At 34.3% G+C, this 54,896-nt stretch overlaps 2 protein-coding genes, 1 long non-coding RNA gene and 1 pseudogene across 4 annotated transcripts; 2 read left to right on the top strand and 2 right to left on the bottom strand.

Moving 5' to 3' along the window:
- Positions 1–14,236: 14,236 nt before the first annotated feature.
- LOC145591900 (protein FAR1-RELATED SEQUENCE 5-like) lies at positions 14,237–18,739 on the bottom strand. The gene is made up of 8 exons (XM_081648383.1): positions 18,695–18,739; positions 17,877–18,024; positions 17,737–17,832; positions 17,566–17,631; positions 16,106–16,894; positions 15,991–16,033; positions 14,623–14,667; positions 14,237–14,537 (listed from the first exon to the last, which is right to left on the bottom strand). The coding sequence occupies exons 1-8, from the start codon at positions 18,737–18,739 to the stop codon at positions 14,237–14,239; spliced, it is 1,533 nt and encodes a 510-aa protein (XP_081504509.1).
- Positions 18,740–20,029: 1,290 nt separating this feature from the next.
- Positions 20,030–25,960, top strand: LOC145591563 (uncharacterized; annotated as a pseudogene). Its single transcript, XR_014102322.1, has 3 exons — positions 20,030–22,338; positions 24,508–24,647; positions 25,367–25,960. The product of XR_014102322.1 is annotated as an uncharacterized LOC145591563 (transcript).
- A 418-nt stretch (positions 25,961–26,378) lies between these two features.
- LOC145593175 (protein ACCELERATED CELL DEATH 6-like) lies at positions 26,379–33,938 on the bottom strand. Its single transcript, XM_081649681.1, has 4 exons — positions 33,192–33,938; positions 32,457–32,533; positions 27,588–28,108; positions 26,379–27,056 (listed from the first exon to the last, which is right to left on the bottom strand). Exons 1-4 carry the CDS (start codon positions 33,917–33,919, stop codon positions 26,397–26,399), a joined length of 1,986 nt encoding a protein of 661 aa, XP_081505807.1. The 5' UTR covers positions 33,920–33,938; the 3' UTR covers positions 26,379–26,396.
- Positions 33,939–40,143: 6,205 nt separating this feature from the next.
- LOC145593174 (uncharacterized) lies at positions 40,144–42,001 on the top strand. The gene is made up of 3 exons (XR_014102562.1): positions 40,144–40,490; positions 40,581–40,674; positions 41,020–42,001. It is a non-coding gene; the product is annotated as an uncharacterized LOC145593174 (long non-coding RNA).
- Positions 42,002–54,896: the final 12,895 nt, after the last annotated feature.

Raw genomic sequence — 54,896 nt, 5'->3', positions numbered from 1 at the left:
TCTAAACCCTAGAGTCCATTGTTAATTTTTGAGGGGCTTCCATCGGATCCTGCCGGTGGAAAGCCCCAATCAAATTTTTTTTTGCCTTAAGTTTGTTTTTAGTTTATAATAATGGTTCCTTCGTTCGAGAGGAATTTGTCTCCCTCAAAAGAAAGAGAGCTTGTTATACACCCGGGTGTACCATACACCCATTAGTATTTATTCTCATTTTGATGATTGTTTTTCATTTTATCATTAAATGAAGAAGAAAAACTAATTTTAAATTAGTAAGGTGTACGGTACACCCGGGTGTATAAAAAATTTTTTACAAAAGAAAGGGTTTTTCTCCTTCGAAAGACAAGGTTTTTTCGATCTCCTTTAAAAGACAAGGTTTTTCGAACTCTTTTGAAAGAAAAGGTGTTCTCTGCGTTTGAAATAGTATCAGGTTATGCGGGGTTACAAATGATATTGGTTACTTTGATTCAGGATTCACAAGAATTTTCTTCCTCCAAAAATTACGAAGCGATGACGGATCCACTCAAAAAGTTGTATGAGACAACGAATCGAGAATATGCCAGATTGCTATATCTATGTATTTGGATTTTTTTTTTTTTTTTTGTTTGAAAGAAGTCCTAAAGGACACAAAATTTCATTAATTAAAGTCATACGACATCTACAATTGACAATTAATGATAATGAAAATGAATTTAACAAAATCAAACAAGAATTAATCGGGGAAGAGCTAAGAATCCTAATACATAAATATAACAATTCGGCACATTCTCGATTCGTTGTCTTATACAACTTTTTGAGTGGATCCGTCGTCGCTTCGCAATTTTGTGAGGAAGTAAATTTTTGTGCTGATCCATAACCCGAATCCGAGCCATAATCAATCGTAGCCCCGTACAACTGATATGTCTAATTTATGTAGTATTTTACCCCCGTCCCTTGGTCATTATTAGTAGTGTTTTTGGCTCTTTAGAGCCACTTTTATTACTAATATGTGTTTTCTAGTGTTTTCGTAGTTTTGGTTGAGTTTTGTAGGGAATCGCACCTTTGGAGTACTTTCCCGGGATTTTATGGAGCAACTACGAGCATTGGAGGAGCACGGCCATCTTTCGTAGCCCAAGATCGGTTAGGGTAATCAAACCGGTGAATAAGGGCTCGACTTGTGTGAAGACGAGGCATTTGGACCGAATGATTAAAGCCCCAAAGAGGATATTTGGTTTGGGCCAAGTTACTAGCCTAAACGAGGAGTCCAAGCGGCCCAAGGGTGTCCGCCCGATGGTCCGCCCGATGGTCTGCCCGGTGGTCCGCCCGATGGTCTGCCCGGTGGTCCGCCCGATGGTCCGCCCGGTGGTCCGCCCGATGGTCCGCCCGGTGGTCCGCCCGATGGTCCGCCCGATGGTCCGCCCGATGGTCCGCCCGATGGCGCGCCCGATCGGGCAAAGAAGACTTATATCGCAACAGCCCTTCGCCAGATCAAAAAGGCGCGCCCGGTCAGGCGGTGTGGCGCCTGGTCGGGCGCGTGTCTCTGATAGATCTTTTAAGCATCGTTTAGTTTGTTTTAGTTTAGGATTCTTGCTTATTATAAATATTTTTTGTTAAGCAAGTTTAGGATTCTCTTTGACACTTCCTTATTCTCTCTTTACTATTGTAATTCTTTCTCTTAGACTTTCTCTCTTTACTTAAGCTTATTTTCTCTCTCTACACTATATACTTTGTTCTTTACTCAACTCTTTATTCTGATTACTTTGGTAACGATTTCTTTTCTCTTAATCTCAGTTATTTATTTTATTCCTTCTATCATGTTTTATTTTATTGCTTTGATTAGTTTAGATTTAATTATGTGTGAGTAGTTCTTTTTCTAGGGTTTATGGGGATCCATAATTAATATGAAGGGATAATCTGTTATTATTGATTATTGATGTTGCATGGTAATTTCTTATTGAATTGTTTAATTCTTTGCAATTAGATTATGAATCGAGCAGATGTAATTTTATTGTGAATGTTTAGCAATATTGAATTGATGAATCGAGCAGATGTTAATTTGATATTAAAGGCTATTTTCAATAGGAACTTAGATCTAGTAAATTGCGAGAGCCTGTTAGATCTATGTTGTTTAATAAATTGCGAGAGCCTGTTAATCATGTTATTTGTGCAATGTTAACTGTTGATTGTTATGTTTTATCCCGGAATATTAATTATTGGTGAACCTATGACCCTAGGCCTTCTTATTATCGACTTTCTCCCTAAACTTAATCTTCGTAGTATAATTTCACATTACAAACAACAAATTGGTTACTTTAATAATTTAGATTATATTAATTAATTAGGAGTAGAAAGACCAGTTTCCCTGTGGATTCGACCCTACTTCCCTATCTACTTTAGTTAGAGGATTTAGGTAATACTTTTGATTAGGTGATATGACTTTAGCCTGTCAACAACCAAAGACTAAAATAAATACAAATAAAACCTTGTCTTTCGAAGGAGTCCGAAAAACCTTGTCTTTTGAAGGAGATCGAAAAAACCTTTCTTTCGAAGGAGAAACCTTTTCTTTCGAGGGAGACATTATTGTAACCTACTCCCTCCATTTTTAAATGAGTATTTCTTGGTCTATACTAAGTTGAGTCCACTTTGGACTCAACTAAGGGCAAAATAGTAATTGCAACTTCTGTTGTTGTTTTATCTGAAAAAAGGAATGGTGGGGCCTATTAGTCTGCTGTTAAAGAATTAAAAAAAAAGGTCAGAGAGAGATAACAAAAGGGTGTGTTATAAATTTGAAACTAAAAGCTAAGAGAGAGAATACAAAGGGGGGAACTCGAAATTTCAGAAGAGAGAGAAAGTAAAGAAGGGCGATTGTATCAGAAGCGAACATCGATCGAATCGACGGCGAAGGGCGAGTCGCAGGACAATTGTAGTGATACTCCCTCCGTAAAAGTAAGTTTTTTCTACATGCAATTTTGAAGTTAGGGTTTATGGGATTTGGGTAATTTGGGGAAATTTGAGTAATTTTGTCTTGTAACATGTCTGATTATGCGTAATTGTCTGGGAAATGGGTATTAATTGATAGTATATAGTTGTATGTAGGGTAAAAATGGAGTGGTGTCTTGAAATTTTTGGAAAAATTGTTGTTCTCTTGAAAATGCTGAAAAGTGGCATTAAAATAGAGTATTTTCGAAGGCTTGATCTGATTATAGTATTATATTCGTTAGGGATTTGCAATATGATAAGTTATTGTGTTTAGGGTTTTTAGGGTTTCTCGAACTCTGGGTGCCCTTTATTGTAAATTTTTATAATAATAAAAAGTTTTATTTTTATAATTTTTGTGGTGTTTGTGAATTGGTATTTGTGAACTATTAGTACCCTTTATTCACAAATTGAATTTGGGAGTGTTATAGTTCCCTTTTTTCAATGTTGTTGCTGGGTTATTAGGTTGTTTTTTTTGTGAAATCACGGACTTTTTATGGTGAATATGAACTTAAAGTTATTCATGTATTGTTGTTGGTATTATGATTATGTACCATTAATAATGTAGTTGGTACATATATGTTTTTGATATGGTAATGGTAATGTGTTTTCTTGTTGGTAGGGTAATGTGTACCAGCAAGAACGCTTGTTGGTACCATCAATAATGTGGTTGGTACACATTATGTACCATTAATAATGTGGCTGGTACATATATGTTTTCTTGTTGGTATGGTAATGTGTACTAGCAAGAACGCTTGTATTCATAGCTGGTATCTTCTGAATTATGTTTCGAAAAATTGTAGCAAAAAAGGAGAGGGGATGATTGTTGTAGTGTTTGCTATTCTAAAATGTTATGATTCCAATTAGTTGTGTCTAGATTCTCAGCTTTACAGTTGTACATGTAAGTTGTACATGTAGTTGTTTTCTAGCTTAATCAAGCCCACGGTATGAATTTTTTGAATATGTGTGTGCTAATGTTAGTTATTCCTGTCTTAGTACTAGATTTTAGCGGCTCTATCTTCATATTAGACAATTTTGGCTTTTATAGGTACTGCATTAGCTTAATTATCTGTCTTCTGCTACTATATTATTTTTCTCAGTTTAGTAACACAAATCTCAGTCAGTTGTGGCTCCTTTGTGTTGTGTATTGTTAATTTGATTCAATTGTATTGTTAATTTGCCATATAGCAGGTGTTGGAAAGAGTTTTTTGTTCATGAACTAGTTTGTTGAAGGTTTTCTTGTCTGGTTTTTGATTATGTATGATTAGGTGGGGTGAATCAAATTTTTTGATATTGTATTAGATGCTTCTGTTTGTCGTATTTGTTTGATCTGTATAAGTATTGGTTGTCGTCCCTAAAACATCTAAATGGCTTGTGTGTGTGTGTGTCAAACAACCACAACCATGGTGTTTAAGAAGGGCGACTCTTCAATTGAACCACGAAGTAGTATTGGGGTGAGTAAATTGGATAGTGTTATATCTTATTGGTATTTATGTGTTATTTAACTTGTTAGTCCCTTAGGGTACACCTTTATTGATTATTGATTTGTGTATCACCAAGCCACTATCAGGGAGATAATGAGGGATCAACCTGCTTGTTCGAGCAATCCTCGCAAAAGGAAGTAGAAGGAAATTAATTTGGAGCCGGAAGCAGATGTTCTCTTTGATGATGAAGCATTGGAGTCCGAGAGTGAGGATGATTTTTCTGAAGATGATGATTATGTCGCAGATGACCAGGCTAGTGAATTTGAGGACCAGTCATTTGAAGAAGAGGAGGTACCTATTCGGGTTCGGCAAAAAAGCATTCCTAATGTTGAGGAAAGACGTATGCGGAGGGGTGTTGGTCAGAAAAAAGTTGTTGTACTACCACCTAGGGCACCACCCAAGGCAGCAACTAGGCCACCACCAGCTAGGGCACCACCTAGGGCATCTCCCGCGCCGTCCAGTAGTAGGAAGCGGGCCGAACTTCCTGTACACTAGATGACAAGCGAGGTGTGTGTGAACTTCCTGTACATTATTGTTTGTTAGTTTCTACACTTTGTGTTAATTAGGTGATTGTGGTTCATTCTCATAATAAAGTTTAGGGGGGAGAACTATATTAAGCCAGTTTATTTTTGTTAGAAACTAAATATGGCATATGTTAGTCTAAAACTTTGAATTTCATATGTTGGTTTTTGGTTGTAACATGATGAAATGGGCTAATGCATATGTTAGTCTGAAACTTTGAATTGTCAGCCTACATAGACAATTGACTTCCTATCTCTTTTTCTGTATTTTCTTGCATCTCGTTTTTTTTCTTCCAGAAAATTTTTGCTTATTTGCTCAGAGTGTTTAGGGGAGTATGATTTGTGGGATAGTCTGGGGGCCTAATGAGAATCTAGTTGTGGCTTGAGTGCATTTTAGGCTTATTTCTCTCATTGAGACTGAGACCTGAGAGAGCTTTAACAGATAGGCTAATCCTTTTACATAACAAAAAAGATGATGCTGATCTCTGCAAGTTTTCTACAATTTTCCTCATCCAAACTTGTTCACGGTTAAACTTTAGTTGTATTGATTTAGTGACAAACTTGTTATTGTAGAGAGCTGATGATTGACAGTAGCTATGGCCTACAGATATATGTGTGTGGTTTGTGATTAGAAGCCAATTTGTATTACTGTGATTTGCAAAGTGAAATGAATTTGTGCATCATGAACTCTAGTATCAATAGTATGTGAATGGATTGCTTACACCAGTTTGGGTTTTGTTAAAGGGTTTATGTTTGAAATTTCAGTGATGGCTTCAAGTTCCAATTGTTGTATTGCCTGGAACTTTGTTTTTTTTTTCTATCATAGTGTTAAGCCTGAAAACTCTTTCTTATTCACTGTTCCTTTGAAACCTTTGTTGTGGAACAGAGGGTAGTTTGTGGAACCTAGGGTAATTAGAAATTTGTTTGTATGCTTAAAAAGAATAAACTTGAAAATTCCTGGCTACATAAGATCTTAGGTACTGCACACTGATGTCTATATGGGTCAAAGTAGTTGCTCATTCATATCAGACTATAGGTTTGATTTTACTACAAGTGCTTCTGACCCATCAGCAACGGGCAAAGAATCACACAGATGAATCTTCTCTGTTTGATCTGCTGAAGCCAGAGTACACTGATGTGGGTTTGCTCAATGCTCTAATATGGTGCGTGTATCTGAGTAAAGACATGCATGCACCATATTAGAGCATTACCTTACAGAGTATTAAGCTTAGTGTAATTGAATTAGCTCATATAACCACAACGCTTACATTGTTTTTGTGAATTGTTGCAAGTTGAGGAAGAAGGGTTTCAACCACAAGGGTTTCAAGTACAAATTTCAACCACATGGGTTTCAACTACAAGGTTTTTAACAACGACACAGTTTCCAAACTCAAAGTTTTCAGTCCCAAGGGTTTCAGCCATAAGTGTTTCAGCCACACCACTTTCACTCTCAAGGATCCCAAGGCCAAGGTGTTCAGTCACAAGGTCAGATGGTGAAACAAAAAGGCATAGTTGTTGTTACGCAAAAAACTTACTGTTCTAGGAAGGTACAAACTTAAAATTTTATTGCAGGAATTTAGTGATGTTTTTAGTTGGCTTTTGTGTTATTAATGATGCATTTGTTATTTTTTCTTCCAGCCGCCAAACTTCATGTTCAAAGTTGAAGCTATGAGTGAAGTGTTGGAGGTGTTGTCAAAGGATAAGGAGAGGCGTGCGATAATTGAAAGATGTGGCTTCGGTGACCTTTTCCATATAATTAAGATGAAGAAGGGAAAGTTCTGTCGGGGGTTTGCTTATTGGTTGATGAGCAGGGTTGATGGTCACACAGGACTTTTTGAAATGAGTGACGAATGGATGGTGCCACTGTGCCCTACACAATGGCGTTGTGTAATACCCCATATTTTCATATGTATTTTCTAATTAATTAATTAGGAATTATTTTATAAAAAGGGTATTTTAGTAAATTTATTATTTGGAGCCAAAATGATATTTGAATTTTGGCGCCAAAAGTATTTTGAAATCTAAATATTATTTTGGATAAGATTTATTATCCATTTATCTTATTTTAAAATGTTTTAGATATTTTAATTAAAGCAAAATTATATTTTATTAATTATATTAAATGGCCGAAAATTCCCATTTATTTAGCTAGGAAATTCGGATTTTCTATGTATAGAAAATCTGATTTTTCTTAGTTATTTATTGGTGAATAATTGGTATTTAATTAATTAATTATTCTATATTATTTACACAATTATTTTTATTCCTTAAACCAAGCAAAAATCTTCCTAAATACTACTAAGGGAATCCGAAAATCTGAGCTATGGAAAGCTCAGGATTTTCGGCCCTCTTGAATTCTTTTGGGGGAAATTATTTTGGTAAATTGTAATTTTAATTATCTCCCAAAAATCTATTATTTTCCTTAATTCTATTTTTCCATCTTCTTAATATTTGATCATCATATTTTCCTACCTTTTATTCCTCTTGATTATTCCCCAAGTAATCTTCCTTGCCATATTATTTTTCATGACAAACATACCTTCCATATTTAATTATACACAATCACCTTAATATCAAAACTTTCCATATTTCTTTCATTCACTTCTCCAAGTAATTCCATAAACCCTACTTGTCATTATTCTTCCCACATTCTCTTGCTATAATTTTTGCATGAGCTAGCCTATAGATACCCCTCCATACCTCTCACATTCTTCACATCAATTCTCTTCTTTTTTTCTCCTCTTTTTACACAAATCATCCAATTTATCTTTGAAGCCAATTTTCGGGCACTTCTGGTCAGTTTTTGGGGTATTGACGTTTCACAGAAGATTGTTCCTCTTGAAAAATCCTTGAGGTTAGGCTCAAGAATCACCCGATTCAGAGTTATATCGAAGGAGTTACAGCCTCTGCAAGTTCTGTCTATTCTTTCCAACGCAAATCCAATTCTTCTCTTTTCCTTGGTTTCTTATCTTTTCTTCTTCTCTTCTCTTATTCAATTATTATTATTATTATTATTATTATTATTATTATTATTATTATTATTATTATTATTATTATTATTATTATTATTGGGGGATTTATAAAAATTATTATGAGTAGTTTTAATTATATAAAATCAGATTTTTAATGATGTTTATGAAAATTAATTTAAAAGGTTCATGTACATATAGTTGGGGGTTTTTAATTTAATTATTGTGATTATTTGTTAACCTTATATTGATTAAGGTTACATTTATTTGTAGGGTGTGTTCGATCAAGATTCTTGAGGTTCCTTTTGTGTGTTTTTGCTAAGCAAAGATCAAAGTACGTTAGGTGGTTAGATACCTTGAAAGTGATTGTTTTGAATAAGTATGTTTGAATGATTTTTGATGATTGAATTAAATTAAATTGAATTATGATTTATGAAATAAAACTATGTTTGAATAATTGGTTTTAATAATTAAATTTGAGTATTGATTTTATATCATGTTTTAAATAATTAAAATTATTATTCATGTTTTAAAGGTTTGATTTTGAAAGCATGTGGATTTAAATAAAAAGGGAGTTTGAATTATTATTATTGGATTTAAAGAGGATTTATTGAATTATTATTATTAATGCTTTACAAGCATGTTGGTAATCCCACTATGCGGATTTGGTTTATTGATAAGGCCTTGGACTTTGTATGACCGGGTCTTTCCTCAAGAATAGCCTTGTAATATAAGGAGACTAGCTTGGGGGTGTGCATACTTGGGTGAGGAATTGGATTAAAAGGAATTGGTTTAAAAGGAATTGGATTTTAAAGAGGAATTGGTTTATTGAATTGACTATTGATATTGATTATTGAAATTGGTTTTGAAATTTTAAGTTGGAATTATTGGTTAAATCATTGGAAAGGATGGAATTGATTTCAAAAGCATGTTTGCTGATAAATTAAGTTTAATTATCTTGCACTTATCGTACTTAGCATATTTTGCTAATCCGTATTTCTTATTTGTTTTGGTTCGCCCTGTTTACCTTAATGATAAGCAGTGTTGACTAATTTCAGGTGGAGTCAATAATTGAGCATATGGAGTCCCGGGAATGGTTTCACCTAGATTAGGAAGTGTTGGTCTTGTGTTTTATTTTGAGTACTCATGACAATGGTTACTATTTATAGTCTATTATTAATAAGGGAAGAGTATTGAAGTTTTTCGCTGCAAAGTACTGGTTTTGTTTAGAAGTTTGAGTGGCCTTGCGTAATCACGCGGCGGTAATACACCTAAGTCTATCTCTATGGTATAATTATACGTATTATACTAGTATTTCCGTAGAGGGAGATTTGGGGGTGTTACACGTTGCATCTTTGGTATTCCTGCCGGAAGCAAGGATCTTCCAAGGCGGGTAACTGATGGTGGTTTGGCCTTTCAAGATAAAATTTCTATTGCATTTAAGAAATTTTATGGTATAAAAGACAAGAATAATAGGTTTGGGATATCCATGGATATGGCTGCTGAAAAAATTCTGAAAATGCCCGTAATTACGAGGAAAAAGCAAGATGAATTTATGATCGGTTTCTTGGTTGCGATGTTTGGGGGGGCTGTTATGCCCGACTACCGGTGGAAAATTTTTGGTGGCTTCCCTGGCGCCTCCTGTTTGTGTTGGAGTGGAAGCCCGGGAGTACGATTGGTGCACGATGGCGCATGAGTGGTTGATGACATGTGTTAGGGACTTTGCTTCAAAATTTGAGGCTTCTAGTTATGCTGCAGGGGAAGGTGGTTGTTCACTTTTTCTCATGGTTAGTTTTTGTGGTTGTTTACCTTTATATATTAGTTTTTGTGGTTTATATATTAGTTTACGTTGATATTTCATGGTTTAGTCTCACGGATGTCATATAGTCATTATACTACAACTGCAAAGATGACAGTGGTCTGTGATAGTAGTCTGTGGTCTGGGCATTATAGCTCATAGCGAAAGTGCCATAATGGCCATCCCATCGGCTATGCCTTCGAGTCACCACAAACATTTCCCTTTATTAGTCCAGAATAGTTATGGTCTCAAAATTAGAAGAGGCTCAGAGTCCTGAACTCCATCTCATGTCTCATCTTAAGTTGCTTACATGCTATTTTTTTTAAGTAAGTTGCTTACATGCTATTTTTTTAAGTAAGGCTACATGTTTCTTAATGGTATTTTTTTAAGTAAGGCTATTTTTGTAAGTAAGGCTACATGATTATGGAAATGGTCTAGCATTATCTTTATTTATATTCTGATAATATACTATGATTAGTCAAATCACCCTTATAATTCTCATTAATCAATGCTCTGAATTTCTTTTATCAATGATTAGCATATGGTATGATTGTTATCATGTACAAATGTGCTCAAGCTGACAATAAAAAAGTAGACGGTTGTAGGGCCCCAAAAAGTCGTGGTACCCACAAACTCTCACACCATATAGGGTCAACCATCAACTTCCATTCCCTCCCAAAATTAACAGCCATCTTAAATTAAAATAGAAGAAAAAAAAAGAAATTAGAAGAAAGTATAATTTTCCAGATTTTTCAATCAAAATTTTAGGTATCCCATTATTTTCTCCATTGTTTTGCTTATGACAAATTAGTTTCTCGAATTATGCCATGCATTGGTGTTGTTTCATGCTGTTTAGTTTTCGATTCTGGAATGTGTGTTCATTTTTTACAGAAAAATGACTGAGATATTTGTAATTTGGTTTCAGATATTCTACCTCAATCGGCTTTGTATGACTCCAATGAAGTGGGATGTATATCCCAGGCTTGAGGTATGGACTGCAGAGAAGATTAAGGAAGGATATGAGAAGGATTTAAAGAAGATAAAGGACTATGGGTTGTTGAAAGTAAGTGGTTCAATTCTAATTCAGTCGGTATTTTGTTATTATTTTATTTGGTTTCCGCTAGATTTAATTGTGGAGCACTTGTTTTTGTAGTCATTGGATGTGGCTTATGGGGAGAGGCATCCTAGGGTTCCGCGAGACTGTGTCGAGCCCTTTGAAGTCTCGGTTGCAAATGAGGTAGGGCAAACAATATTATTTTATGGCACCCTACACCGATTCTCTTCTTGTAGTTCGAGTGGATTCTACTTGCCACTTTTTATGCTTCAGTGTTGCTATGAGGAGAATGTATTTCAAGCCACGACGTTACATATAGGCAGATCTCCATTGTGAACGTCGGCCCGATGCCGAGAATGCCAAGTTGATCCCTAGAGGTACCACTGCGCTGCACTGGAATGCGAGGGGTGTGGATCGTCATTCATTCATTCAAAACTTCAGAACCTTATTCAATGAGCTTCGTCCAGTTGTGTGGGTCATTACCGAATCTCGAGTAGATCGGGAAACCCTTGTGAAACTTACTGCTGAAATGCCAAGGAAGTATCGCGTCTTGGGTACATGTCCTTATGGGTGCGTTGGTGGTGTCATTCTTGTTTGGAACCGGCTATTTGAACTAAGGTTCGCAGATGCTACAACCCTCACCACCAACCTGTACTATAATGAGTTGTTTCAGGTTTCTTTCTCCATAAGGTAATTGTTGCTACTAACTGTCTTCGACCATAATACCAATACAATGATATTTGCATTATGTTGGTATACCAACTAATGTCCAACTGCACTTTATGCAGCACTGTGTGACTGATCTTGCAAGAACTCAAGTATGGAAATGCTTGGAACACTTGACTATCCACCATCCGGCTATCGACTAATTATAATGGAGCTATTTTGTAAAATTTAGTACGGGAAAAATTATGCTTATGGAATTATGTTGTTATTGTATAAGTTACTATGGCTATCGACCTTTTAGATCTAAGACTAATTTTAAGTATTAGTACTGTAATATTATTACGGTTATTCTTGCGTAATATTAAATCTTAGTACGTGTTGTTGATATTACGTTATATTACGTTGGTATCACGTTTTAATTCAATTCTAACTATGTTATTTTTTTGAATGGTATATCATAAGCTTTTTCTTTGTATGATAGCATACCAATATGATTTACATCAGAGATTAACATACCAATTAAATGTTAAATGGTTGTAACCAAATTATGGATATGTTTCCGGTTGGTATGCTAACCTTTTCGGTTGGATGATTTATATTTATCGTGAAGCATACCAATAATACAAGGAACATTATATGTTTGCATTAAAATATTTTAAATCGAACATATAAGCGAACCTCACATTCACTTTCTATATACTACAATCCTATTTTTGTAAGTCAATGAAAAAGAACACTACTTTGGTCTCCTATTCTTCTAAAAAAGTGATCCTCTCTAAAATAGAGAGAAAATATGAACAAGATGAACACACCAAACAGGTAAGTAATGGTCCAAGGTAAAGTCCACTGCTCCAAACTCGACGTTATACATACGTCGAAAAGGGAAAAGCTAAAGTTGAAGACTTTCGACATCGTGAAGGAACTTGGAGAACCAGGGGAAAGGGATCGCGGATGTCAAGGATGATATTATTTCACTCATCATACCCTATGTTGGTATTTATTGTATACCATCATACCCTAATGTTGGTATTAATTGCATACCATCATACCCTATGTTGGTATTAATTGCATACCATCAAATCCTATGTTGGTATTTATTGCATACCATCAAACCCTATGTTAGTATTAATTGTATACCATCATACCTTATGTTAGTATTAATTGTATACCGTCATACCCTATGTTGGAATTAATTGTATACCGTGTCATACCCAATGTTGGTATTTATTGTATACCATCAAACCCTATGTTGGTATTTATTGTATACCATCATACACTATGTTGGTATTTATTGTGAGCTTAAATTGTACAATTACTGATGAAGGCAATAGTAATGATTAATGAAAGCTGAATAAGTGCATATACAACTGAGTCCATCACCATCAAATAAGAATCCTATTGGTATTTCTAGTTCATACTATCCAAGCCATAAATAGCGTACAATTACAATATGTCAGTTCTAACAGTACTCACAGGCTGTGAAATGAATTTGTAACAAACTTATTGAGTCAATAATCAATTATTATTCCTAGAGAAATTAGAATGAGTATGTATGGTCGTGTTAGGGGCAAAGCCAGGATTGATAAAGTGGCAACCATCCCCAAAATGCAGTTGTCCATGGTACGCATTGTTAGTGAAGTAACCAACTGCCGCACTTTGCTAATTGATATGATTCCCACTAGCTAGTACCCTTCCGTTCAACGCCGAAGGCCCCACTCCCAATTCCAGCATAATATCTATCCTTGGTTGAGCTACACATACAAACAGGTGGTAATTGTTTATTTGTATCCAATACACCAATATCACAACGCAAAGGTTACACACTAAATGCATTAGTTAACTAGACTACATATACCTGACTATTGTTAACTAAAATATTGTTATGCTGTTGGAGGTGTAACATATCCCCCCCTAAAATTAGAAATGGGGATTACGCTGAGTAGGTAACACGTTGGGGAAACAAACATGCACGCAATACTTTTTGTTAAAAATACTGAGCAATGAAAGTAATGAACATGTGACATACATGATACACTAAAATCAGAAAACCTTACTTGTTGTTGGAACTCCGCAGGATGTTGCAGGAACTCATGGGGATGTTAGACAATCCCATAATCATATTCTAAATGATCGTTATGCCTCTTGGCCTATTTCTTCTTACCACATGTCTTTGGAACCTTGGCCTTGGCCTTTTCTCGATCTACTGGGGATACAAACCGTGTTGCTCGAGGTCTGCCTTTCTTATTATTACCTCAAGGTTCTGGATCTTTCACACATGTAGAACTAGGTGTGTCTAAGGAACCTGCAGCGCTTGCTTTATTAACTGAGCTTGGGGTTTTGGGAGTTAGATGTGTAGCATGTTTCACTGCCTCCACATCAACACTAAGCCTTTCATCCCCACCAGAACCTTGGCCTAACCCTTCTGCCAACACACAAAGTTCATCGACCTTAATGCTCATTAGCTGAATCAAGTCCATCAAGACTTCAACAACTTCATCTGATGCTGAACCACGCAATACAACAGGTTCAAGGGCTAACATCAACTTATCATATTTTCGAACCTCTTCTATTTTTGACGCATCATGATAGACACCTTTAACGAGAGTGTATTTCCTACTAATATCCTTTCTCCACCGGTCAAGTATGTACATGGAAGGGACATTAGTTACGCCACTCATGTCTACAACCTTAATTATGTGCCTACAAACTATCCCATGACATTCAAAGTGGCGACAGTCACAGTACGCCTCCTGTCTCTCTTTGTTGTACAAAACAGTATAATACTTCACCCGACCTTAAAGAGGAGTCTCCTTCCTTTTTTTCTTGCAATATATCCATACACGGTCTGAGAACACATACTCCTCCTCATTATGTGACACCGACTTCTTTGATACAAGAGTAACATATGCGACTCGGTTGCACTGGTTTTGTACTTCTACAAACTTCGCATCCGTGTACAACTTCTGAAATTTACGTTCCAGCCCAAATTCTGATATCAAAGGTCTCACAAAACGTGTACAGTTGGCATCCGCTTCCTTCTCATCGTTTGCTCGGCTTTCTATCGCCTTACAGTAATTAGGAGCAAACTCACATAGCCTGGTATGATTGTTAACATATCTATCAAAAAAGCTATTTATGCTCTCAACCCTTTGAGTTGTCTACATTCCTGCCCAAAACACACCTTTCACATATGCGAGAATCCACATCTCTCGTTCCTCGTATAGGCCTATCCAAATAAATATGGCATTTAAACGATTAACAAGCCCTTTAAGCATCAACTGGAAGTCCTAATACTTATCATTAATAGGAGGGGAAAAACATTAACAGACACCTAATACTCAACAAGCATATTGCAGCCTATATTACTGAGATGTGGGTATAAGAGCTACATACACATTATATCCAAATGTCAGACACATGAAAGATATAATATCAAACAAGGAAACATTATTTATAATATATGGACTCAAGTGAAAGGCCAAGAAATTCAGAAAACATAAGTATTCCCATTTTAGAAAGATTTTGTAAATGTATACAATGCGTACCACAAACATTTCCCATGAATTTGTTTTGTTAATTCTTGTTAAAATTAAGTTCTCCATCATCCCTTTTCTAAGCATATTCCCATAATTTCCCTGTTGTTCTTTCTAACACAATTCTCTAAAATGGTTCAACTTAATAGAAGTTGAAGGTCTGACATCTGAATGAAATTTGGAATTTTGGGTAGCCCATGCTAAATTTGTAATATTGTTTATCAACCTAGTGAATGCTAAATCTCCAAAACAAAGAAGCTTGATGGTACACCAACATAGGGTTTGATGGTACACAATAAATACCAACATTGAGTTTGATGGTATACAATTAATTTCAACATAGGATTTGATGGTATACAATAAATACCAATATAGGGTATGATGGTATACAATAGTGAATGCTAAATCTGTAATATTGTTTATCAACCTAGTGAATGCTAAATCTCCAAAACAAAGAAGCTTCTTTAGGATACACATAGGAAGCATAATACTCTTGCTTCAAATATTCATAAGTAAACTATTAAACTAACAATAGAATTCTGATGGGGGCAACAGATTAAAGTGAAATGTGTTAGATTCAAAGTTGCATGTTGCAGGACAAAAAGTACTAGCAGCAGAAAATAGATGAAGAATACACACTCTAAGGTAATTAACACTTATCTTAGTTATAATGCTGATTATTAGTATGTTATGATCGGCCTCATCAACAAACTACACTTAAAGTGACAATTTAATGTGATTTTTTGTTGAGCGAGCTTTAATTGAAAGTAATTATAACTTAATATTTAACAACTCGGTAAGAACCCAAAGCCTTGAAAAAAAATCAGAGAGTAAGAACCCGAAGAAATAAAAAAAAAACAAGGAGTAAATTTTTTTCACTTAGATAATTTCTCTACATATTATATGCTTATTTTTAAAAAACTCATGTTTTAACAAACTAAATTCTCACTTAATGTTCACATACAGAAACTACAACCTATTTTGTTTGGTCAACAAATTGGCATCTCTTCACATACACTCGCAAAACAAACACAAACACAAAAATAGCATAAGCATAGACTGAATTTCATCATGCAATCACCAGCAAAAACATCAATATTAACAAGCTATTATTACATTACACAAACGCACCTTCCAGCCACTCGTAGCACTCATACTCTATAAGCTTGAATTTATTCACAACTTCCCACCAAGAATCAACAAACTCCTCTGGAGTAATGCTATTGTAGATGACATGTTGCAATGCCTCTTTAACATCTTCGTAATTAGAAATAACACCAGATTTTTGTCTGAACTTCTTCATGATGTGCCACAAACACCACCGATGACGTGCTTGCGGCATTGGGAAAACAGCTCTTATTGCCTTCCTCATAGTAGGATCCTGATCTGTCATGATTGCAGCCAGGGGCTTTCCACCCATGCAAGAAACCCAAGTATTGAATAACCACTCAAACGTCTCGGCATTCTCATGGGAAACCAAAGCACATCCAAGTAGGATTGTCTGACCATGGTGATTGGCCCTGACAAAGTTCGAAAAGGGGAGCTCACACTGGTTTGTCAAGTATGTTGAATTGAAGTAGACAACATCTCCAAAATACTGAAACGCTTCCCTACTCCGGGCATCAACCCACATGATATCTTTCAATCTCCCCTTTTCATCAAGGCGATGCATGTGAAATTTTTTTTGATTATCTGCAGTCACTCTATCAAAATACTCCACCATAGCCGCGGCATCACCATTTTTTAACTTCAACCTCCTCTTATTCACCAAATTATGAATATCTTTTTTCGTGAATCCCACATTCTCAACACCATGTCTTTGGCCCGCCAAGTTGTTGAATATCTGCCCTACCGGGGCGCCAGATGCATGGTCAGTTTCAATCCTATGCTCCAAATGCTTAGTACGTAATTTTTTCCTTCCTATACATTGCAATGTGTCTTGACAACTTGGGACTCACTATGTGATTGTGCTCATTAACTACTAGGGTTGTCCATTCGGTTTTTGGTTTGGATTTAGCCCAAACCCAATCCGATCTGAAATAAATTTCGGTTTTTAATTTTCAAATCCAATCCGATCCGAATTACTTACCAAATCCAATCCGATCCAATCTGAATTATAATTCGGTTATTTGGATCCAATCCGAAAATCCGAATTAAAATACGTTGCTAATTTTTTTGGGTCTAATGCGATTATAAAAATAAAATTCCATTAATAAAATTCAATTCTTGAAAATATAGTAGTACATGATTTATACAAGTATTGAAAACATAGGTTTACATGATTAAATATATTATAATCATAAACGTAGTTTAATATGATTAATATTAACAATATTTTTTTGTAAAATAACGCTTTCATAATTCGGTTATTTCGGTTTTTTGGATCCAAACAAGGTCAATCCGATCCGAAAATCCGAATTTTCAAAAAAATTCAATCCGATCCAATCCGAATTGATAAATTCGGTTTGGATTGGGTTGGATTTCGGTTTTTATCCGAATAATGGACACCCCTATTACCTACTTTCTTGATCTGCATTCACTTTCATTGTTGCCTTACCCATACATCATAACTGGGCAGTTGCATTTTTTACTCTTCTTCTTCACAGATGGCTCATCATAAACCACAACCCTCTTCCCATTAACCCTCCTCCTGTATGCTGTCATACCGTAACACTCACACTTTCAAACATAAGTGCTATATGATCTTGTCTTTCCACCACCTATACGTACAACACCAAATCCCTCTTGCTTCCCATAATTACGATAATAATTATTCATGTCATCCCAATTACTTAGCTCCATTCCTACTTCTGGGGGTACTACAGCTGCCTCTACACATCTACCTGAACTCTCTAAGCCTGCACATTGTAAATCCACACTACATTCGTCCCCGGTAATGTACATTCAGCAGGAGGGTCTGTATTCAAGTCAAAACCCTCATGTACATCATTATTCAAATCATCATTCAAATCAAAATGATCACTTTCATCACTATCAGAACAACTATATGAGCTGCAGCTTAGGTATGTGCCCTCCTCTTTATCTTGGTTCTAGTTCACAACATTACACTCCTAACCAAACCAAACAAAAAATTAATCAAAACATAGTCTTCCCTAATCATAATAAAACACAAAGCAAGAATAGAACACCACAACAAGATCAATAGAAGTCATGAAACAGCAAAGAGTAGATATTTCCTCCTAAGTAAGTATTTAATTTACCTTTTACCCATTTATAGTTCACATGTACTAACTACTATTTCATGTATGGTTGTTGGTATTACCAGTACGTACCATTAACCATGTAGATGGTATACAAACGTTAACGTTGCAACACTTGTATTCATGCATGATGGTATGGTTCTGAATTGTGTATTGTTGAATAATTAAAGATAAGTAACTACAAATCAAATATAAATTAATCAATTACTGAAAATTATACTTGTTCACGCATACTCAATTTCACCATATTGTTCAATTTCTCAAGAAGAAACAAATGTCACCATATTGTTCAATTTCTAAAAATCCGACTCTCAAATTTTATTTCTCAACATTAGGATACCCATTTCTTAAATATGGAACTAAAATAAATTGTTCAATTTCGCAAAGCATTCTCAAAATCCAATTCTCAACTTCATAAAACCGAAATTACCATAATCAAAATCAATTAAATTTTGGGGAAACAAACAAAAAAAAAAAAAAAATCAAAATCATTACTTACCTCAATCATCTCACTGTCTTTGTTCCCCGAATTACCATAATCCATTCCGCCAACCGCACCTACCACCTACAAATCCGCACCAAAACTTCTTCTATTTTCAGATCCAAAATTGTAGCTCACTCAATTTTCGGAAATTAATTACTCCCAGAATAAGGGCTTCTCTCAAATTTGGGGCCTTTAGAACACTTTGGAGCTTCAATTTACTATTTTGTGTATTTCTATTGCTTTGAGGTAGGGGGAGGGAACCCCATTAATTATGTTACCAAAATTCGAGAGGGAAAAAATTGGGGAAAATTTTGGGGATTTTTCCGGCCATAGATTCATTGTTGTGGCTGGTGAAATTTTGGGGAGGGAATCTAATTGTACAAAGTGGTGGTCCCTTTTTCTTTTTCAGTTATTTTGTTTTATTATGCCTTTTTAATTTTAATTTTTTTTGTTTTTTTTTTCATTTAGTTGAGTCTAAAGCGGACTCAACTTAGTATAGCCCAAGAATTTCTCTTTTTAAATACTTGCTCAATTTCTCTATGTGCGGAGTTTTAGGAGAAATTAATGAAATATGGTGGTAGTGGGCTAGGTGGAAGAATAAAAAAAATTATAAAAAGCAAAAGTAGTTGAGAGAATTGGAGGAGAGAGAACATGAAATTAATAAAATATGATTAATTGTGGGTCTACTAGGTGAGAGGAATTCATTAAATATTGTAAAAGCTTTCCAAATAAGGAAATGGATCAAGTGTTTAAAAACAGCTGAAAAAGGAAAGTGGAACAAGTACGAGTATTTAAAAACGAAGGGAGTAAGAAACAAAAGGCTTAAAACAAAATAAAGATCGGGGCTTTCCACCGGTGAAGTCCGATGGGAGCCCCTTCAAATTGAGCTGTGCCCAGTTAATTCCCCAAATATGTTTATCTGGGGGTATAATCGCCTTTTCAAGTATCAGTTGAGGGGTACATGCGTCTTTTCATATACTAGTTGAGGGGTACATATGTAATTTCCTCACCGAACAGTAAAAGCAAGTTGTAAACAGTGATTGGACAGCTCATCAAAAATACTGAATAAATGACCAAGCTTTTTCAATATATTTACAGAAATGCCACTAGATTAACAAAAATTCGTTTATCTGCCAAATAAACTTGTATTTGCCGTTCAAAATTGACAATGTTTATTTATTTATTTATTTATTTATTATTATTATTATTTTTTTAAAAAGGGTGATTTAAGTATTTGGATTTTGAGTCCTTATCCAATGAATTCTTATTTAATTTTGTTGAATCTATTTTCTTTGTCGTTTAATTATTAATTATAAATACCTTATGAAGTTATGATATTAATCAATGAGAATTAGTACCCTTTGGGATTCTTTTCAAAGAAAAAAAAAAATTCCAATTCAATTTTAGGTCTCTTCCCCCATTTTCGGTTTCTCATTTCAAACCCTCGTATTTCTATTTTTCACCAAAGAAAAACTCAAGTTCCACAACAATGGCGGCAACCCATATCCCAGCACCTAAATCATCTCTTTCTTCCCTCCTCAATCTCCTCCCATCATTCTTCAAAAACAACAAATTCAGCGATGCTAAATCCCATTTACTTACTTTCATCGCCTCCGATTCTCAACACACTCTTCATCACCATCTCCTTCACCCTTCTTCCCATCTTCCTCCACCCACCAAAGCCCTTTTCGACACCGCAATCTCCGCCTACTGTCAGTCAGGAAAACCCCATTTTGCCCTTCAAATCTTCAAGAAGATGAAGCGCCTCAAGCTCAAGCCTAAGCTTCTCACTTGCAATACTTTGCTCAATTCATTGGTAAAATACCCATCTTCTCATTCTATTTCTAGTTGTAGAGATTTGTTTGATGATATGGCTCGAATTCGGGTTGCCCCAAATGTTGTTCCTTTCAATATTTTGATTAATGGGTATTGTTCGGAATTTCGATTTAAGGATGCTATGGAAGTGCTTAAGATTATGTCTGATTTTAATTGTTTTCCTGATAATGTTACTTATAATACTATTTTGGATGCATTGTGTAAGAAAGGTAGGTTGAATGATGTTAGAGAATTGTTGTCTGATATGAAGGATAAAGGGTTGGTTCCTAATAAGAATACTTATAATATATTGATTAATGGGTATTGTAAGATGGGGTGGTTGAAGGAGGCGGCGCAGGTTATCAATTTGATGACACATAATAATTTGTTGCCTGATGTTTGGACTTATAATATGTTGATTAATGGGTTGTGTAGTGATGGGAAGATTGATGAAGGTTTGAGGAAGAGAGATGAGATGGAGAAGTTGAAATTGACGCCGGATGTTGTTACGTATAATACTTTGATTAATGGGTGTCTCAAGTTTAGGGATAGTAACGAGGCGTTTGCGTTGTTGGATGAAATGAGGGATAAGGGAGTGGGGAGGAATGCGGTTACTTATAATATAATTATCAAGTGGTTTTGTGATCAAAAGAAGATTGGAGAGGCAACGAATGTGCTAAAGGAGATGGAAGAGAGTGGAGTTTCACCAGATTGTGTGACTTATAATACTATAATTAATGCATATTGCAAGATGGGGAACTTTGGAGAAGCTTTTAAGGTGATGAGTCAGATGGGTAGGAAAGGCTTGAAGATGGATATATTTACATTGAATATGTTTCTTCATACTCTTTGTGAGGACAAGAGGCTTGATGAGGCGCATGAGCTACTCAACAGTGCCATTAGGCGGGGTTATGTGCTTAATGAAGTGAGTTATGGTACTCTGATTATGGGGTACTTTAAGGATGAAAAGGAGGAGAGGGCTTTAAAGGTTTGGGAGGAGATGAAAGAGAAAGGGGTCATTCCAAGTGTTGCTACATATAATTCTTTAATTGCTGGGTTCTGCAAATCAGGAAAAACTGATCAAGCAATTGGAAAGTTGAATGAACTTATGGAGAATGGATTATTCCCAGATGAGACTACATACAACACCATCATCCATGGTTACTGCTGGGAGGGTAAAGTTGAGCAAGCATTTCAGTTTCACAACAAAATGGTGGAGAAAGCATTTAAGCCTAATGTGTACACCTGTAATATTCTTCTGCGCGGTCTTTGCTCTGATGGGATGCTACAATGAAGTTGATGCAGTTACCTACAATACATTGATAACAAGTCTGTGTAAGGACGGAAGACTTGAAGATGCTTTAAACCTTGTGGAGGACATGATGGAAAATAATGTAGGACCGGATAAGTACACCTACAATGCCATTTTCAATGCTCTTGCCAGTGCAGGGAGAACAATGGAAGCAGAAAAATTTAGGGAAACAATGCTTCAATCTGGAATGTTGCAGGATCAATGCTCACAGCTTGAAAAGGGCGTATCAGTTGAGGCTGATGTAGTGACGGCAGAGCCAATCTCATGTGCTGAAGACTTTTCAAAAAGGATAAATGAACTGTGCATGGAAGGTCGGTACAGGGAAGCAATGGACATATATCAAGAGGCTAGCCATAAAGGAGTAGCTGTAAATAAGACAACTTATTTCACTCTGATTGAGGGGCTCCTTAAGAGAAGAAAATCCATATCAAAAGGAGCTCGTTGACTTCTGGTTCTATGATGGGTTCTCATGACCTATTTACTTCCTTGGTATCGATGGATTTAGATTCGACTGAATCAGAACACACCTGAGGTACTTATTGCAGAAACTGGAAACATATTGTTTTTTCTTCACTTATTTGCATATAAGTTTGTTTCCTCAAAAAAAATTTGCATATAAGTTTGTGCTTGGATCTTGGTGCTCATAATAACAGAAGCGTTTTGTAAGTGACTTCCTTCCCAATGTGAAACTCTTACATCCGTCAGTATCCACTCTATGGATAGCAGTTTTTCTTACATGTGTGTAGCTGTGTTTTTGTCAGCTGTGTGTTTTTATGCAATATTAAATCCAGTTTAAGCATGTGAATTTTGATTTGGTCAGAAACCATTGTGTCTTAACACTTATTGAGCCATTGGATGGTTAAAATATAATGATTCTAGTGTCTTTAAGTCTTAACACTTTTGCATGGGTTTTCCAGAAGTGCCTCAGGCAATAGGGTCCTGGAGGTGAAGGCAAATGCTTAGGAGCGATTCATACATTTCTTTAGTAAAAAGGCATCATACCTAAAAAGTATGGAATGTGGAGTTTTTTACAAACAAATGAAATTTTGTTTGATTCATTCTATGATTGACTGATTTTTCATAGTTGTGTTTCTTAATACAGATATCATATGTATTACGAAAAATGAATTTTCTTTTAATGAGAATTTTCTATTAAAAATAAAAGCTTGGTGCAATTTTAGTAGGGGGCTCATGCCCTTTGCGACTTAAGAGCCTTGTGGAGTTGTGGTACCCTGGTGATCATCATTCCCTCAGACTCGTACCTTAATGCCAAACCTTTCCTCATTTTAATGCACTGCATGAGTGCATGTCTATAGGTGTTCTTATAGTCTTATCTTCTAACTTGAAGTGCTGCCGTTGTACGTGAAATGTGTGATGGCGGTGGTGGTTGTTGGTTGCACACTTGCACTCCATTTATTCTGTGAGTAGTTTTGAGAGGAGATAGAAAGAGGGGGGATCATTTAAAGATCATGTGAACAGTCAACACTGGATTTTTGGTCAACATTTGTTTTTCGGCCATAGATGTTACTTTACAACATAAAAATTTTAAAAGGTGGTTATTACCACATATTTTTTCAATGGTGGTTTTTGCAAAAAACTGGAATTTAAAAGGTGGTTTTTGACAAAATTTCCTAATGTAACATTTGAATGTTTCTATATGGTATATCCTGATTATTTATCATCAGTGAGTTTGATACTTTGATTGTTTGTGTTGGCATTTTGCTGATGATAAATCAATATTTACTCACCCTTTCTTTCCCCATTCTCACTGAGGTTGCAATAGTAGGAAAAAAATGTCAAATGTCTTGTGATAAATGCGCTGGTTCTTTCATGGTGCATTTGAAACTGCAAGTTTATTTTTTTTAAAAAACAATAACACTCAAATACTCTGGTTTTGGACTAATCAGTGGCTTTGAATCTATATATATTTTTTAAATTCTTTTTCTTCACCCCTATCTCCCTCTTCTTTCTGTCTCTCTTTCTTTTTGACCTATTTTCCATCTCTCTCCTCTCATTTCTTCATCCCTTTCTCTATCTCTCCTCACACATCTTCACCCTATTCCCTATCTTTCTTCTCACCCTCACATCATCTCTATCTCAACTCTGGCACTGCGAAGAACGAGCTCCGGATGATCTCTGGCTGTCTTTAGGTTATGAGTGGAATGAGATGTGTTGTGGCCTTGTTGGTGTTGTATAGCTAAGTGTGCTTTATTTCTGATAGATGAACTCTGTTTAGAAAATATTTATATGATTTTTCTGATCTGATTAGGTTCAAAAATATAATTTAATTTAGACAGTACAGGTTCTATTTCCTGCATTTGAAAAAGCACAAGAGATTCAGTTGATAATGAATGACTTGTGTGGGTGTCAACTTATGAAAATTAAAGTTTGCTGGAGACTCCAAACTGGTTTATAATGTTTGCATCCTCAGGATTAAAGTACTTAGCAATTTTGAGGCAATTTAGAGTCTTTCCTTCAGAGCTAAATTGCCTAGTCTGCAGGGGTTCTGTGGGACTGAAGGTAGATCTCCAGTCACTAACAAGACCTGCCCTGCTTAATATAACGAAGCCTTTAATTTAATAAAATGAATTATCTGATGGTATTGGCTGTTCTTGTTTCTTCCCTCTTTGGTAAATAAATTGAAGTCTGAGTATAGCACTCTAATCCATTTCACCTGTGAGTGTGGAATTTTTTTTTTCAGACTACAGGGCCCTCTATGATTCAATGGCCAAATCAACTATGAAATGCTTACCATTTTGGAAGCTGGCTCTAGTGAGATTCTTGCCCTAGTGGTGATGCCAGACTGTCCTAGTGTCCCAAGAATGCCATAAAATTAAAGAGGTGAGCTTTCTGTTTTGCTGAGCTGAACCGTTCACTATATCTCCTTTTCCTGCACCCATGAAAAAATCAAATAATTTATAAAAATGGGCCTTAAATATTTTCCTGCATTATTGTGCTCTTGTTCTAAAAATCTCATGCTGAACTAATATGATGCCTCAATTTATTCATGTGATATTCTAGTATTTACTTCCTAATATCTGCAAATAGAGCAATGACTTGATAACTTACTAGTGACAACTTACAGATAGGACAAAACAAGATGAATGAACGTGCCCTAAGTTGTGACATCTCCTATCTCATTGAACATTTATGTCTGCTATTTCAGCTATAACAATCTATAACATCTTTGACACGTTAGAAAATTTAAAAGCTGCAGCAGGCTCAAGATTTTGCTACCCTTAATCTCTTAAGATCAAATTCCTTGCATCAATTTCTTATGTTTTAATTTTAGTCAAATGTGACTGTAACTGTCATGTTTAACCTTCATGTACCCAAGAAATTATTTGGATTTCAAAATCTGCAGCTAGGGTATTAGCTGCAAAAAATATTGATGCCTAGGTTCAGAACTTCAGATAAATTTAGTGGACTGGATTTACTCTTTAATGTATGTGCCAAGATGCACTCCTCTTTAGTTATCCCTTGAAGTAAGATACTGTAATCTTTACCTCTGAATCTCTTATTCTTTCGCTGTTAAATGTCTCTAAATGTATCTTTTCTAGATGCTGTAAAATCTGCTGGACGCAACTGATAACAGTGACCTGTCTAGTGTGCGTTGAAATATGGAACTTACTCTGGATTTGTGGAGTTACATGTAGAGCAAGGGTCTATTTTGGAAGCTGAAGCTGAACATTTCCTGTAAAATGTGATTGCCTCACAGAATTTGACATGCCGTGCTGCTGGTGCCACAGCATGCTGCCACCGTTGCTGCTGCTGGCACTGCACACTGCCGTTGTGTCTTCCTCATAATCAGTGCCAGTACTGAAGTGTCTGATGCTATCGTCTCCCTGAGAGACCAACACGCAATCTTTGGAGGATGGATGCAGCTGATTTTAGCATTGGAAGAAATGCCCCAATCTCCTCCCAAACAACCCGCCCTTGATGATCATCAAATCCTCATCATGGGTACGAGAGATGGAAATGCTGACTACTGGGCTACCACTCCAAGTACTTTAGGATAAATATGTTACACATATTACCGCTTTTGATATTGTACATACTACTGAAAAAATTCCTATAGCGTACTCTCTCTAGTTTAAATAATTTGTTATATCGTCCAAACTCCTTATTACAGAATACAGAGTAACAAAGATAAAGACATGATCATACAAAAAGATGAATGAATGTTTCATCTTTTCTATGGTAACATTATTATTATTATTATTATTATTTTTTTATAATTTAAAAAAAAAAAAAATCCTATGATGGGATATATATTAATATATATATGTGACTAATTCGTCTAATTGACCATTAAAGACGAATGATTGGAGCATCAGTTACATATGAATTCATGAAATTAATTAGTCATTCTAGGTACAACACAAATGTGACCAATTCTGTGTTATTCTAGCTTCAATTACCACGACTGAAGCTGCATGAGTTACAACACTGGTCTCTTATCATATCACAATGTATTACATTGACAAAAGATCGGTTTACAGTATATGCATACATTCTACATTTCTACTAAACAGCTATACGCCTTCAGGTTTGATGGATGAAAGCTGCTACATACATGAAACCGATGTCCTAGGCATATGTAATGGAGCTTTTTTCACACACTAGCAACAACAATAGAAAGGTACCGGAAAAGAAAAACCGCACCACAGAATTCTTAATGCTTGATGGGTTGTAGAGTGGGATAAAGAACAGAAGTACGCCGAACAAGAAGGTACATCCCATGCCTAAAACCACATAGGATAGCCAAGGTACTGTCCTCAACACGACGAATATACCCATCATGAAGGCCAAGGACATCATCACCAATGCGAAACCCAACAAGGGTAGTGCAAACTTGAGAGATACCAGGATTAGCTTAAGGTCACCTAAGTGTGCCCAAATGAGAGTAACAACACCTAGAACAGAACTGTATAATGCTGCTGTGTTGCATATTATAAATGCCTTGAACGGCCATCTGTCCGGCAAGACAGCCATGCCTATGTTCGGGTCATTGTCGGACTGGCTGTAACCTCCCGGAAGGGTGAATCCAGCTGCAAACGTAACAGTAGCCACTAGTGTGGCTACTAGCATGTGTGTGTCAACTCTTTTTCTGAAACCATCCAACTCTTTCACGCTATTTGCTTTGTTCTTTTGCTTTCTAACTCTTTGTAGTTGCTTGTAGCAGCTCTTTCTTAGTGATTGTGAGCTTCGCGGTGCATCCACATATCTCAAGGCCATCCAAGTAAGTCTCTGAAAATTCATAGAGCAATGAATTGTACATGTTACAACGGATGCAAGAAAGATAACAACATAAACAAATTAAATAAAAACACAAATATAACGTGGTTCACTAACAATTAGTTTGATTTGTCATGTCCAACATGCATGGGATGTATTATAACATAAGCTAGGCCAGGCCAAAAAATATTTGGTTGATACAAAACATAACAAGGCCCAAGGCCCAACAAATCAGACTGTTTAGAAATCACAGCCCAATATAATAGATACAAAATTACAAAGTAATTAGTTTGTTAGTTCACTTTAAAGCTCCATAATCACACCAGTTCCAGATAAAGTTAATGTTAATACCAATTATTGTAACAATTTAATTTCATATTTAGTATATGTTAAAGTTAACTCCATATATGTTAAGATCAAATGTACGCAACAATAAATCACGTACACGTGACTACCTAAATAGTAAAGAGAAACAAAGAAAGTAATGTGATCATGACTAATACGTAAGTTAGTAATATAAAAAATGGTTAATCGATAACATACCGCTTCAAACGTGGGGAATGAATCAACATGAACCTCAAAAATATCAAGAGCTGTTAACCCTTTCTTGTTCTGCAACTTAGTGTTGCATTTCTTCTCTCTTGTCAAAATATAGACCGCCCTCGGATGTAGGCCTCTAGTAGCCAAATGCAAAGGAGTATTACCATCTTCGTCTTTAAGGTTAATGAGTCTTGCCAATTCGGTCATTTTGATGAGATACGATACTAGTTTGGACTTACCATATTTAGCAGCCAAATGAAGAATACTTTGACCTTTTTTATTGAGCAAGTTTTTGGTCATGTGTAACTTCTGAATGACCTCTACATTACCACTACATGCTGCCTTGTGAATTGGAAAGGAGGCTTCTTTGTCACATTCATATGCATATTCAGGGAATTTGTTGAGCAAGTATTGAACACCTTCAATGTGATCTTTAAATGCTGCATAAGATAGTGGCGATTGACCATCATCTTCCACTAATTTTATTAGTTCTTTGTGATTGTCTAGTATCAACTTCAAAATATCTGTATAAATTCAAATTCAGGAGTTCTTATGTAAATGTAAAGCATATATATTTTGCAAATAAAAAAAAAAACTAATTAATCAAGAGTGTTTCCCTACCTTATAAAAAGTTCAAAAAAACTCTTATGAATAGTGTGATGATTTTTTTACCCCTAAAAATGTTTATTTACTCATATGCCCATTTGTGGTTAACTTTATGATTCATGTACTTGATTCTCTTCATATGCCCATTTATGTTAACTTTAACCCTATTAATGATTGTATCACAAAGGAGGGAGTATAATTAATGACTAATTCAATTGTATTTTAGAAAACATGTCGAAAAATTCATCTCTCTATTTAGTTTTTTGCCTAATTTCCGTTTAATGTTTTTTCCACTTTATACTTTGTTTTCGTGGATGAGTATACATTATTTGGACAAAAATGTTTAATTATATATGAAGATCCTTTTCAACTTAGACATGGAGTAAAGATAAATTTGTTCATTTTGTTGTTAATTTATGCTGTCGTGTGTGTTCGTAGTGGATGCTAAGCCCCGTGAAGAAGAAAAAGAAGAGAAGAGGAAGAGGAGGAGATTGTTGATCTAAATTTGATGTCATGTTAGAAGGCAAAACTGTTGAATCTGATAATAATCCTCCTCAAGGGGTTGGGTAATAGGTTGGATATAACCCACTTTGTTATAATTTCCTTTAAAAAGACTCACCGAAACTATACCCTCTGAGCTTAACTCATCACCTAATTAGATAATTTTCTTTTTGAAACTTTCTCCGTTTACTTTAAGTTGTAACATTTTAACTTTCACACTTGCCAATGCATAATTTAAATCATTTGTATTTCTGATTATAGATATGTAAAAATCTAAAGATTAGATATTTAAAATATATGTAAATCGAGATGAATTTAATTAAATCCTATTTGATTATTTTTCCCAACAAAAAAATCAATACATATAAAAGTCCATTATAAAAATGTGAATATTGTATGTAAATTTCAAATGTTACAATTAAAAGTAATGGAAGATGTATAAATGTATGTAAATCGAGATGAATTTAATTAAATCCTATTTGATTATTTTGCCCAACAAAAAAATCAATACATATAAAAGTCCATTATAAAAATGTGAATATTGTATGTAAATTTTCAAATGTTACAACTAAAAGTAATGGAAGATGTATATTATAACTCACAACAAAAGCCATGTTGCAACAATATAAAGCTTACAACTTCGTTCAAAATGAAATGACGACATTTATCTTTTCAAGAGTATGATTGTTAACGGTTTATTTTTAGTTTGCGTTCAAAAGCCTCCTCGATAAGTTTTGGGTGTCAAGACAAGCTATTACAAGTTCACCGGACTAAATTATTATATCGCGCGCAACACACGCGTAGGCTCCCCTAATAAGTGGAAAAAGTAGCTTGTGGAGTCATCATGCTTTGTTGACCAAATAATCTGTAGATAACAGAAGTATTAGGAATTAAATTTGTTGTGGTACAAGGTTAACATAGGTCAAAAGTGGCTGCGACTCTTACATAACAATCCAATCCTTATTCCTGAACATTATCATCACTATCCAACTTTAATTTCTTTTCTCTCTACTCAGGCCCTATTCCACAAAACTCCCGGTAGCATATATCTTATTATCTAATTTGGGCACATTTAAGTAATAACATACCTATATTTTTATCTGATTTGCACACATTTTAAGTAACATACCTAAATATCCTTAGGATAGATAGTGTCAAGATTTCAAATAAGAAGATATTGTGAATTGAAAGGAGTATTTTATGTGATTGAAGTTCTTAGTTGATACCAGAAAGACTACTTGTATACAAAGGGCTTGTTTGGTTGATGTAGGAAGTAAATTCCCATGGGAATTTCTAATTCATGGGAAATTACTTCCTTTCTTAAAATTTCTAGGAATTACGTAAATATGTTTGGTTGTCATGTGGGAATTTGTAAATCATGAGAATTGTGAATTTACTTCCTTTCTTAAAATTTCTAGGAATTACGTAAATATGTTTGGTTGTCATGTGGGAATTTGTAAATCATGAGAATTGTGAATGACTAAGGGAGGGGTGGGTAAGTAACTTCCCATGTTTTATGGAAAGTGAAAATTCCCATAAAATGTGACTTTCCCTACTTTTGTTTTTTAATTTCAACCAAACAACATACCCAGAAGGAAATTCATGGAAATTTTGACTGCCTGTGAAAACTAGACAATTGGTCTTAGGTGCATCCTCATGCACCTAAGATAGGTGCAACAAGTGAAGGCCCAAAACGCGCGGCCCAAATTAATAACCCAGACAACATATCCGCGACCCGCCAAAATCAACACTACACTCTACAAAATGAACATTTAGTACAAAAATCTGAACATGAAAAAAAAAATGAACATGTAATAATAAAAAATGAACACGTAAAAAAATGAACATTTAATACTTATAATGCATATATTTCATAATCATATTATTTTTTATTTTTTCAAATTTTTTATGTTCATAATTAAAGCATAATATTCATAATAATATTTTATATGTTCATATATAATTTCAAATATTCATAATGTAAATATGTGTTTTTCATGAAATAGTAATTAAATCTGTTTATGCATATGTTGTCTTTCTTAAATGTTTATGTTCATATATTTTTACGTATATGTTCATACTTTAAATGCTTATATTCACTTGAAGAAAACCAATGCTTACGTTCATATTTTGAAATGTAATATTCACTTTCTAAAATGCATAAGTTCATATTTTTTATGCCTATGTGTCACTTTCTGAAAAGATAATGTTCACATGTAAGCGAACCTATGCATATGTTCATTATTTGGATACCTTATATTCATAGAATGTTTTAAAACGTTCATAATATAAATATTTGTTGTTCATATGATAAATATTCTTAAGTATATATTACGAAGTAATGTTTATAAAATATGTTCATATTTTGAATGCATATGTTCACTCTCTAAAATGCATATGTTCATATTTTAAATGCTTATGTTTACATTCTTAAATGCATATGTTCATACATTTTTTATGCATGTGTTCACTTACAGGGACCCAATGCATATGTTCATATTTTGAATGCGTATGTTCATTTTCTAAAATACATATACTCACATTTGTAATGTATATGTTCATATTTTTAATACTTATAATGCGTATGTTTTAATTTTTATGTACTAAATGTTCATTTTTAGCATACTAAATGATCATTTATAGTTACTAAATGTTCACTTTTAAAGTACACCGTGTTCATTTTTTTCCAAAAATTATACACAAATATTAGCAACTTAATTAAAAAAATCAAAATCGTAATAAAAAAAACAAATTTAAGATGCAGCAATTCAATAATTCATCACAAATTCATCGACCATAATTTTTGCAATATCGATTACAAATTAAACCTAATACTTACAAAATCAAATGAAATTCATCACAGATTTAACAGTTGAATTAATATTCAAATAATCAAATTCATTCCAAATTAAACCATTTTCTCGAAAAAAAACCCAAATTCATCAATCTAATTGATATCCGTCATAGCAAATTCATAGAAACTAACTTGCATTGATCTCTTCGGGAATAACAATCAAATTCATCTATTCAATTCACAAAATCAATGGAAGATAAAAATAGAAAAAACAGAGGAGAGAGAAAGTTTAATCAATGGAAAATAAAAATAGAAAAAAACAGGGAAGAGAAAAAGTTTATGAAAGTGATCGAAAGTATAGAATTCAGAGAAAAATTTGATGAAAATTGTTATATAAATAAAAAGTGAAGAGAAAATTTAAAAAAAGGGGAAAAAAAACAAAAAGAAAAGAAGAACTGCAGGAAGAATAATAACTGAAAAGAAAAAGAAAGATAAAGGTGGACTGCGTTTCATACACTAAAAGTTGCGTTTAAGGAGTGTTGCACCTATTCTACGTGCACAAACATGCACCTAAGAATATGCGAAAACTAGAGGCAACCAAACAAGCCCAAATTCGATTTGTAAACCTCTATACAACAAATCAATTGTTTTTTTTTTCTTTATTCCACTCAATATTAAATTAGTCCAATCAGTTCACGACAATGGTTATTTTCTTCTCCCTCTAATATAAAATTACCTTTTCGGACAACTTTTGAATGCCCATGCCATACAAAGAAACACTACTGTAATGCCGAGAATAAAAAAAAAAAAAAAAAAAAAAAAAAATTCCCTTTAATCGATTTTTTTGTCTAACTTTTTAATTTAAAATGGGATTTTAATCTAACAAATAATCATTTTTTTTATTATAAAATGTTAGAGATATGAAATATAATCAATATCTGAAAATATATTAAAAAACGAAAGTAACAAACCTGTGTTCTTGGCTTCAATGGCAGCATGAACAACAGACTTTCCCTTGAGCAACATCGGTTCGGCAGCAGGGGCGGATCTATTAAGGTGCACAGTGAGACACGTGACTCACCAGCACACACAAAAAAAAAAAAAAAAAAAAAAAAAAAAAAAAAAAAAAAAAAATTCAAAGAGACCGCTTATTACAGATAGGCGGTCTCTTTGTTGCTTCTATTTGAATTTAGACCATTGTCTGTTTTACAAATATTAAAGAGCCCGCCTATTAAAATATCAAATAGGCGATCTCTTTGTTGCTGCTATTGCCACCACGCCATTTTTTAAAAATATTAAAGAGACCTGTTATCTAGATAACAGGTCTCTTTTTTTCAGGCATTGATAATGAATAATTTTTTGCGCTACTTTCATATTTCATTAAAGAGACCTGTTATATTAAATAACTAGTCTCTTAAGTTATTCCACTTTTTTTTTTTTTTTTTTTAATAATTCTTGTTTTAATTTATACTATATTTGTGCAACTAATTTAATATTTTCCCACAAACTAATTAAGTAAAAAAATCATAAAGTTAGTTTAATTTAATAGTTTTATAGTACTAGTATGTATTTTTTATGTCTTATTTTTGGATTGAAATCATTTTGGTAAAATATAATTTTTGGATTGTAACAAGTGATTAATTATTGATGGTGACTCATAAGTTCGAAAATCCTGAATCCGCCACTGTTCGGCAGTATCCTTTTGCTGCTCTGTATAAACGATCATCTTCTTCACAATTTCCCAACACTCGGACAAAATTGCCAAATAAAGCGGAGAAATATTTTTCTTATTCAACTTATAACATGCTTCACAAAATTCATCAACCAAAACAAAACCCATTTTTTCATCATGATTCTCTAACGCAATATGCAACGGCGTATCACCTTCATCATTCCCTTCACCCAACAACGATTTCTCAATGTTCTCTGCTTGATCATACTTATCCCACTTTATCAGTGCTTTGAGTGATTTCAACTGTGCTGCTTTCGCCGCAGTATGAAACGCAAGATCACCCATGTTGTTTGATTCCTTTATAACATCTTTGGTTTTTGGTACAAGTTCGGTGATAAACTGAGACTGACCTGATCCTGCTGCAATGTGCAGCACAGAGTTTTCGTATTCTTTACATTTCAGCTTTTCCAAGCTAACTTGTGATTTTAACATATCGTCGAGTTTTCCCTCGACGATTAGCTTGTACATGGTTGCATCAATTGGAGTGAAATCTGGTGTGACATCTTTGCGGATTGCTGACTGGCTGCTGTCGTCGCTGTTGTTACTGTCACTGTCGCTGTCGTTGCTGTCGGACTTGATGCTGTCGTCGGTGCGAGTGGGGGAGAGATTGTTGCAGTATATTGAACTCTGGGATTGAATGGTGTTATTCATGGAGGAAACTCCTTGAACTACACCAATATTATTACAATTGGGAGAACTCATTTTCAATGTTTGTTTTTTTTTTTTAAAAAAAAATATTTAATTCTATGTTTTCCCTTTTTCTAAGCTTTTAAGAGAGTGAGAATTAATTCACAGATCCAGGAACTATAAGTTACTCTTGAGTTTAAAAAAGGGGATTCCAGCTTACTTGGTTACTCCACGTAGACTTACTTCTCCCTAGTCAATTTTTATACGCCAATTATTTATTACAATACGCCAATACTTGCTTATTAGTGTTATTCCTTGTACCACCAAAATTTATAGGCCCACTTCATCAAATATGACTATATGAGGCATTCTACTTACTACTTCTACATGTCTTTCTAGGAAATGCACACATTGTCATAAAAGGAAGGCGATCAATTTCAATAATGTTTCATATTTTATGCAACAAATGAGTTTAAGTACTCTTAAACAAAATTGATTTGTGAGTGTTAAATAAAGATAATTGATTTGTGAGTGTTAAATAAAGATTATTGACTAAAATTTTCATTACGATAGTTTAGCTTGCTAATTCCATTCAGCTCATGCTTTGGTTGAAAGAATATTGAAGAAACAAATTCAGATAAAGTAAGATATGATGCCTTATAAGTTTAAATAAAATAAAATAAAATAAAATAAGAGGATATTATAGCTAATAAGTTCAGATGGAATTTTCAAATATAAGAGCTAATAAGTTCAACACAAACTTTCATATGTGGCTGACCACACCGTATGGTTAGCCACATTTTTTTTTCCTTTTTGAAAGAATGGTCGGGGTTACTTCGTCAGGGGTTACTCGGTCAGTCAAAGGTTACTCACTGGGTCAGAGGTCACTCACTCGGTCAAGGGTTACTCGATCAATTAGGAATTACTTGGTATGGGGTTACTCGGTCAGTCAGGGATACTTGTATGTTAGCTGGTAACACGGTGTGGCCAGTCACACATAAAAGTTTCTGGTCCAAATAGGATAAGATACAAATAAGATTATGGTTGATAACTTTAGATAACATAAGGGCTAATAAGTTTAGATAAAATATACTCATTGATAATATAATAATTTTGGTGTCCTGTCAAAAACAAAATAATAATTTGGGTTTTTCTATACCGTAACCTCATATTTTTCACTTTTCTACGTTATGACCTAACATATATCACTTTCCACGCTGTAACCTTAAAGTACGAAAAGTGAGTGTACGGTAACCTACGTCAGCATGCATTTATGACAACCGTTGGGGGGTTGGCATTTATTCCGTCACCTACCTTTTACTGTACACTAGAATTTCTCTCTCCTTTAAAATTCCCTCTTCTTCTCTTACTTCATTTCACTCCCCCCTATTTCATTATTTGATCAAAAACCCTAACAAGAGAATTTCTGATAAAATTTGGCTAAATTTTTGCGCGGAAAATTGGGCTTCTTGTTGCGGCATTCGTGGGGATTAATCTCAGAGTGGAGCAGAAGCTTCAACAGAGGTATGTGTTTCGTCGTCTATTCAGCCCTTTACGTACAGTTGTTCAATTTATCTGGAATTATGAATTTATACTGTTGATGGGTAGATAAAGGTTATAAATTTTGTTGATTTGTAGTGTTTATGTGGTGGTTTTTTGGAAAATTGTGTGCTTGGTTGTGGGTAATGTCGTTTAGTGGGTATTTCGATTGTGGGGGTATTTTTCTATATAATTGCGTGATTGTTTGTGGGTTTTGTTCTGACTAATTTGTGGGTGGGTATGATGACTGTAATTTCTTTGAAGTTGCTTAAATATTGATAGGTGTATTGGTAACATCTTGTAGATGGATGAAGAGAGAATTTTGAAAATCCACTATGGTGCTAATTGTGTTGATTTAACTATTGATGATGTTGATAAGTGTTTGCTAATTGATGTGATTAATGATATGTTTGAGGAATTTGGTAATAGAGGGTTTGAGTTGCCCGAGTATCCTGGGTTACATTATTGCTATAATCAGAAGGCTTTTAAATTAGTGGATGATGCTACAATGATAAAAATGTTTGGGAATATACAAAGCAAAGAGATAGATGTGTGGGTGGGTTGTTTGAGTGAGCCTAATTTTATACCGACTTTGGCTAGGACAATGAAACCCCAACAAACTGAACCTAAACCACAGGCCTCAAGTTGTGCTACTGTGGCAGATTCTGCTATTGGCCCACCTTCTTGTACTGGCCCAATTGTTGCTCTTGGCCCAATTGTTGCTCCTAGCCCATATTCTGCTTGCCAATAGCAAGCTTTCACAAGCCCATTTGAACCAAGTCCATCTAAACAACTTTCTTGTAAATCAGGTCCTTTTAAACCAGGCCCACCTAAGCCTTTCAGACAAAAATTAACCACTTGGAAAAACACAAAAGAAACAGATGCTAAACACCCTAATTGTAGTGGATCAGGCACCTTCAGAACCTATTAAGAAGAGCCCAAGGTTTACCCATTCCTTGTCACCCCAAAACTTGACCCCCTCATTCAGTCAGCCTAGGAGGTTACCTAGGATGTTAGAAGAAATATCCCCTCATTCTCCCTCTCATATCACACTAGCTGCTGATGATTTCTTTTGTACAAGTAACTCTGAATCCCAATTGTCATCTCCTGCACCCAGAAGAAGCCCAAGGCTATTGCAAGCTAACCTAAGCCCAAATCTTAAGCAGACACCATCGAGACCACCACAAAATAACCAAACTGAACCCCCATTTAAGCCTAGCAGGAAAAATAGATCTTGCAAAAGCAGAGTAGTTCTCTTTCCTCGTGGTAAGAAAATGCCTAACACCACTGCAAAGGTTAAGGGTGTTTTTGTTCCTTACAGTCAGTCATCCCAAACAGTATAAGAAGGTGGAAGTGGTAGGATACTTAGGAGAAGAGCTGGAAGTGGGGTGCGGTTTAATGATGATGATAACATACATAATGATGATGCTAGCATACATAATGACGATGACAGCAGTTCTGAGACTGATGGTGAGTACATTCCTGAGGAAGAGTAAAAGATTGGGAATGAGAGTGACTGTGATGATGGTGATCAATTTGTGGAGGAGGAGAATGTGGATGAGTTACTGCAGCAGAATTATGTTGATGGAGGTTGGGAGACATTAAGGTGAAATGAGAAGTATTATGATGCTGAAGGGGGTTACATGGGAAAGTTGTACAATAAGGGTGAGGTTTATAATGATGTAGAGTTTGGGAGAATATCTTTAAGTCCATGGTAGTTGTTTGTTGACAGGGATCATTTCAAGGATGCCCTTAGAGACTATTGCATCCAAGAAGGATTTAGCTTGGTGGTTAGGAAAGCTGAACATGACAGGTACACTGCTGAATGTGCTGATAATAGATGCAGGTGGAGGATTTATGCTACTGTCCTCATTGATGGATTTACTTGGGCTATAAAGAACATTAAGCATGGCCACGCATGTGACCTGAACATGGTCAACAATCCCATGTGTAATTGCAAGTGGGTAGCTCAGAAGTTGCTGGAGGATATTAGAGCTAGCCTAGATATCAAAGGGAAAGCTCTTAATCAGTTGCTTTGGGAGAGATTTGGTATTACAATGGCCACCTTATCACTATATAAAATAAAGAGTATTACAATGGAGATAATTCAAGGAGGGCATGATGAGTCCTACCACAACCTGAATGCTTATTGTCATTTGCTTAAGGAGAGAAACCCAATGACAGTTGCATTTTGTACCTAGAAAGCCCTACACCAGTTCAAGTCAATTTTCATACGCTTTGCAGCACAGTTTGAAGGCCTTATTCAAGGTTGCAGGGGGTTAATTGGTGTTGATGGTTTCCATTTGAAAGGCAACTATGGAGGGATTTTATTATTAGCTGTGTCTTTAGATGGGAATAATGAAATATTCCCAGTTGCAGTGGCTGTAATTGTAACACCCTAGAAATTCCTTTCTTTTAAAATACCTGTTTTGCCCTATTTAGAATCTTAAATAGGAATATCTAAGATATTACCGCCACCGTGAAAACGGCTAAGGGAATTATCAAAGACACAGCGGAAGACTATCTTAAAAAAAAAAAAAAACATTCAAAACAAGTCAACTATAAGGTCAACCAAAACGAAAGTAAAGTCAAACCCAAGTCAAACGAAGTAAAATAAAATCAACCTACAACTTGTAACCATTATAGGCCCTTATTAAAAACCAAACCAAATTCAAAACCTCTTCGTTAGTCATGCATAATAATATCATAAATAATTAAAGCTGTAAACACATCATATACTTATAGGAACTAGCATGATTCGCTCTTCACTCATGCCCATTCATGAATATGCTTCATCACCTAAAAAACTTCTCTCTACTTGTTTCCACTACTCTCCATTAAAAATGGGTCATCATAGGGCCAAGATAAAGACAAAGCCAACAAACACACAAAACACATAATCAACAAAGCTGAGTATATAAGCGTAATTAACACACTAACATGCATTTATCTATCAACACACAACTTACCTTGCTGCATCTGTTTTTCAAGCATACAACATTCCACAAAACTTCTCAACTAGACAACTACATAATTTATTTAGCGTTGATTACGCATCGAACGGGTTTCCCACTCAACCTCCCCCAAATAAATTGAGGTTACTGACACGGGAGCTAACCGTGTCAGTATCAATAACCACACATAGGTGGCAGAATTCATGCGCATAATAATAATAAAAGGAATGTACAGCGTCCTGTACTCCACTAGAAGTTATGATCAAATATAAAGTCACATAACTCCCCCCATATGTTCATACTCAAGGTGTATACGTTCCAAGAGTTTTGGTGCGTAATCTCTTTCACTTTACGTTATTTACAAATTATTAAACTTGGTAATGACTCTCAAACCATAATCATTCAATCAACATTAATTATTCAAACAATCAAATATACCAATTTAATTCTTGAATAATTAGTGACCACATAATATTTAATGTTGAATCCTTTTTAATTCTACCTCGGTGCCAATGACACCTTAAACGCATAAAGCGCCATAAATCCTATCCCTCGGTACGGTGTTAAAAACACCTTAAGTGCACTAAGGCACCAACATACAATTTATTCCTCGTGTACATAGACACTTATATAGCTCATTCCTCATGCTTATAGCATCAATAAAAATTATATGAACCATAATAAAATTTCTTTTCAATATTCCAACCCAAATTAAACACTTAGTTTAATTAAACATGCTCTCTAACATGTCATAAATAAATATGTGGTTCATAAATAATATTCCAAACTATTATTTTCCATTCAATAATCCATCACAAATAAATCATGCTTCATAATCCAATTACCAATAATATCCAAATCATAATTTCCATTCCAAATCTAGCATGATACTACTTGTAATCAATTAAACACATTTAGCATGCTACTACATCAATATAATTATGCTGATTACGCGAACGTACCTCAAATAAGCTCTTAAAATAACCGAGTACTCTACAACAATTCCCGAACCAAGTCTCCTACATAAAGGGACAATAATACTAAATTAATTACCCTTGTATACACAATTTCCAGCAACTTAAACTCACTTTAAATAACTTATAATAATCTGAAAATTATTTAAAAGCCCCTAAATAACCCCCTCTTTAATGGGTAATTAAACCCTTTCATAAAAATCACAATTCCGCTACTTTAAATAAAATTCCAACAACTTTATTTTATTAAAACTCCCTTAAAAACTTAATTAAAACATACTTTTATGCCCAATTTACCAATAAAATCATTAGGTATACAAAAGCCCCAAATCAATTTGTGTAAGAACCCTAAAAATCACATCTTTAATGATTTTAAAACCCTAACTTTAATACCTTATAAAATCATAATCTAAAACAATACAAAATTTGAAATTTATACTCTTTAAACCAACAAAACATAATTATAATACTAATCAGACATACTTTGAATAATTTAAAATCAAAACCCATAAATAAAATAATCAAAATAGCTAGAATGAAAAGAGGAGAGAGAAGGGAGGAAGAAAGGTGGTGCGGCGGTGGCGGTCTGGGCGACCACCGACAGGTCGCTGGCGACAAGGCTGGCCGGACAGCAGGGGGGCTGCTTTGTTTTCACGAGAAGGGTGAAGGGGAAAGAAAAGAAAGAAGAAAAGAAAGAAGAAAAAAAAAAGAAAAGAAAAATAAAGGAAAAAAAATAAGATAAAGAAAATAAAGAGAAAAGAAAAGTAAGACTAACCTCTTGTGTGGGAAAATTTTTTTGGAATTGAAGGAGTATTTATAGAGTAGGGTAGATTTGAGATATTTAGGCCTCATAAAAGATGATAGGAGGGAGAAATAATTGGCCAAAATAAATAAAAGAATGATTGGGCTTGTTATATATATAAAACTGTAATTTGGTAGAGTGAATATTAATCAAATTAAAAACTCAATTTATTTAAATCCCATAATTAAAATAAGTTGACCCTAAAATATATATTTTATAATTAAATAAATAATATATAAAATACATTAAAAATTCGGGGTATTACAGTAGTAGATTCAGAGAACAAGACAAGCTGGTCTTGGTTTTTTCATCACTTGAAGAACACTCTCATTGGCACAGGAAGGATTGACTGGACTATAATGTCAGATAGGCAGAAGGTTTGTATTTCTCAAAGCAAATTAATAATAACTGTTGTTCATTTCAAGTATCAGATTCTCTGTTTGACTTTGATTCTTTTTGTTTGCTAGGGAATTAATCCTGCTTTGGATCAAGTATGGCCAAAGGTTCCTAGAAGATACTGTGCAAGACATTTATGCAAAAACTTCAAGGCTGATTACCCAGGTATCCTAATGCACAAATTGTTTTAGGGAGTGACTAATGCCTACTCTACCTTCAATTTCAAAAAAGCTTTGCAAAAAATTCAAAATTTTGTTGGACTTGGAGCTGTGAAGTGGTTTAAAGAGGTGGGGCCCCTTTATAGATGGACAAGATGGAAATTTGACCCCATACTATCTTCTGATGAAAATATCAACAATTTTGTTGAAAGTTTCAACAAATTATTGGTGTTGATAGGACATATCCCATCCTAACACTACTCGAAAGTATAACATGTATGTTAACACCATCAATGTATATGTTAGTCCCTTTGACTATTGAATTGACCTTTTTTTTTAAATTCCAATATAGGGGTAAGGAGGATTGCCATGGTTAGGCATGCTACAAGGCAACAACTAGCTGAGCAGTAGGTGGAGGAAGGCATATGTCCCAACATAAGAGAAAGAGTTAGGGCTTTGACTAAAGAATCCAGGATATGCCATGCATATCCTTCTGGAAGGGGAGAGTATGAATAATCTGATGGAAGAAGTATGCTCCCAGTGTCATTGAACAGCTGGTCATGTGTTTGTGGGAGGTGGCAAGTAAGTGGCATTCCATGTACGCATGGAATCGGGGCCATACTTGATGTTGGGAAAGACCCAAATGATTATGTTAGGGAATGGTACTCTGTGGCCAGGTATAAGTTGGCATACAGTGGGAATATATTGCCCATTCCATCCCCTGATCAGTGGCCTAACATGGATGTTCCCAAACTAGTCCCCCCTCCATTAAAAAAAGTGTTGGGAGACCTTCCAGAAATAGGAGAAGAGAAGAGGGAGAGAAAAGAAAAGGGAAGAGGTCTGGTATTGTTAACTGCAAGAATTGCAAATAACTTGGTCATAATGCTGCCACTTGCAAGGGTGGTTTGACTAAGAAAGAACTTTTGGAGCAGCAAGGGAAGGCACCCACCACAGCAACAAAGGGCAAGAGAATAAGGCAGAAAGCCACCCAGGATGAGATGGATTTCAACTTGATTGACCAAATGGTTGGAACCACCTCAACTCAGTCAAATACAGAGTGCTCAAGCCAACCAGTGCTGCCAACCAGGAACAAAAACAGATAGCCTTCTACTGCTGAAGGGCCTATCTCTTAGCTTGCCCCAGCTACAGCTTCTTTGCATCAGAGTATCAGCCCTAAAAGGCAAAAGATCATGAACAGGTTTGCCATGTTATGAGCCCCTTTGTTCCAACAGGTCAAGGATGATTGACCATGAGAGTGGGTTTTTTTTGGACCAATTTGAAGTAATGTTAATATTTTCAAGCTTTTTTGGGAATAAACTTGGTTGAATTTTGTATTTAAGCCCCATATATGATGTAATTATGTTTTTGGGTTGTCAAACTTATGATAGGAAATGGTGGATGATTTTTTGGGTGTACAAAACTAATGATAGATGATGGCTGTTAAAATTTTAAGCATCATGAATTACAAATTGTGTTGTTAGTATTATATGTTGTCTTTTTATGATTGCATAAGGCTACTCAGTGTTATATGTTGAATTATAAATTGCTATAACAACTTAAACAAATTGAAATATCATTGAACTAAAAAAAAGGGTTTTCCCACCAATTTCATTAACACATCAAAATTACAACAATCTTTCTATTACAATCACTTCACCCACATTTTTTAACAGCACAATTATGACTAACACAACATACATAAAAACACCAATTTTAACTACTTCCCTAATGTAGCTAATCAGTCCTGTTATGTTCTCCTTCAAAGATGCAATTTCAATTTCATCACCTCTGAATGCTTCAAGACCCCGCACATCACCTTCATCCATCCACTTGAAAAACCTGCAGTTGTTGCACTTAAAGAATGCTTTCATAGGGTTGCGAGTTGTTGTTAAAATCTTCAACTTTGCTTGTGTTGGAGGGTTGTAAAAACATCGTGGGCTCAAGAATTGCAAGGAACAGGATGAATTGGAGGGAAACGAGCAGCGAGAACTAGACATGGCTTCTTGCTACAATGGAACCTTAATTACCTACAATCGAACCTTAAAATAATTGAAAAAAAATCAGGGTATATATAAAAGGAAAAAGAAGAAGAAAGGAGGGGGCAGAGGCTTTTTTGGAGGGAAATATTCCCCCCAAAACTGATAACAGACTACCTACACGCACTCTCAATAAAGTTAACGGAAGCAACTAACGGCAGTTTAACGGCGAGGTTACCATACACTCACTTTTCGTACTTTAAAGTTACAGCGTAGAAAGTCATATATGTTGGGTCACAACGTAGAAAAGTGAAAAATATGAGGTTACTGTATAGAAAAACCCTAATAATTTTGTTGAAGGGAGTCCTTACTTAATAATAGCTTCATCTTGTTACAAGTATACACCATAGTAGTAGTTAATTCTTCAAATTAGTGAATGCATGTTTGTACTACTTACCTTCATTTTGGTACCCAAAAAGTAAATTGGAGTGCACTATTATAGTAAATTTTTTGACCTACTAGGTACAAGTTAGGACCATTTTGATTCAGAGTAGCTTCATCTTAGTACAAGTTGGTATTATAAACATTCAATTTGATTTCCTTAAAAAAAAAAAAAAAAAAAAAAAAACTAGAAAGTTTGGCTTCATTTGGTTCAAAAGTGGTGAACATATAGCCAAACCTGCAGATCCTGATTAACCTAGTTTGATACTTGTCTAACCATATTAAAACAAAAATATTTGGCAAAAGTTCTATCATCGATTAGTTAGTCACATCTACCATAAAAGTTTTAATCCCTAAAATCCAATTAAAGCAGCAGTTAAATGATTGCAAGAATGTACCTCTTTGTTGTATAAGATACTCAGATGATTCTAATGTAGTCTTATATTTGACTACCACAATTTTTTAAAATGAAAGGTAGATATTATTTATTTTTTGATTTATTTTTAATTACTAATTTTAATTAAAAATAATTTTTTTATTATTTTAAATATATTTATATGTTCTAGAAATTAGTTTGTAATATTTTCAAAATTTTGGAATAATAAAATATATATCTATCTATTGTAATATAAAAAGAGAAAGGGCATTTTGGGTGATAAATGTGTGTTTTCCCAAAATGCCCTTCTTAGTATTAAAAATTAAAAGTTAAATTTTATTTTAATAATAATAAAAAAATTGCTCTATCATAACTGCTCTTTTATTTCTTCAAAAAAAAAAAAAACAACTCTTTTTTTTTTCCTCAAAAAAAAAAAAAAATCCTTTAATTGTAATAAAAAAAACTGCTCTATGCCTTCATCATAATTCTTCCACGTTAAAAAGCAGTTAACTTTAATGCATCAACAAAATTGACAGTTACCATATAGCAAAAAAAAAAATCTCATAAGGCATATCACTGCTAACTACTACTAACATATGCATGTTTATCCTAACATTTGACGAGTTTTTTTTTTTTTTTTTTCTTAACAAATATCTTCAAAATCATCCAAAATCTATAAGACCATATTTGCTTGTAATTATAATTAAATATTAAATATTTTCCTTATAATAACTACCCTTATTCATGTTTTAAAATAAAATAAAAAAAACTTCTTAAACAGTTATTTATGCCACATAAAAAAATAACCACCGATTAAAACCGATTTTTAACAAAAACAAAACAAAGAACATATATATTACGTACAAAAACTGCTTTTTTTAGTTAAAAAAAAAAACTATTCGATCTCTTTAATCATACACAAACTAAGAGGATCACGCTACGCATATACAGTATAAGAATTGTATATTGTACACGCATGGCGTGTACCTCTTAGCTTTTAAAAATAATTAAAAAGTGATTTTTAATCAAAATTACTAATTAAACTAAATAAATAAACAAACTATCTCAACCGTCCATTTTAAAAATTTGTGGTAGTCAAGAGTCATAAGACTACATAGAATTTTCAAAGATATTCGATGTCTAATTTGTCATCGACAAGGGAAGAGAAAGAGAGCGAGGAAGTTTACAGAGACGAGGGAGAACATTAAAAGAGAAATCAGAGATAAAATTAACAAAAAAAAAATTACATAGGTTGATGGTACGTACGGAGTATAAAAAAAAATGCTGATTTATTCATTGTTTCTTTAAGATGAAAACCTACAATCTTAACCAAAGGAATACAAACAAAAGGGAAGAAAAGAGGCATGTCCTATGCATGAAAATAACGCTATTGTAGGGGAAAAATATATCTATTCTTAACTTTCATAATAAATTCAATTTCATCTGAAATAATTTAGTCCTCTTAAGTAAGAGACGACATGTGTTTTTCTATAATAAGTTGCAAATTCAAGTAGGTTACGCTTTTTATCAAAACAATTTAGTACATTAGGGCAGCCCAATATAAGCTTCTCGACTACATTAACATGTCCTCCAGTAATTGCTTTGTGAACAGGATATGTACCGTCGTTGTCTTTTATCATTACATATTCTGGAAACTGTTGAACAATGTAGCAGACTTCATCGTAACAACCTTTGTATGCTCCATATGAAAGAGGCTTCCATCCTTTCTTGTTCGCTGAGTCGATGAGCTCACGAAGGCCCTCCATGATTGCCTTGAATACAGCTAAATGTACACACGAACGTTAAATTGTTACAAATTAAATAAAGTTAAAGGTACCTATTTTAAACAACTAGCTAGGTAGTTGAAAATTCCACAACAAAGTTTGAAATCAATGAAAGACAACTGCCTATGAAATTCAATTCCCAGGCCATGTCAGCAAAACAATACTGAAATAGTAAGTAAAAAAAAAAAAAAAAAAATTAGTGAGATGATATTCGATCATAAACCCTTCGCTTTGCTGAGGGTTACTTAGGAGTAGTGATAGACCACTACCAGGTATGGGCTCGTTGGGCCCATATTGAGGGCAAAAATGTAATTTCACGTATTACTTACCCATGTTGTAAAAATGTAGTGTCTCTCCTCTCAATAACAGTATTCAACACTATAATAATAATAATATACAAATCAAGAATAACAGTATATAAACCAATAATAACAGTATAGAAATTAATAATAACTGAGCACCGACAAACAATTACCATCGTCAATTTCGATCGAAGTCAGACGATTTCCAGCATAGAACTCATCATTTTTAATGGCTAGAGCCATAAGTTTGTGTCTCTCGTTTTTGGGTTATGTTTTTTGGGTGGTTTCCGGTGATTTTTAACGGAGGTAGATGCGTGTTTTTGGATTTCGACCAAGGTAGTAGCTGGTGGGGTGGGTTTCTTGATGTCGGAGGTGAAGGTGTAGTGGGGGGAGGTTTGGCCGGCAATGAGAGCTATCCATGGAAGTGGGGAAAGGGTTTAAGGGAGGAAGAAGATGAAGAGGAAAGGAAAAAAAAATAGGAAAAGAAAAAAAAAAATTATATTGTGGTACTGGGTAGAAGGACCCATACCTGGTAGTGGGTAAAACTTACTCGTTACTTAGTTACTGTAATAACGCATACCAAAAAGAAAAGTGAAAATAAGAACCATGCATGTGAGTACTTTTGTTTTAAAAAGGAGATATAGAAATTAGAGTAAGGGATTTATTAAATAAAATGGGGTCCACAAAGTGGGTTTGTGGGTAATAAAAAGATAAATAAATGATTGTCATAAAAGAAATAAAGTAAAAGTGAATAAAACTTAGAAAAACAGATAAAAATGGAAATCAGTAACATTTAGAAAAAAGGGAGGAAGTAGTAGACAATAGTAAAGCTAACAGTCTTATGACACTCACCTAGGTTCCTCTTCTCAAGGGCAGTATGTGCAATCGAAACCTTATTGGCATGACTGAGAAGATGCTTTCTGATGGATCGATCTGAACCCTTTGCGATCATGGCCCTAACCAGATCCGAGTAACCCTTCTCTACAGCAAGGCACAGCGGCGAGTCCCCTTGGTTGTTTTCTTTGTATATGGCCCTTGGAGCTTCCTTAACCATATAAATCGCGGTGTTCTCTTTGTTACCATCGACAGCATAGTACAAAGGGGTGTTACCGTAATGGTCACCTCCAAGCAACAATTTCTTATAACCACTTTCACTTTGCATTAATTCAGCAATCATCTTTAGTGCCTTGGTCTGACCATGATAAGCAGCCATATGTAACGCTGTGCAATCCGTGTTATCCTTGTACCGTATTATGTCTTGATCAACGTCGTCCTCCATGATCTGTGCGATCACGCTTAGTTTACCTCTGGCAGCTGCCTTAAAGAGTCTAATCCACTCTTCTTCATCTTCGTCATTATCATCATTATCAGAAAGCCCCATTCTTACGAGACCCAATTGTATATCGGAAGGTAGAAAGAGTTGCTTGTCTCGCCCTACGCGTTCCATTCGGATGCACAAATCTTGAAACCCTGCACGTTGTGCTAGATCAAACGGCGTCTCTTTATCATTATTGAATTGGTATATGACACTCGTCTCACTCTTAGCTAGAAGGGTCGCGGCATCTAAATGGCGGTTCTTGAGAGCCAAGTGCAAGGGTGTGTCACCTTCTGCGTTCCCTTCGCACAACACATCCCTCAATATCTTAACATGGTTGTTCATGTCAAGAAACTCCATCATCTTCGATATAGTAGTCTCATGTCCAGCTCGTGCCGCGACATGGAACGCCGTATCCCCAACAGCATCCCCAATTTGGATTAGGGTCGGATCTTTTGTAAGGATTTCCACAGCTTCATCTGCTCGGCCTTCTAAGGCCGCGTCTAGGAGTTCATCAGCCCCGTACACCACTTCATTGTCGTTGTTGTTGCTGCTAGTAGCGTTTGTTTTTGCTTCACTGGATGCCATCAAATGAGTGACACAAAGATATATAGTTGTAGTTGTTAGTTACTTTTTTTTTTTTTTTTTTTTTTTTTTTTTTTTTTTTTTTTTTTTTTTTTTTGCTTTTGCTTTTGCTTTGATGCAAAGATAGTTGTTGGTTTGTTAATCTTTGTTTTGATAAGTTTATGTTATTTGGATGTGGGCTAATGTTAGTATATATGGAGTGTGATGTCAATAAACCGCGTGAATTATGTGTAGATTATGTGTAGATTATGTGTAATTAGTTGAGTCAAAGTTCAACTAATTTAATTTGGACACTCTTAAGCTACTATTTCCATAATTTTACACTGGTTGATTCACTTTATTATTCTTCGAAAGTTATGCGAGAGTGCGAGACCATGTGCGGTGGTGCATGTGCCAACGTACATTTTATACATGGCTAATAACCAATGTAACTTTGATTCTTCCATTAGAAAATAAAACCATATAATTGAAGACCACCTCCCTCTCAAACTAGATGGGAGGTTTATTCCACATCGAAGGGATGGATGAGATGTAAATTCATAATTTTGTTACAATATTTGTTGATACCATATCAAATGACAAATTTAATCAAAATTTATGTAGATGGTTAAAACTCTGATATTGATCATACAATTCACCAATATGAATAAGTGTTAAGATCATTATATAACAAATTAAATGTAGTATTTTGGATCCTTTTGGTTGTGGATCAATACTTTGGGGAATTGGGGGGGCTAATATGATTGTACTTTTGTCTCTACTTGTAGTATTTTGGATCTATTTTTTGTAGCTACTAATTAGTACTTCGTACATCACTACATGTCATCTAAGAGAATACTCACATTATCTATATCTCTAATAGATTACCCTATGTATACTAAAATGAATATCTTAATTATATGATTGCCTCATAATAATGTTTTTTTTGGAAGATTATCCTACTTACAACTCCATTTGCTCTCTCAATCTCTTTCATCATCAATAAACATGTTTTCTATGTAAACTACTTTTAATTTGGACTGAAGGAGTATGCATAACTATAAAATAATGCAAGATGTACAAAAGAGGCATGTTCTGCATGACTGCATCCAATTATGGAGTCCTTTAAATTTTCCATTAAACATGTATAACAACGATTAATAGTGTGCACGGTGTGACGATAGTAGCTAGGCATTTGACTAATATCACTAATTATTATATAGTTATCATTAAAATATGACTTGTTGATTTGGATATAATTAACTAATAAACCAAAAATTTGCTGTACCCAATTGATACAATTATCAATAAAATCACTTAGTTTAATTAATATATAAATACGTTTACTGTCCTCAATGCCTCAATGGTCCACGCTTTCGACAAAAAATTAGTCACTAGTGTTAGGAAAAATGGCCACTAGTTTTTTTTTTCACCTACGATAAATAAATCCAATAAATCTCAAGAAACTTAAAAAATTCTTTGATTTTTGTGCCAATGACATGCTCTTTAATGATTTTGGGGGGTCAATTTGGTTATTTAGACCCTGTTCCGATTTACTGAAAATAACTGAACTGAACTGAGGTGAATTGAATTGTTTATAGAGAAGTAAATTAGAAACTGAACTGAGCTGAATTGATTGGAGTTGAACTGAATTGAAATGAAATGAAATTAAGTTGAATAGAACAGGCTCTTAGCATCGATTTAAGGTCAGAATTGACCAAAAATGATCATAAGTACCTCCTTTTTCCTACTAAAAAATGCCACAATTTCCGTAAAACACGTAAAATGAAAATTTTCCGATCTTTTTTGTCAATTCTGACTTTAAATCGGGCCCAATGAGCAAATGACCCGCAAAACCTAACGAGAACATATTTTTGGCATAAAAATCGAACAACTGGCTAATCTTTAGAATTCTTTTTTGGTGGTAAAATAAAATTTGAGAAACTTTGTTGGTTTTTATTTATTTATTTATTTTTAACGGTAAAACTCAAAAAATCCTAAATTTTATAGAAAAAATTGTTAGGAACTACTCGCTTAACAGGTCAATTTGTGAGCAACTATTCGCTAAAAAGTTTTATAAAACAAAAACTCAGTAAATTTAAAAAGTTTGTATAGCACTACTCTTTTTTCATATTTCAGCAACTAATTTTTGCGAGTGAGGCCCATTTGTTATTTTCTCTTTAAAAAACATCCTCACCCTCGTAAATATTAACCAACCATCTCTTCTTTGCAAAGAATAAATCCAAAAAATCAAATCTTTGTGAAAATCACCAATTAACTAAAAAAAACGATTTGATTTTTACAAAGATTTGGTTTTTGGATTGAGTTTTTGCAAAGAAAAGGAGTGTTGGTTAATACTTTCTCCGTTCAAATAATATTGCAACAAGGATGAAATTACGCATCCTAAAACACATTTTATATGTTAAATATCTATAATTGTGTAAGAGTAAAAGTTATAAAAAGTTGATATTGTGAATATGAGACGAATCTAACAAGATCTCACGAGACTATCATATTACATGGTCAAACAAGAGTGATGAATAATGCAAAAAGTCCATTGTTGCAATATTAATAGAACGGAGGAAGTATATAAAAGGGAGAGAATAAGTAACCCAATTCTTCCTCTCTCCTCCTTCCTCTCTCCAAAACCCTAGCCTCTTTTGTTGAATTTTGAAGGATCTACCATCGGTTTTAACCGGTGAAAAACCACAATTCTTGTTTTTTTAATGTTTTTTTAGGTTTATAATAATGCTTCCTCTGAACTTTTCTCCCTCGAAATAAAGGGTTTCCGATCTCTTTCGAAAGACGAGGGTTTTTCGACCTCATTCGAAAGACAAGGTTTATCTCCTCTTTTTGGGGGAGAAATTTATTAGTTTTGAATCCATGATATTAGATCTAATGGATTGACGTGAAATTATTTTTCGTTGGTGAAAAAGTTATCAAGTTTTCGAATACAGACAGATAAAATCAAAAGGAAAACATCCTCACAAATACAAAAGATCATTAGATTGTCTCTCCAACAAGGCTGTATTTTCCAGTAATATTAGCGGGAGATGTTCCACAAAACAAGATCTACTCGACAATCGCGGTTTTTACAAAGGAAAATTTTATTTGATTCAATATCTTATGTATTTGTTAACGTCAAATCTCTATTGTAGATGTCGTATGACTTTTAATTAATGAAATATTTTTGCTATTAAAATATATATATATATATATATATATATATATATATATATATATATATATATATATATATATATATATATATATAAAGGGAGAGAATGTTTTTTCATAAGAAAAATAACATATGGGCCCCACTCGTCGAAATATGTTGCCGGAAAATGAAAAAGGGTAGTGCTAAACAAATTTTTTAAATTTAGGGATTGATTTTTTTATAAAATTTTGTAACGATTAGTTATTCACAAATATACCTATTAAATGACTGACAATTTTTCCAATTTTATAACCTGCTGCTTAATTTTAACGATTCCAAATTTGGACTCTACTATATTTTTGGTTAAACGACTATTATTTTGTGAAACCGTTTAGTCTATTTTAGTTGGTAAGGATTCTTGAAGTGATTGTCACTTTGATCTAGAGTCTTTGAATCGTTATAATTAAGTCGTTAATACAGAGTGTGAATGTAATAAACTAATAACCTTGAGTTGTGAGTGGGAGTAGCCGAGTAGGCGTGATTAATTAAAGTTCAACTAATCCACTAAGGTCAAGCTTATGCTAGAATTCATAATTTTACATTGGTTGATGCGATTTATACTAAGAAAGTTATGCGAAGCAGCGAAGCCATGTGCGGTGTACATGTTATATGTGGCCAAATTATAAAAAAAATAAAAAATAAATAAAAAATAAAAAATACGATATAATGAAGCTACTTGTCAATTTGAACATGCAACCCTAGATTTTAACATTATATGGCCAAATTAAATAGATAACGATACAATGAAGTTCACAATTTTTTTGTATGCATGCCGCAGCCTATTGTATCATACGGTACGGGTTACTTGATTTATTCGGTCAGAGTTACTCGATTTGTCGAGGTTGCTCGAAATTCTCGGTCAGGGATTACTTGATTTGTCGAGGTTAATCGAGTTACTTGGTCAGGGGTTACTCGGTCAGGGGTTACACCTCGAGTAATCCATGACCGAATCTCTCAAGTAACCCCTGACCGAGTAGCCCCTCAAGTAACCTCTGACTAAACCCTCAAGTAGCCCCTGATCAAGTAACCCCTGATCGGACTCCTTAAATAACCCTTGATCGAATTACTCGAGTAATCGCTGATCGAACTCCTTAAATAACCCCTAATCGAGTAACTTGAGTAACTCCTAACCGAATAACCCCTGACCGAGTAATTCGAGTAACCCCTGACCAAATAACCCTTGACCGAGTGAACCCCTCGAATAACGAACCCCTGTCCGAAACCCTCAAGTAACCCCTGGCCGATGAACTAGAGTAAAATCTGACAGAATAACTCAGGTAACCCCTAATAAAATAACTCGGATAACCCCTGTGTGATTTGCTGCACCAAGAAATTGCTTAATGACATGTTAATTTGAACATGCAACCCTAGATTTTGACATTATATGGCTTACCTGTTATATTTTATGTTAATTTTTGTAAGCAAATTATAAAGATATAGTGAATGACAAGAAGATTGTGTTATGACTTTTGACTTAAACGGTAATTGCAATTTCTATGTAATGACTCGGGGCATAGCCTGTCTAGATACTAATTTAATTTACTATTTACATAAACTTAGAAAAATAATCGAGTAAATGGTTAACGTTAACCATAGGTAGGTAAAATAAGAGAAAGTGTGTAAATGTGACGTGGATGTACTCCTTCTATGTTTTATTTCTCTCTTCGTATTTTTAAAGGAAAATTTGCCAATTACAGTCATTTAAATTTCATATTTTGCAAATTGTAGATATTTTTTAAAAAAATTATAAATTACAGATCAAAAGTGTTAATAACTTGAATTGTTAATTGTCACCCAAATCAATTTTTTTTCGATTTACGTACTGAAAAATGTTTCGTAAAGGTTTTATGGGTTATTTTAGGTCTTAAGGAACCAAATTGAGCATGGAATTGGTAAAAATATAACGTAAATGCCTCGTTTTGCGTATAAAAAATGTGTCGATTTGTGTACAACTACTTTTTGCCTTGAAAACGAGGCACCCACATTAATTTTTTTTGTCAATTCCTAGCTCAATTTGGACCCTTAAGAGCTAAAATGACTCCTAAAACCTTAATGGGACATTTTTCGACACGCAAATCGTTGAAAAAATTAAAATGAGTTGCAATTTACAATCTATTAGTACTTTTGACCTGCAATTTGCAATTTTTTTTAAATGGCTGCAATTGGAAAAATTTTCTTTTTTAAAAGTTAGAGTTGAGATTGCGTGGAGTTTTAGAAGGTTTAATAAAACTAGTGTTAGTGAGATTGATAAGGTAATTTAAAAATGTACAAAAATGATAGTGGGTTATTATTTTATTAAAAAGTAAAGTGGTGTGAGAAAAAATGGAGACCACTAGAGGAGTGAAAAATGATAAAGTAAGAAAGGGTGAGGACCATTAATGGGTAAAGATATACTTCTTCCGTTTCTTTTTAGTTGACACGTTTCTTTAGTCACGTTTGCTAATGCACAACTTCAATTATTCATATATTTAATTACTGATAAGCAAAAATTATGCTAAGTTGATATTTTGAAAATATATATCGTGACGAATCTAACAAGATCCCACATGACTAAATTTTTTATTATAGATAAAGCACAAAACACGGTCAAAGGGAAGTGTGTGAATAGTGCTAAAGTCAAAACGTGTCAACTAAAAAAAACGGAGGTAGGAATATAAATGTAAAGGTTTCCAAACAGAGAGTGTAGCTTTAAAAAAACGGACGAAATTAGCAAATGTAGTCTTTTTTTTTTTAAAAAAAAAGATGGTGGGAATAAGTGTTACATTTACCAAATGCGGTCGTGTTTTAATATGTGTTATGTTTCCTTTATTGGCAAAAATGCTTCATTTTAATCTCTTTTTTTTTCCCTCCTATGGTCCACCCAAACCGAAAACTACTTATTTAATTTTTTTTTTTACTCACATTAAAAAAAATTATCGAGATTAAAGTATTGTCAAAGTGTAACACTTTTTAAAGTACGAACGCAGTAATAAATTTACCTATAGGTAGTCATGGAGTACTATTAGAGACTTTCCATTAAATGAATATAAAGAGTTTTTCCTGCCACATCCGTTCGTGATGAGGGTCTTTAATGTTAAAAAATCATAAGAACTACAGTTTTTTTTTTTTTTTTTTTTTTTTTTTTTTTTGAACGGGTCATAAGAACTATTTACTTGAACAAACAAGAACAAAATTTGACCTAGAGTATTCACTAAGTAGATCGTAAGCAATTGACAGATAGTAATATAGTATCACTAATTAGCTACCATTACTTTGTTAGCTATAATAATTTTACTGTCAAAAAAAAAAAAAAAAAAAAAAAAAAAAAGCTATAATCATTTTACTTATTATATCACTGTTTTCACTACAATACTTTATAGAGTTAGAAATAATACATTAACCAATTGGTTGTTGGTGTAGTGGTGATTGGGACTACACTTGGTGGAGAACAACGCGTGTTCGATCTCCCACAACAACAATTGGGAGAGGAATGGAACCTAAACACTCAAAACTGATCCCTAAATCTTAATTAGCTCAATAGGTGAATCGTTTGGAACAACAAAAAAATAGAGTTGGGTATAATTGATTAAGTACCTAGACATGATACATAGTGAAGACATAGTGACACAAAGGTCATTGATTCAAATATTATTTACCCTTTCTTATTTAAGTTGAATGTATTGTTATCCTTTCAAAAAAAAAAAAAAAAAAAAAAAAAAAGTTTAATGTATTGTTCTATTAAAAAAAAAAAAAAAAAACAAAAATGAAGTTGAAATATACAGCAAAAATTAATGACTTATTAAGTAGTTGTTCCAGCTGGTTTAATATATAGTATGGAAGATCTTATTTACTAGATTTACCAGAAATCACAATAAACCTTCTTTTCTTCTTCAATAAAAGCACTAAATTCCTCTGTATTCAAATGGCTAACTTGTCAACTACACGTAGTGTTGCTGAAACTCTGTTAACTGCGTTGCAAAGTTCCACTGTGAAAGAGATGTGCTCCAAATGGGGTGTTGAAGGGTCTAAACTGAGAGAGCTCATTGGCACGGTTTCGGACATAAGTAGTGTCCTGTGTGATGCAGAGGCCAAGCAAGAGCTTTTCGCCGAAACACGTGTGTGTGTTCAGAAGCTCAAGGATGCTGTTTATGACGCTGATGATTTGTTCGACGAATTATTCACTGTGGCTGGTCAAACTAAGGGGCGTTTCCTCCGTGATAATAAGCTCCCTGATAAGGTACGCGCCTTCTTTTCTGATAACAGAATGTCTCAGTG

This window comes from Chenopodium album, chromosome 18, assembly GCF_948465745.1.
Source record: "Chenopodium album chromosome 18, dcCheAlbu1.1, whole genome shotgun sequence".
Classification (NCBI taxonomy): domain Eukaryota; kingdom Viridiplantae; phylum Streptophyta; class Magnoliopsida; order Caryophyllales; family Amaranthaceae; genus Chenopodium; species Chenopodium album.
Note: the sequence above shows the minus strand (reverse complement) of the source record. Positions and strands in the feature narration are given on the sequence as shown.

Excerpts from the sequence above, each read along its gene's own strand:
- LOC145591900 (XM_081648383.1), bottom strand. The coding sequence starts at position 18,739 with ATGGATTATGGTAATTCGGGGAACAAAGACAGTGAGATGATTGAG. Across the intron at positions 18,025-18,694 it reads AAGACAGTGAGATGATTGAG|AACCAAGATAAAGAGGAGGG; the intron begins GTAAGTAATGAT and ends GTTGTGAACTAG. Across the intron at positions 14,538-14,622 it reads GATTCTCGCATATGTGAAAG|GCTATGTGAGTTTGCTCCTA; the intron begins GTGTGTTTTGGG and ends CAATCATACCAG.
- LOC145593175 (XM_081649681.1), bottom strand. The coding sequence starts at position 33,919 with ATGAGTTCTCCCAATTGTAATAATATTGGTGTAGTTCAAGGAGTTTCC. Across the intron at positions 32,534-33,191 it reads ATGATCGTTTATACAGAGCA|ATCCGCCCCTGCTGCCGAAC; the intron begins GCAAAAGGATAC and ends GCACCTTAATAG. Across the intron at positions 28,109-32,456 it reads CATTGAAGCCAAGAACACAG|ATATTTTGAAGTTGATACTA; the intron begins GTTTGTTACTTT and ends GAATTTATACAG.